Genomic DNA, 72,089 nt, shown 5'->3' with positions numbered 1-72,089 from the left:
ATATATATATATATATATATATATATATATATATATATATATATATATATATATATATTACCGATCTAACACCCTACGCTTCAATTTACTACTGATGGAAATAGCATCATTCAGACCCAGGGGAACATGGGCATTAAGAAAAATCTGCCACCAGGTTTCTTTTTCTTCCAAGAACAGCTTCCAAGGACCACCTCTGTCCCCCGGTTTCACCTGCTGCAAGACCACAAACTTAAAGTCATGGTCAGGAAATTTGTTACTATGTCAATATAAGGCATTATTGTCGTCACACCGATGGATATTGTATAGGTGTTCATATATCCGCTGAGCTAACTTACGTTGGATTTCTCCAACATAAAAGCTTGAGCATTGGGAGCACAGAGTGGCATATATGACACCCTGAGTGTAACAACAAAATTTACCCTTAATAACAATCTCACTATCACTTACCTTAATCTTAGATGTAACCAAAATGTGCTTACACTGGTTACACATTCCACAAGAATTCATTTTACCTTGTATATTTATATCCTTAGCCTGTTCCAAAATATTTTTAATATTTCTGCCTCTCCCTTTCTTTCTTTCCCTCTCTTTCTCTCACTTTTTTTCCTCCTAATTTCCTAAGAACCACAGGAATACCATCTGTTCCTGGAGACTGTCCTGAAGATTGATTATATGTCATTGTTTTTATCTCATCATCTCCTGTTTTAACAGTTAGTTGCTGTGCCTCAGCTACCTCTAACTTTGGTATAATTAAGTCTTCCATAAATATTTCCATTTGTACCCTTTCTTGATATCCACATTTCTCTGTTTTTTGCAAATTTTCATAAAACTTTAGGAATATCTCTAAAATCTCTACAGGATTTCTGCTTATTTTTCTTGTTTTATGTTCATTAAGTTTGGTGGCAAGCCTTTCATCAACCTGTTGCCTAAGTCATACTAATCGTTTTTGTACTCTGGAGTTATTATCAAAAATAGTGGCTTAACAGCAATCTTTCTAAACTCATGCATATTATGCAGATGCTTCCTTATTTTCTCTTTAGCTCTCTGCATTTGCTCCTCTGATCTATTTATTAACATGCACCTTGTGTTCATTCTACCCTTTTGCCTTACACAAAGACCTGTGATTATGCATACTTAATTATAAATTATTACAAAACATTTTCTGAAACAGCTGAATTAAAGACACCAACTTCCTGAATTTAAATATTGCTGATAAAAACATTTTACTATGTTCGGTTTAGCATTCTTACAGTGAAGAAAGCCTTACCTAAGGCACAACATGGCACTGATGTATGAAAAGCATACATGTTAAGGCATGAAGCTGAAGGCCAAGTGTCCTTACACCATACCTCTCAACCTGGAAACATCAAAAATCTGGACAAGGCCCATGAAAAATAGGCACAATAGCATCACATTTGCATCCATAATTATTTAACCCCACCCACTCCAATGGAATTGTGGGATACCAACTTTCAAACACAAACTGAAGAACAGACAACCAAAATATGGCACCAGAGTCCCCCTGCAGCCATTCCAATGTCCCATTACCTGTCTATTCTGCCCCATTTACCATAAACACTAATGTGTGCATACTGCTTTACTTCTACAATGATTATTTGGATTTGATTTTTACATTTTATAGCACAATGCATAAACTCTAAGACATCTGTTAAACAAAGCTGCTAAACAAAGCAATACTGTTTCACAATGAAAATAGACTTGGCATTAAAACTTCTCTGCCATTGAAACTCACATTCATTGAAACAACATTGAAACCCACATGCCACATCCAAAGAAAATGCATCTGACCAATGGTGGATAAAGATTATCTTTGGGCTATTTTCAAATCAATGGCCCCTTGCACACAAAACAAGAAACATACATACATTCTTTAATACACCTGTCTGACTTTATTAAATTATATTCCCTGCAGCACACTTGTTAGAGCGCATTTTAAACATTGTTTGAACATTTTTCCAGTTAGGCAATGAAACAAAATACATGAACCAATAATGACAAAACTGCCCAATTTAGAACATGTCCATCATAACAGTCTGTTTCCACATCCACACAAGATATATATATATATATATATATATATATATATATATATATATATATATATATATATATATATATAGAATGACAGTAGTGTAAGCCATAGGCCTCTTGCACAGCTTCTCACACTTACTTTCAATTTCAGTTTTTTTTTTTTGGGGGGGGGGGGGGCAAACATTTTGGAAAGTTGTTAGAATAAAATGTTGCGTTACCAGAATCAAGTCTTGATCCCAGGACACAGTGCACTACAGTCATAGAAACATACCACTATGCCTTTGCCAAATCAGCAATTTCTTGCAAGATAGGAAGACTGGAACTTAAATGGCTATCATTTAGTGAATTCAGTTCTCACTTCTCACCATAGTTCTAGTCTCAACCTCTTAGCACAAAAAAACTGGACAAAGCCAATAATGGGGGAATACAGACCCAAAATAGGGACAAATTTCAAAGACTGATCTTATAGACTTAGAAAATTGCTAGAATGAAAGGTTTTGTGTTACCATTTTGTTTCTGAAGAATATAAAGGCTGAAATTCAAATGCCTGTAATTATTTAGTAAATTCAATCCTACAGTGATTTGTCACAAATCCTAAAAACGGCAGATTTTTCTGAGGAACAAATCAAAGATATGAGGCTTTAATTCTCAAGTGGTGGTGGCTAGGGACAAACCACAGATTTTATGAGGAACAGATAAAAAATATGAGGCTTTAATTAATAAATGATGGTGGCTAGGGACTTTAGGCTCTTTTTACTCTGTACCCAAGGTACAGGGTTTGAGCCTGAGTACCTCTAGCCACCAGGTGTATTACACTAGGGACAATTTCACACAGACAAACATTTCATTTTCACACAATTCTTTTCAATGTTTATAATGTGGATCATCTGAGTCTCTTTTTCCATAAAGTTTCCATAAAGTTTCCACATAATTCTTTTCAATGTTTCAATGTTTATAATGTGGACGATCTGCTGCAGATAACTTTAAAACAGTATGATCAAACTCAGAATGGTATGCAAAGGAGACACCATTCCAGTATCTTTATTAATACAAATTAAATATCCATACATAATTGCCTCAGTTTATCTCCTTCAATGTATGTGAGTGAACGAACCATAAAGCAACTTAATATAGTATCCAATCCAAAGAAGTAACCAATACAGAAAAAGGAATTTGCCATAACAATGAGTTTATGTATGATTAACAACAAAAGCAGATTGTATCATATATTTCACTCTTAAATCATAATTTAAATGCTAAGGTTGTAAAGTTTCACACAGGAATATAGACAAAGTGTTCTTTCTTAAAAGAACATCAAAAACATTACAATAAAATCTGGGGGTTTTATATTAAGTCTAAATAGTATGAAGCTGATTCATACCTTAGGACTATTTTATTTTTTATGCATTTGCTTGTTTCATTTATTTATTCAAAAAAATATAAAATGTTTATCCAATGTGAATTGTGCAGAATTAAAATAGATAATTGACAAAATTTTCAAAGGCCACACATAAAATAAATAACACATTTAGAATAAGGGAAAGGCAATTTAAAAATACAAATTAGTTGTCCCTTCTGCAGAGTTTATGAAGACTATCATAAATAGATGAAACTTCAGGGACCTTCCGGAGGAGGACTCAGTATGAGATCAGACAAGGTAATGGATTCAAGAGGACTGAAACACAGTAAGTTGAGGATGTATTACATGCATTTCCAAATGGGCTATCAGAACAGCCAACAGCCCTTCATCTGGGACTTACTGAGGACATAATGAACCAAAACCTCTTTCAAATAAGCAGAACCGTTAACAAGGAAGTAACTTGAAAGGAACAAGAATTCATATGCAGTAGTTTCACTACAGAAATCTTCTTTCTCTACATCCATGACACACACACACTCACACACACACACACACACACACACACACACACACACACACACACACACACACACACACACACACACACCCTTTGTTCCTTACCTAATCCAAAGTTATTTCCAAAACAGCAGCGGATGATACAGCAGAAGATCCATTAAGTCGCTATGGCAGCAGCGTCAAAGCAAAGCCCTTCTCTCCGCTTGGCAGCAGCACCAAAGTCATTTTGGCTAGGCTAAAGCAAAGCCAGCAATTCTCATCTTGGCTTGGCAGTTGGCAGCAACAGTTGAATTAGTTCACAACACTTCCCGAATCCCGCCTGTTTCTCTCGGCTTGGTGTTAGTTAAAACACTTCCCCACCTGCTTCTTTCAGCAGCTACTGCTCGCAGCCAGCCGGAAATGATGACATGAGCTCCTTGAGCTCAGTTCTGACTGGCTGGTAGTGCTGACAGAGCTGATGTCATCGTACATGTGTTGACGTCAGCTCCGACAGTGCAAAAATTTAAAAAATAAAAAAACAAAAGAAAAGAAATTGGAAATGAAGGGGTGCCACTTGGGAATCATGGCACCCCTTCATTTGGACCCCAAAACTCGGTAAAAAATGAGTAACTCAGGACGGTTGGGAGGTCTGCCTTACACACACACACACACACACACACACACACACACACACACACACACACACGCGCGCACACACACACACACACACACACACACACACACACACACACACACACACACACACACACACACGCACACACACACACACACACACGTGCAGTTATCATACAACTGCCTTCCTCAAGTGTCTTAATAATCTTATCAAATGGTCTCCCACTCCATCCTACTAGACTCACTAACATCACTATCCTTCACCTCCTCTACTATTTGCTGGTTCAAAAGCTACCTATATGACAGGCAACAATCTGTACAGTGGAAAGGAAATCTGTCTCCACAACTTCCAGCCACCATAGGAGTCCCACAGGGCTCTATACTGGGCCCACTACTATTTTCTATATTCACAAATAACCTCAATAGCTCAACCCAGCATGCCACACTCATTCAATATGCAGATGACTCAACCCTGATCTGCTCTGCCTCATCTCCCACCACCCTACAAACACTCACTCAGGATACCTTCAACTCTGTAGAAAAATGGATCTCAGGTATCCAACTAATTCTAAATCTCAAAAAGACAAAATTGCTACTATTTTCCCCTAATAGATCAAACTCCCCCTCTCCTTTACCATTACATCTAAGGACAGCACCACCATCTCCCCCTCTAACCACACCAAACTTCTGGGCATTGAAATTGACAATAATCTTCACTTTGATGTCCACATCTCACATACCATAAAACTAGTACACAAAAAGCCAGGCTCCTTATACAGGCATAAGTCCTTTCTCTCACAAAAAGCTAGAGTCACTGTTGCACAAAGCCACCTCTTCTCAACTCTATTATATGCAGCACCAATCTTCACCCAAATCAGAAAGTGTGACCTAGACAAACTAGAATCATGCTACAATAAAATAGCCAAGTTTGCTACTAACTCAACCTATAGAACCCATCACTGTACTGCACTAAAAGAACTAAAATGGCTTGAGTTACTGCAGCTACTTAACTATCACCAGCTGGGTACAGCCTACAATATTCTCAAATACCCCGAAAAAATCCCCTCAATATCCAATCTACTTACTGTCTATACTGCAAACCGGTACCTCAGATCTAGTGAAAAATCTCTCTTCTCCATCACCAAGGCCAATAATAATGCAGGGAAAGCACTCTACTCCCACACAGTTACCAGAAATTGGAACTCTCTACCCCATTCCTTGTCCACTGCCCCCTCCATCTCTTTATTCAAAAACTCCCTCAAATCACATCTCCTTAGTACCTGGTTATGTCCCTGTGTCACATAACCTTACCCATACTGCTATTAACTCTCCAAATTGCTCTCTAATCACCTGCTTGATCTCTGATCACCTGCATGCTTTTTCATTTGAAAAGTTGAACTTTTAACTGTAGAATTTACTTAATATATTTTCTTCACTTATCAATGTATAACTGACGTCATTTTACTTATTTTATATACCATCATTTATTTGGAGTGTTTTTAGTTATTTCTTGTTATATTACTATGTTCACCATATATGTTGTAACCTGTTTACTACATCTTATTTGTGTATTATACTTGCTGTAATGTTTTTGTACAACTAGATGCTGGTGCTTTTATCCCCGTGCCTCTGCTGAAAATGGACCTGGTCCAGTCAGAATTTCCCAGTTAACAAATGTAAAATAAATAAATAAATACATTTTGACTTTTGTAATGAGTTTGTAGTTTACTAATTATGATTCTGATTTATGTTGGTGCATGCAATCAAAAAGTAGTTCTAAAATACTACAAATATGTAGCAAGCACAATTTTGAAATATTTTTAAAAATATGCATAACTGGCTAAAGATGGTACATTTAAAAGATGCACTACAGTTGATAGTGTGGTTTATCACTGTAGGACAAAACATGGAAGATCACATTTTTATTTTTGTTGTCGATGTTTTACTTCATTAAAATTTGTTTTGTCATGTATTCTGCTCTTTGGTTTTGGGTCTTATAAGTTAAAATAGAGGGGGAAATAGAAAGTTTTATTTTTTGGATTACATCTGTTCTTTCCTTTTTAAGTTTGTATGATCCTAGAGTTATGGCAGGCAAAGAACATGGTATCATGGTGATTTTTTTGAAGTGTTAATAGGGTGTGTAAGTAAATTAACATTCATTATATGTTTTGTGCATGAGACTGATGTTTATTTATTTAGTTAGTTACTACAAAATTATAATTCATGTTTTGCATTATTTTTGTATTGATTATGTTTAATATGCTGGTGAATAAGCATGTGGTTTTATGTAAAAGAAAATCACTATTTATGTCTGTAGATCAGAGTGCATGTGCAGTGTGCTGTGTCTTTAAGAAGCATGTCAAAGACGTAACATGTATGTATAAATGTCAAGCACATGCCATTCCTCGTGCCATTCTGAGATTGCAGCCAGAGAGTAAGCATGCATGATTCCAACAGTTAGTTTGTATATAGGTTACTTAAGTTAAAGTTAGAAAACTTCTATCATGATGTGCTTGTATAACATAAAGCTGCTTGAACAGAACTCATGAATACTCTTCTATTGTGTCCTAAGTAGGAGAGTGACATGGTGTCAGAAGTGGGATTGCAGAGAATATGATTTGGAGCCATGAGGTGAAGGTAAACTAAAAGAAATGAGCATGAAAAAAGCCAGAAAAGAAACAATGGTAATGAGAACATGCACAAACGACTTGTTTTATAAAAAAGTAAAACTGAGCATTACAAGGGCACAGACTGCATTATTAAATAAGTGGGAGTCACAAAAAGGTTTCTTAACTAAGGGAAATATTTGAAATAGTGACATTTGACAAAACAATTTTCTGAAAAGTAAAACAAGCATGTTTAAAGCAAAATGGGCATGTTTAGAGTAAAGGAGCACAAGAAAAGTACAATGGCCATGAAAAGAGATTAAACGAGCAAAACAAATATAATAAGGGCAAAAAGGGCACATTAAGCATAAACAAAGCAAGGTGACTGTATGTTTTTTAGCAAAATGCTGTGTTTTGGACATAACTACAGCTTCGTATTGTATCAAGGGCACAACTAAAGTTATTCAAAGTATCTCAAAGTGTGTAAAAGTGCTTACAGTATATGCTTATTACTGTGTATGTAGTCCAAAGAGTTTATTTGTGTGCAAAGTGCAACTATTTTGTAATGTACAGTCAAAGTATAGCCATTTCGAAAAATTTCTTGCACTGTCTGTTTGCAAAATGCTGCCATTTCAGAGTGTTTCTTGCACTGTAAAGAGTTGCCTAGCAAGGTACCGCCATTTTGGGGAAATTCCAGTATGTTGTGTACAGTTTATTCGCTAAGTGCAATTACTTCTAAATGTTATTGACTCTGAGCTTCTCTTGCCCAGTTCATTCGCATCGTGAAGTTATTTGAAATGTTTCTTAAAATGATGATAAATTACTTTGGCAACACAAAAATTTCAAGAGTGTTACAGTATCCTACAGACTTATTTTGCAAAGTCCAGTTACATAGAGGTTTGCATTGTGCACTTGTTTGATATGTTTTTACACTGATAAGAGGTAATTTCTTGCAAAACAGTAATTTCAAGAGTATCACAGTGCCTGAGAGAAACTTATTTTTCAAAGTTCAGTTATACAGAGGCTTGTTGTGCTATCGAGCAAAGTTACAAATACTGGCATAAAATACTGGCATATGCGTATGTGTACGTGTTCGTGCTTATTTGCAAAACCCTTCACTGGTATGTGTTAATATGGCAGACAGATTTCGAAAGCCCTTACCACTTGTATTTGATCAGAATATTGCAGAGAATTGGAGAATATTTGAGCAAGAATACAATATTTTTATACATGCAGCTTATTCAGATAAAGATTCACACACCAAGGCATTCATTTTGTTAAACCTAGCTAGGTCAGAGGCCATAGAAAGAGAGTGTTCATTTGTGTATGCACCAGCAGTATATGAGGGAGAAGGTGAAAATTGTCATATTGTTGTACAGGCTGAATCAAAGGAAGACCCTCAGTGTTTGAAGTGCAAGTTCAGAGAGATGTGTAACCCCCAGACAAATATTACAGTAGAGAGGCATTTGTTTTACATGCGAGATCAGAAACCAGGGGAAACTTTTGCAGCTTATATAAATGACTTGAGAAACAAAGCAAAAATGTGTCAGTTTGATGACTTAAAATCTAAGTTAATAAAGGACAGGCTCACGTGTGGTATTAATAGTGCTGCTGTGAGAAAGATCTTGCTTCGTGACAGTGATCTGACATTGAGTAAAGCCATAGAGATTTATCAGATCCATGAAGTGACAGAAAAACACATAAACATGCTTGCAAGTGACAAGAGCATGGTTTCAGTTGGCTCCAGAGCAAATGTAGATAGTATGCAACACATGGCAAACAGAAGTAGGCCTAAGCACATGGCAGCCAAAGTGCCTGCTGGCTCACCAGGGAAACCACATAGCTTTCAAGAAAGTTCTAAGGCTAGCTCAGTTAAAGGAGCATCCTCAGTGCAGTACAAGTATGAATAAGCAAAACCCAAGTCCAACTTTATTGTTAACTGTCACAATTGTGGTGCAAATCATGAGTCTAACAGAGAGAGATGCTTAGCATTTGGTCAGCAATGCCACAAGTGTAAAAATGGAAACCATTTTCAAAAGTTTTGTAAATCAGGTAAACCTCACACAGTTGTAAAGTAGGGTCACACAAAAAAGCAAGTTGATCAAGTAGAGCCCAAGCAGTTAGCTTTCTAAGCAGATGGTGCATCAGTACTTGGTGAAAGAGTTGATGCAGTGAACTTATTACAAGACGTGAAGCATTTTGTACTGTCCGGATTAATGGAAGATCCACAGAGCTCAAAGCAGACACTGGTTCAAAGTGTAATGTTATATCAGCAGACATATTTACTAAAGTGAGAAGAAATGAACAACTCAATGTGGCCAGTAGTGCAAAACTTGTTGCTTATGGAGGGGAAGAAATTCAAACTGAAGGCTTGGTGAGGCTTTCATGTTATTTGGCCAAGAACTGTTACAACTTGTTATTCTATGTAGTCCAAAGGTCAGTACAGCCTTTACTGGGTCTCAAAGACAGCTTGAGAGTGAATCTTCTTTCTTTTACCAAAGAAGTGTATCACATAACTGCCTCTCCGAGTTCCAATTTTTCTGTAGCCATTTTTTCAGAGTATGCTGATGTTTTCGATGACAAGTTGGGTGAACTTCCAGTTATGTATTCCATGAAATTAGACACAGAGATCACACCAGTAGTCAGACCAGGAAGAAGAGTTCCTATAGCTATGCAGGATAAAGTTAAGGCCCAGTTGGATAAAATGGTACAGCAATGTGTGATTTGTCCAGTTACAGAACCAACTGAATGCGTACCTTCTATGGTAGCAGCTCACAAAAAAGGCTAAGATAAAATCAGAATATGTATTGACCCAAGAAATTTGAACAAAGTATTGAATAGACCACTTCATCCAATGTGCACAGTTGAACAAGTCACAGCCCTAATACCAAATGCCACTGTTTTTTTCTGTCTTGGATCCAAAAAGTTCATTTTGGCAATTGATGCTTAATCACAAATCCTCATTACTAACCATTTTTGGTACCCTGTTTGGCAGATACAGATTCCTAAGAATGCCGTTTGGAATAAATTCTGCAAGTGAAGTCTTTCAGCATGCAATGGAGCAATTTTTTGGGTTATCCTTGTGACATAATAGTAGATGATTTATTGGTTGGAGGCAATGGTGAAGCAGAGCATGACAGAAACCTAAAGAGAGTTCTAGACAGAGCATGTGAAGGAAACTTAAAGCTCAATCCTCTGAAGTGCAAATTCAGGCTACCAGAAGTTACATATGTAGGTCATTTGTTTAACAGTACTGGTTTGAGACCAGATCTGACCAAGCAAGCAGCTATCCTTGAGATGTCAGCACATAACAATATTCAAGCTCTACAGCATTTCCTAGGCATGGTCAACTATTTAGGCAAGTTTATACTAGACTTCAGTGAGTTGACAGAACCTTTAAGAGAGCTGACATGCAAAAATGTTGCATGGTCATGGTTGGACCACCACCAGAAGGCATTTGAAGAACTCAAGCAGAAAATTACCACCCCACCTACACTGAGATACTATGATGTGAGCAAACCAGTCACTCTTTCCTGCGATGATTCAAAATTTGGTCTAGGCACAGTTATACTTAAATAGGGCACACCAGTAGCCTATGCATCTAGAACACTTACGCAAACTGAGATGCGGTATGCTCAGATTGAGAAAGAACTTTTGGCAATAGTATTTGCATGTTCCAAGTTTCATGATTATACTTATGGTCAAGTTATTCAGATTGAAACTAACTACCAACCTCTAGTTACTATTCTAAAAAAGCCTATGCATTCCACTCCAGCAAGATTACAAAGAATGATGCTCAAATTACAAAAGTACAGCGTCACAATGGTCTATACGAAAGGAAAACTACTCTGTCTGGCTGATACCTTATCCAGATTGCCCAGAAATATGATGAAACAGCTTGACGCTGAGAATTTTGACTTTGACGTGATGGCAGTGTGTAATTTGTCTACCACTAGGGTCGATGAGTTAAGAGATCACACAAAGACTGAGCCTATTTTGCAAAAGCTCAATCACTACATTAATGTTGGATGGCCATCAAAACAATCTAGTGTACCACCTGAAGTGTAAACCTGTTTTCCTTACAGAGATGAAATGTTGATGGAAGATGGCAGTATTTTCAAAGTCCTAACACTGTTGTTCCTGTTTCCTTACAACAAGAATATATCCAGATTTTGCATTGTGATCACCCAGGTTCTGCATCCACTAAGAGAAGAGTGAGAGAATTAGTATTTTGGCCTTCATTACTGTGAGCCATTGATCAATTACTTTCTTCTTGTTCAGTATGAAATAATACTAGACCACATTCGCAAAGAGAATCACTTCAGCTAAGTTAAGTCCCTGAACTACCTTGGTCAATAGTAGCCACTGATACCTTCAAGTGGAACAATCAACACTACTTGGTATTGGTAGACTCTTATTCAAATTTCTTGCAATAATCCTTTAAGTTGCTTGCATTTTTGTTAATTATATGTTGAATGTTATTAACTGATTAGCAATTGGGATCTGTGTTTTTTTATGTGTTTGAAGTTCTTGGAAGTCATATTTTGGGATTTTATGATTATTCTGTATCATTACCTTCTTTGGAAGTTCTTTTTATTACTTTAGTCCATTGTAATTTTTAAGAAGGAGGTAATGAGATGCAAGACAAAAAAGAAACAGTCTTTTTGGGCTGGGATACAGGATCTGAAGAGCAATTACTGAAAAAATGGAAATCAAAACATCAATCAACCATATCTGAAGTAGTGATCGAAAGAGTAGGAGCAAATGACATAGGAAAAATATAAATTGTGGGACCAAAACAAGCATAAAAATGTTTTGGAGGAGGAATGACATTTAAGGGATTCCAGGAATTGACTAACTTAATATATGTAATGTTGGATTGATTATATTGTACAGAAAAATATATGTGATGTAGAATGTTTGCAAGTGTGAACATGTTAATATGGTTTGTTTTCTTTTATGTAAATGTTAATTACTTTGCCTGTGTCATAAGTGATAATTCAATAAAGCTGTTAAAAAAGGAAACAGTATAGGTAACATGGCTACAAACTTTTTACTAAAAATGAGTAATCAAAATGGAAAATTTCTTCTAGTGTTTAAAAATTCAACTATGGCAGCCAGTTGAATTAAGCAATCAATACAATTGCATGATAGTGTTTCTTAAAATTTATACATATTGTATATGTAAAAAGCATACAAAATCTATCTATAAAATGATTTAACATCTCAAAGTTCTCTGTTTCAAAATTGGTTTTAAAGAGTAAGTTTCAACCAGTTAAAGAATAATAAAGCTGTGGTCCTTAGCTTTTATTTTTTTTTCAAATATGTAATTTCTCTGTTTAGTAACTTACACGAGTTGTAAAACAATACACCTAAAATTATCTTTCTTTTTTGTTTTATATCTGTTTAAGGGAGAAACCTGCTTGTACTTTTTAAAACTTTTATTTCCTTGTGTTGGACATACTTTGCAGAGAAATTCATCTCCACCTGCATGACATATCATAGACACAGTTCAATCTATAGTTTACCCTGTCAAGTACTCATGTCAATCTTAGATGGGCAATTAATCCTGCTAATGTCAGGAACACAGCAGCTGATATAAAAAAGACAGAAAGTTGTGGAACTGTTTTCCACTGTTTTTATTGCAGAGGGGATGAGAGCTTAATACTCCCCTTTCATAGCAAAACGAAGGAATTAGATCAATCTGGAGTTTAAAGGCAATTGTCAACTCTTCTAACAAATTTACATAAGCAGCATCACAGTATTGAAATGATAAGCTTTAAATGTTATTTATAATAGTTTATATGTTAAGATAACTTAAAAGTAATATCAATGATTTTAGAGAAAAGCCAGAAAATATTTTCTTGTAAAACATCAAGAATTTACCATTTTCAAGCCCCCCCCCCCTCACACACACACAGGCCAGAACTACAGAGAGTCAGATGGCAACCCTATCAACTAGGTCCACTGATACTGTTCATAAAAAGGTCTTTTATGCTTTAGTGTGACATCATTCCAGAGGGGGGTGCATATCTGTTACATGCAGATCTGTTACATGCAGATCCATTGTAAGAGATTCCCACTGACTTTGAGTCAGTCCTTACATTGTTACATTGCAACCATAATATACTGCTGAATTTACTTTAACATACATTTACTATTTGCCCTTGCATTAAAACACTAAGAAAAGGAAATCAGAAGTGCCTAACTGTGTTTAAATGCATACACACACACACACACACACACACACACACACACACACACACACACACACACACACACACACACACACACACATATGCTATTGTACACATGTACTTTGCACACATACACATATACAGAAACACATACACATACACACACACTATGTGTGTGTGTGTGTGTGTGTTGTGTGTGCAACATGTGTGCATACAATGAATTATTTGTAATAAACAACACAGTATAATTAAGCATTATTAATGTATACATTCTAGTAAATGTTGCTCAATGATTTACTTGGCCACTGTCATGCATTGGCTATGTGTTGCTCATTCAGTCTTGATCAATGTTTTTATGTCAGTATTTTTTCTTTGTATTGCTAAGTGCATTTAATAATTGTTATTATCTTTGGCAACATAGCCTAAGTTGTGTCTGAAAAGGGTCCTGGGACCAGTTCACTTTTCTGGTTAACAAAGTATAAATAAATATGAAATAGAAAAAAGGAGGGTGAATATAACAGAAATAACTGAGGAACTAGTAAAGCATTTTAAGTCTGCATCATTCATGAGAGAGAAAAATCATCCCACTGAAGGCACTGGGAAGTAGCAGACAGACTACGTTTAGAGGAGTTTATATCATAAGTTCGAACGCACACAATATCAAATTGCACTACATCGAACAGCAAACCTCGAAAGCAGAAAATTACGAAAGCTCAGACTGTCGAAAAGTGAATACACGAACAGCAACACTTGGCCATCCGTTCACTCATGCAACCTGACACCCATCACTAACAAATGGACACCATGCCTCCATAACTGACAATCCTGCAACCTGATCAAATGCCCTACAAACAACAAGTGCTCAACGTAAACAGCAATATAACGAACTGGCACATTAGCACATGTGCCAACAGACTGTAATGGAAAGTAAACAGCAACAGCAGAAGCCAGCACATATCCAACACCGGCATATTGGTACAAAACAAACCAACACTACAATCCCACAATTCCCAAACTACAATCCCCACACTATGCACACACTATTCTATGCACACACCTTTTACAGTGACTAAACTATTTACAGGTGTCGGTATGCTGAACTACTGTAGCCGTCACCCTACAGTGTCAAGAGGGTAGCTACTGCATGTATGAACTCAACAGCGGTATACTCTGACCTGCAATGGATCACGTTCTCCAGCCTCTTCCGCCTTTCCCTGTGCTTATATTTATTTGGAGATGGACAGCAACATGACCGCATTAGTATCCACATATCGTCCACCCTGTTCTGCTCCCTGACAAGGACATTGTTGACAGCAGGTATGTCGGCAATGCGTCTCCCTAGTAGGCACCGAAAATGCCTGTGCCATCCCTCCACATAATTCCGTGTCCTGGGTAATGACAGTTCATTGAGGTCATGCACATTCCAGAATTCCACTGGAAACATCGGTGGGAATTGCTGTACACCTGCCATCCAGGTCTGTTGCTTTCTGGGATGGCCTGCAACATAGACTTCAGCAAGGTACACCAGCAACTCCTTTCCATCTGGGTGAAATGTCTCACTGATACACCTGAATGCCTCACCTATATCATCCACACTTAGGAATGCCAGGGCTATGAGCCATTTAACATCCAAATGTAGAGAAGCATCCTTCCCATACACACTTGCTAGGCCAAGGAACTATACCTTTCTCCACACTGCCTGTGTGAAATGAAAGTAGCATCCCTTGCTGACCACGGCCGTAAAATTATGCCTGACACCCTTTATTGCAGCTAACTCAAAGTCTGTCAGTATGTACTGTACCCTATACTGTAAATGCATGTGAGACAATAGCTCAAAAAGACACTCCCACAGGAAGTTGTATGCTCTATACGACTTCTTCGACATGAGTGTGTACACTAGCGGTAAACATTTAGTGGACTCTGCAAAGCTCACCAAGGCATAGATGGTATATAACTGCCTACATAGCCTACCCTTGGTTAGGAATATACCGTCCATGAACCAGATCTGTGCACTACACAGGTCACACACATTCCCTTCTGTGCTAAACACTAGCAAATGTGTATTTGTGTGGATGTCTGCCCTCTGCGCTTGGAGGAATGTGCCATGTTTCAGCGTACATGTGGTTGTGTCAACCGCACCAAGAGTAGTAGCCACAACCTTGTATGTCCACATCTTCCATTGCCTAACCCTATTGATCTGCTGGAGCATGGACCTTCTGGATGGAAATGATGTTAGTGTATCTGCAGACGTACTACTGACAACATCATCCACCAGCAATGCTGGAGTGCCTGTACTGCACCTTGCACTCTCCTTTAGGCTATGACAAGCCCGATACTTCTCCACTTCAGCTACATTGGGGGCATACAGGTGACCAACTGTCTTCACTAGACATTCCCGGCCCACCTCAGTCTCCGTGATAGCCCTGCCCCTACATTTCAGTGTAAACTTACTTTTACAGCACCGGTACATTTTCTTTCCATTGGATTTATCTGCATTGTACAAATACCCAACCAACTCTAACATGCCTGACTTCTTCCGGGACATGACACATTCATACACTGACCCTAGAATTCCAGGAGCGGTTGGGGAGGTAGCGGCAGCCATGTTGCTATTCAGTCAGAGTGTTGCGCACAGGGGGTGGACGTGGAATCCCTTCATTTATTCTTCTTCAGTGTTGCATTTACTATTTCAATATTGCACTCTCATGGGGATATCTGCGACTGTATGCTTGTCTGATTTGTATGTCTTTTTCCATGGGACTACATTATTTCTTGTTATCCTGCAGACTGACAGTGGTTCGGGGGGTGTTACTGTTATCAGTACACATTAACCACTGACGTCAGGATGTGATGTGGTTCATACAGGGCGGTCTTCCTCTCATTCAGCATGTTTCACAGACGTAAGCATTCTGAAGGCCAACTATGCATGACAGTGGTTTCCGTGTTCAGAATACTGAACTTTCATAATTTTCTGCTTTCGAGGTTTGCTGTTCGATGTAGTGCAATTCGATATTGTGTGCATTCGATCTTATGATATAAACCCTGTTTAGAGCCCTACTACTTGTCACTTGTAAATGTACAGCAAGGATCATTTACTGCAGTGAGAGTTTTCACACCTCAGCATGAGAGTGTGGTGGAGGATTTGTCAAATCTATTAGGACTACAAAAGTCTCCTCTTACAAAAAGCTGTTTTTATCTACTTTCTTTTGCTGCAAGTAGCTAACAGCTATTTATAGCATAGAACAAGCTCTGACAGACACATAAATGAGGCTCAGTCAGGTAAACATAGAAGCAGCTCTGTTACAGAAGGTGTGTTTAGATGACAGTGCTTCACAGTCCTGCCATTCAATCTTAATGGCATTATAAAGCAGCACCACTTCCTTATGTCTAGCATGAGTCATGTAAAGAAGACTTGAAATGTATTCTGGGAAGAAAAATGAAAGCAAGAAAACAAAATCACATTGCCAAGGTAGGCCCCATCATCCGCCATTTTGAGAGAAACACATTAAAATTGTAAAAGAAGCACTGGCGTGATTTTGATGCATTAAATGGCTCAAAAACAAAGATACAATGAAAAACATATGTTTTTTGCATTCTAAGGTGGAGTTTTCCTGTAAGTGATTTCACTCTCACTTATTCAAGTAATTTGCTGCTTGTGTGCATTACCAATATACCAAGATAGAAGCTTTCTTGCATTCCAAAATTGACATTGACTTTTTAAAGACTTTTATACATTTTGCCTAAATAGTGTTATGTCTGTGACTTTTTATACTGTATACACATAGGAATGTAATGATTCTGTCCAGTCGGACAGTTTTTTAGAAGTTGTCCATTTTAAAAGTGGGGTATTGATACATATTTGGTCATGTGCTGTAAGAGTGTGCATGCGCAGAACATGTGCACACAGTCTGTATGTGGCTATGTAGGAAGAATAAAGCATTAAAAAAGAATTTACAGATGTTTTCTGCCTCAGTGTATAACATCTTGATTACAGGGGTGTGTGGTATTCATGGTCCCACTCTTGCTAGATGCATAAGGGTATTTTCTGAATAGCACTGCTACTCCTGTATTTAAACTTCTCCTCCCTGTAGTGAAATATCCACAGAGGTTTCACTCATCTGAAGCAGTGTAAAATGAGAAGAAGCCAATGTACTTATGTGGAATAATGTATATGTATATAAAGACACAAATGTCATTGTGTATTTTTGGCCTGTAGCTGCAGGTGTGAGCCTGCACAGATCTCATAGGAACTTCAACAAGAACTTGCACTGAGGAGACTTGAGAGCTGCTGACCTACAGCTTACCCAAACTATTTTAAAGTTTCTTTTTAATTTAAACTGTGTCCTTATTTTGACAACCTGTTTTGACTTTTATAAGGTTGGAAAGGGTCAAATAGGACAACTGGAATTCGGGGAAACAGAAGATGAGGGAAGCAAAATAGAAATACATTAAGAGGATTGTGATAGAGGAGGTGGGAGAGGAGGAAAACTATGTTTTTGTGAGAATATTCCCCCATTTTCCATTTCTTTTAAGGAAGTTTGAGAATGTGGTAATGGTAGAGGGTGCAGACGTGAATGTTAGGGAAGAGTTAAGGATTTTTGTAAGACATAAACATAAAAGACAGACAAGACAGACAGGGACACAGTGGTAGGCTGATGATAATGTAGAGACAATACATATAGATGGTAGAGAGAGACAGGTAGACAGACATTATAGGAAGATGAGGAAATGTGGGAGACAGCCATCACCATGGCCTGGAGGACCTAACTTATACCCCTCCCTGATGGATCTGGACTGGGTAACTCTGATGGTGTGGGGGGTTGAGGCCTCTGGTGCCCCAGTGGACTGAGCTGACTGGGTGAGTGAGTGTTATAGTCACTGGAGGATAATTTGAAATGGGTGTAATTGTCTCTCCTTGACCCTTTTAACTGCAACCTCATCCAAATTATGAAACTCATGGTATTAGGTTACCAGGCTGCCTCATGCTGGGGGAGATCCACAGGGTGGAGCCACCACCCTGTCCTGTAAAGATGTCTGTGGGTGGGCAGAGTGAGGTGAGTCTCTGTCCCAAACCTGGGAATCTTGTGGCTGAGCTCCCATGGCACTGCTGGGACTGCAGAAAAAATAACATAAAAGGGATAAAAAAAGAGAGACAGAGATAGAGAGAGCTGGAAAAAAACAAAGAGACTCATAAGAGTTAAGAAGCAACTGTGTTTATTTTAATAACATAAAATTAAGCCTTTATTCATTTAATCAGAAAATATCATTAAACAATGTTAAATATATTGAATGACTGAATTCTGACAACTACTTTTTGATGTTAATTGTTATTACTGTTTGTCATATGATATGAATCAATAACTGCTTTAAGTTATGAAATGTTATCCTAAACAATGTACAATGAAGTATCAAAGTAGTTAATACAGACAATGCTTGTTTCGGTGACAGGTAATATATTAACTATCAAAGTATTCAGGATTGACATACTACATCTTCTTCCACTTCACTGGTTCAGTATAATAATTTTACATAAACCTCACTGATTATATATGGTGACTACTTGCTCTGTTGACATCATTTGTGTAAGAACTTCTCATATCAACCGCAACTTAAGTCAACCTGCTTCAGTTCACCATTTTAAGTATTGCTGGGCTCTGCGCTTCCACACATTAGTGAAAAGTGAAAACAAACCATAAAGGTTTACTAAAAAGAGGGTTAACCTAGAATTATTAGAAAAAGGCTGTCATCACTATAATTTAGTCATTGGTAAGACATGACATTGTATAATATTTATCTGAATAACTCATGAAATGCTTGGGAATGTGTAAGGTGCATATGTCAAGTGGCTTACTGCAAACAATAATCTCTGACAATGGATAATGCCCAGGACAAAATTACAGATCGAATTTATTAAACTAAGAAAAAAAATTACACAAGCAATTATTTAATTCACACTGCATCACACCCTCACAACAAATATTTATATGTATACATTTAACTACTGAGGCACAGGAATGCATAAAACAGACACTATTGCAAAGGAAATTCAAACCTAAAACTCAGAATTAATTCCACATTGTGCTTCCCATACTTTTTCTATTGTGCATTGGCATGAAAATCCATAATTGATTAAAATGACATGCATATGAACTTAGGCAGCTGCCAGGGCCCGGTGCTGCAGTGAGGATCGACATAATCTCTGCTCCATTCAGCTTCACAATGTTGTTGTTGTTGTCTTTCGGCTTTTCCCGGTTAGGGGTCACCCCAGTGGAACTCCGGTCCGCTAATGATTGGCAGTAGATTTTCACAGTGCCGAGTTGCCAACTCGACGCCCAACCTTCAATGAAGGCACGTCCATTCACGCATGTCTTTCAGAATGCCACTCAACCCGCGGGGAGGACATGCAGCCACCACACAGAAGGCACGCCCTGAACACTAGCTGAGAATCAAATGGGGGAATCTTTTGCTGTGAGGCAACAAAGCTACGCTGCACCACCGCGGGCTCAGCTTCACAATGTGCAATGTGCAATTAAAAAAAAGACAAAAACTCTGCTCCATTCAAACTCTGTGTGCACTGTATAATATTAAAAAAAGATCCCCATTCCAGTTGGCTGCAGCTTCTATTAGCTCAATTTCTTTGTCTGCAACAGCTCATCTTGGTTCAATTTCCTGCAGCTAGTGCAGTCTTTTTTATTTCAAAATAACCAGAGATGCTAGGTTGGCAGGGGATGAGGATAAATATAACATAAAAAAACTGCTCACTGTTTACTATTAGCCAGCATTCTCCTGGTCATTATATGTTCTCTGTTAAAGTTTCCTGTCTGTGTCAGTCATTCTGCCTCTGCCAAAGATATTTGTGTTATTTTGCACATTTGTTTCCGCACAAATCCTCTGCTGTTCTACATAACATATGTCTTACTATCTGAAAGTGCTTCTGGTTTCATTTGTAGTTGAAAATTCTTCAGAGTAGTTCACAGACCTGGTTAAAATGTAAAATAAAAAGGATTATGATCATGTATCTGATTATAAGTACCTTATTTTGTGTCTGAGACACATATGCCAAGAAATTCACCTTGAGAATTAAGCTCAAGAGGCGAATCTTGGCATCCAGGTTGAGACCACAAAATGAAAGGTTATGATCAATGACCTAATTTTAATTCCCTATAGTGCATAGTAAAAAAAATACCTCTGTCAGCGAAAGTCCACACAGTAAAAGAATTATATCCACACTCCGTTCGCTGCTCCAAGTGTAAGGATTCACTTGCTCTCCGCAATTCCTTACAAAACACTTATTTTATTTGATAAAACAAATGAATAAGTATAAGGTTAAGTGCTTTCATCTACATCAAAGTAAACTTCTTCAGAACACTTCCATTTGATAAATGCTGGATTTTATAAGTACTACTAACCAATCCTGACCATCCACTAATAAGCATCAATAAAACAATTGAATATTTAAAGTGCTCAGTGCCCATGTAAATCCATTCCTATTACTACACATTACATCTGATAAACGCTTTCATTATTGTGAACCTTAAAACAGTACTATACTATTACAACATACTTTAACCATTATTCAACAGCATAAATCTACATATAAATACATATTCAACTTGATAAATACCTAGTTGAACCTAGTTTTGAATACCATTAAAAACATTTGAAAATAAACATAAAAACATTTAAAAATAAACACATTTAAAAGGGAACTATTTAGAAGTATGTTGAGTCTAGTCAATTTTGGGTTATCTATATAAAACTTATAATATCAAATTCCTACAATAAATTGGGATTCAAATTGAATCATGTATTTGTTTAATATGTATTCTCTAAAATAGGCTTAATGGAAATACTCTCATTTAACCCAGGGTAAACTGATGCATTTAACAAAATCTGCCATCTAGTTTCCCTTTCTCCTAATTTCTTTTGTATATTACCTCCCCTAGGGTTGATTTTGATATACTCTAATACTCCGAACTTGAAAGTGTCACAAGTTTTGCTATCATTAAGGTGCCTATACAAAGCATTTTTCGTGTCCTTTTTCCTAATGCAGTACCCATGGTCATATATTCTATTCCTTAAGAACCTGCCCGTCTTACCTACATAGTAACATGGGCATTTTGTGCACTTAGCTAAATATATGACATGTTGGGTATGACAATTACCTTTCCTGAATCTGACCTCCATTTTGTTTGTGTCTTCCAAGATAAGAGATGGTACCTGCAATATCTCACTACACTGGTTGCACTGCCCACCTTTTCGAGTGCCCCCTTCCTTTCCTATGTCATTCCCTTTTAATATTTTGCTTTCTAATTCACTTTTTAAAGTCCTTGCAGTTTTGGAGACAAATACCGGATGTTCTCCTACCTTTTTGAACACAATGTCTTCAGATTTCATTATATTCCAGTTGGCCTCCACTATTTTTTGTATTTCTTTTACATAGGGTCCATATTGGAATATACATGCTCTTTGAAATTTGATATCACCTTCTATGTCCTTATTTATATTTGAGGTTCGATTGAGCCCAGTACCTAATAAGGGTTTATATCTTTTACCCCATTCACTTTTAACATATTTTTTGGTATCCTCTATAGAATGTGAGGGATATCCTCTATCCTTAAACATATTCCCTATTTTATCCAATTCCTCTATCATGTCTACATATTCTGAGGTAATTCTTGCTGCTCTAATATACTGACCTTTAATGATACTGCATTTTTGGCTGTAAGGGTGACAACTGGAATACTGCAAAATTGAGTTACTAAAGGTGTCCTTCCTATATATTCCGGACTTGAATTTACCATTTTCAACAAATATATGAGTGTCTAAATATGAAATTTTGTCCCTATCCATATTGTGTGTAAATTTTAAGTATTCACTAGTAGAATTCAAATAACCTAAAAATGAATGTAATTTTTCTTCATTTCCATTCCATAGAATAAATATATCATCCAAAAACCTTACGTAACTCATTATACTTTCTTGCCATGCAGTATCCAGTATATTCTCAATTTCCCAGTCAAGAAGGACTAAATTAGCAAACATCGGGGCGCATGCCGCTCCCATTGCCACTCCCTGACACTGCCTGTAATGTTCACCCTCAAAGAATATGTAATTGTGTTTTAACACAATATCCATAAATTCCAATATTAATGATACAGTGTCCCATGGTAGATCTGCATACTTCCCTATACTACTTGCAAACCTTCTCATTCCATCCTCCTTAGGTATGCAAGAAAAGAGGACAACTACATCTATTGTAACAAGTATTGTGTTTTCATTACACAACTCCAGGGTGAGTCTACCTAAAAAATCCCAGGAATTAATGACTATATGTGATACTTTTTTAGGCTTTAACCAGGTGTTTATAACTGTCCCAAATGGGAAAATCTTAGATTTATTTCCAGATATAATTGGTCAGAATGGAGGGTCCATTATGTTTTTGTGTACCTTAGGTATTCCCACAATGGTACCTATAGTAGGATATTCAACTTTTAAATAGTTGTACATATCCATGTCTATCCTTCCGTCCAATAAAATTCTTCCAGATTTAAATCTATCTTGTGATGTCCTATGTTAACCTCGTTAATTGATGATATCTCATAGTTCCTTGAATTCAATAGTATTGTGTTCACTTTAACATACTCAGATGTTTCATATAAAACTACTCCTCCCCCTTTATCTGGTTTCATAACCCAAATTCCTTTATTCCTTTGAATTTCTTTCAGTACTTGGAATTCACTTTTATTTAAGTTGTAGTTCTTCTTATGGGTTTTAAATTTATTACCAAAGTCATAAATCTCATCAATTACGACTTTTTCAAAGGTTACCAGAGTATTGTTCATAGGGGGGTATATAGTGCATGAAGCTTTATCTGTCCCATGTACTACCAGTCAGAGAAAAAGAAAGAAAGAAAGAAAGAAAGAAAGAAAGAAAGAAAGAAAGAAAGAAAGAAAGAAAGAAAGAAAGAAAGAAAGAAAGAAAAAGTGTAGGACCACAGATATGGGGATTCATTAAAGGGCCTAGCATGAGCTGTATGGCTTGTGCTAAAAAGGCTCTTCTCCTACAATATGCTAATTTGTGAGTCAGAGACATGTTAGCTGAGATGAGATAAAACCTCCTTACTGGCTAATTTGTATGTCTCTGAGTCACGTTTACTGCTGAGACATGCAGATCATTGCTGATCTGCTTGCTGCAATAGTAAACTGCGGCTAATATAAGCAGTGGCATTCCCTGTAAATTACTCTCCCACACACACACATAAGTACACAAAACATGAACACGCACACACTAACATACACAGACACACACACACACACACACACACACACACACACACACACACACACACACACACACACACACACACACACACACACACACACACACACACACACACACACACCTCATTGTCTCCGTCTTCCCATAGTTCCTCCCATTTTAATAGCTGGTGGGCCATTATGGCATATATCTAGTATGCCATGGTGTTTGTGTGTTTCTACACCCTCTAATCACCATAATATTGTAAGTGCAAAACCAAACAGAAACTGTTGACACTGCTGAAGGTACCAACAGCAATAATGAAAACTGCAAGTAAATCCTTCAGTGAACCACCACGGCTCAATTATTTAAAACTTTAATAGATGTGTAAAATGCTTTAAAATAGGTAAAAGACAGCAGGAACAACAATATTCAAGTCTGATAAGCGCTTTTAGCTATATTAGCCTTCATCAGATCGTATTACATTTCCTGCTCTCAATCCTATTTAAAACTCAGAATAACCAAATGTAGTCTCATATAAAGACCCCATCCCTTATTTTAACCAATAAGAGGATATCCAAACACAGTCATTCAAGATGTCAGGCCTCTTTGTTAGAGCAAACCGTCAACCTTCTAGCTTTGAGTATAAGTTTCAATGGAACCATATTGTTTAAACCTGGAGAGCAATGTGCTCTCATGTTGACTATCCAGTTAATCCCACAGATCTCCATTGTATTCTTCACATCCCCTTCTCTTAAAGATTGTTGAATATATTCAACAGCTTTAAACTTGAAACTGTGTGTAGTATTGCAAGCAATGTGCATGGCAAGCGTACTATTCATATCTATATTTCTAATGTCTCTTAGGTGGCGCAAGATCCGATCTTTGAACTGTTTTTCCTATGTAGAAAGCTTTGCATAAGCAGCAGGACACTGAATAGACCAGATGCTTGCTGTGGCAATTGGCAACCAGATTAAAAATATATTTCTTATTGGTAATGGGATGGATGAACATGTTACTACTGTCAATGGAGGCACAGGCTTTGTACCTATTATACCTAAAAGTACCTCTCCTATCTGAAACTAATTGGCGATCAAAGCCATCTTTATTGCATAATAGTCTTTTGATATTCTTTTTATTCTTGAAAGAGAATCTAGGAGTTGCTCCTCAATGCTCTTGATCTTCTCATCTGCTGTTAGGATGGGCCAACATGTTTTGATAGTGTTACAGACTTGCTTACTGTCTGTACTATACGTTAGATGACAATTAATTTGCTTCCTTTCTATCTTGGGTCCTTCATTCCTGGACCATTGCACAACTCCTTGTTCACTAAAGTGGGGATGTCCTCTTTGCCTTCTCATATCACCAAAATTAGTCCTCACTTTGAGATATGAATCTTTGTAGCCTCTTTCTTTCAGATTATGGTGTAAACTTTCATATCCTGTGTAAAAATCATCATTGGTGCAAAGCCTAGAAATTCTCACTGTTTTATTTTCCATGATGTTGCTAAAAATATGGCTAGGAAGCATACTTCGGTGATGCAGGTAGTGATTCCTCCATGTGTTATTTCTGTGTAAACAAGTCCTTAAACCAACCCCTGATTGTAAAATGATTTTTACGTCTAAAAAGCCAATCGTTTGTTTGGAATAGTTAACTTTAAATTCCAGAAAACTGGTACTGCTATTTAGATATTCAGTGAATAAAGCCAATTGACCCTCATCACCTTTCCATAAAATAAAAATATCATCTACAAAATGACCATGGTAGAGAAGATGCCGATACTAAGGATTTGTATCTCTTAGTACTCTCTCGCTTTCCCAATGAGGTAATACCAGGTTGGAATAACTGTTGTCACAGGGGGTGCCCATGGCAACCCCCCAAGTCTGCAAGTAGAAATCTTGAACATACATAAAAACATTGTTTTCTAAGACCAATTCCAACAAAGAACAGATGAGATCTGTACATAGGACTGCCTGCTGTAGAAAGTAGCAAATTGCCTCTATACCAAACTGGTTGGGAATCACTGTGAATAAACGATTGATATCCATGGTTACCAAAAAAATGTCATTCATCTCCTCCCAGTTGTTAGTTCTCATCTGTAGGTCAGTTAAGAAGTTACCAGTATCTTTGAGCACCACCTGTGCTTGAGGTAGAACTTTTTTCAGTTCATTTTCAATATACGTCGAGAGGGGTTCTGTGAGCCACCCCCTTCCTGCTACAATGGGACATAGGGGCGGGTCCAATTGATCCTTATGAATTTTAGGAAGCCCACTTATGCATGGTATGGTGGGATGCGTTGTATCAAAAAAGACAAATAGATCTTGATTTAAGCACCTTTCTATTAGCATCTCATATAAATTACTTTTACAGTTATTGATCATTCTTTCTATGTCACTTCTACCCACTTTTTTATAGGTGTGCTCATCCTCCAACATGGAGTGCATCTTATTCCTATACCATTCTGAATCCATTACTACAATGCCCCCTCCTTTGTCAGCTGGTTTAATAACCAGATCTTAGTTGTCTTTAAGCTGACTTAGGGCTTCTCATTCCCTCCGTGTCATATTGTAGAAGCTTCCTTTGCCATTTCTGTATTCTCTTAAATTTACCATCTCGGCTTCACATAGACATATGAATACTTATACAGTAGGATGATTGACAGGTATAAAATTACTTGGTTTCTTGTAACATATTAATTTGTGGTCATTCTTTATTCCAAAGATAGATTTAAGTGTTACATTTCTCCCGAACAACCTTATGTCTGTTACAAATTCATTTAGGTCAGTTGGTAGGGCGGGTATAATACTCAGCCCTTTACTGAGCAAGGATATCTGTTCAGGAGTTAAGGTTACATCGGACAGATTCACAACCATGTTTAAGTCATCCACTTCACAGCATTGATTTCTTTAATTTCCTGTCTTGACTCTGCGTTCTCGGGTTTCTGTGAAATTGTTAATCAGTTCTTGGAATAAAACTCCAAAAAGCAATTTATTGGTTCATTCTGACAAACATTTGCATTATTAATAGATCTCAGTAATCAGTGGTCAAGCAAGCTCTGCATTATTTTTACTAAACTATCTCAAAAGAACAATAAAAATAAGTACCTACATTCAAGTAGTTTTCAAAGAGGTGCTAAGCTTTTCAGGAGAAATTAATGATTTTACTGCTTAAAATGGTTCTGCTATTTAACTGGCACAGTAACCTTGGGACATTCAAACAGCCTGTGAGCAATCTAATACCACAGGCCAGACTCCACACCATGGGGAAAAACATTTTTCTTTATTAGTTGTGCCCATAAAAAAGAATGCAAGTATCAAACATGACAGCACCTCCACTCTGACATTTTAAAATCCAGGGCCTTGTCTTCCATCTTCTCATCAGTGCTCAAATATCAGTAGACACAGAACAACAATTTATTACAGTGAAGGCCTCTGTCACAAATATGTTATATTATGTTCGTAGAAAAGATAAGCAGTCCTTAAGATAGTGGTTGCTCCTGTGACATGACATTTATTGATTTTTAGAACCCCTTGGAAATGAACCTTATTGCATCATCATTCAGAGACTGGCAGCTGGAAAAGTCATTCATGAACCTACTCTCCATCAAACTGGCAGTCTGACAGCAGCAAAATCTATGCATAAGGGCACAGATTGAGTTAGTCCCTTGGTCAACAGTGGCAGCTCTCATGGCTGAGTCAAGGGAGTTCTCTTTTTGTTATTTTCCTTCCTTATTTTCTTCAGTCTTCCTGGCTACTAGAAATGTAGGTGTTTTCTGAAATTACTGACATTTTACTCAGCATCTTACCAACTTTGTATGGTGCCGTGTCCTGAGGTACCTGACATGTCAGCACAGAAATCTGCTAATGAACTTCATCTTATATCCTTGGGTTTGTTTCCTTGCGCCTCCACTTACGGCTCTATGTACTTTGGGACAGTAATTTATTTAGATAGCACTTCTGTGTAGGCTTTGAAAAGGGGCACTTACCTGCTTGACTTACCCGATTATTACATAAATAACATTTTATATATATATATATATATATATATATATATATATATATATATATATATATATATATATATATATATATATATATATATATATATATACACACAGACACACACACACACACACACACACACACACACACACACACACACACACACACACACACACACACAGACACACACACACACACACACACACACACACACACATACACACACATTTTTTTTTTCTGGAACAGAAAGAAAACACCACGTGCAAGGGAATGCAAATGCACATTACTCATTACTGTATGCAGGGTCATTGCAGCAGTTTGGAAGTATGGGATAAAACTGACTGCCTTCAGATTTCTATGTGCCGATGACATTACTTCTAATAAACTGCAACAGATGGTTATAGCTACAAGTATAAAGAAAACAAACACTGATATACACTAAATTAGTAATATGTCTACTTAGCCTTCAAAGAAGACAACAGTCCAAGTGAGACAAGACATTTCTGTCATAAAAACAAATGAATACAAGTTAAGTATCAGATAATTGATAAAACAACAATCCACCAAAATAATTGTATTGTTCTTTGTTTTCTGTTAGAGTTAGTTTTCATCTTTTTCAGCATCTGGTTATATTGATTACCTGTTGATACTACAAGGACTGTACAGGAGATCTTCGAACTTCAGAACTAAAAGTGCAAATGAAGGGATATATATACATATATATGTATAGATACACTAGACAATATCAAAGTACTGAAATGTTGAATTTCAGTACTTTGAGAATGAATAGTCAAAAGTGCAGTTACACGAAACTGCACTATGTCGGATGCGGAAATGTTGAATCCACTATCATGGTGTCACGATCATGATGTGCGGTGTGGTTTGTGGATTTATCTGGGGTTTCAGGTAAGTGGTGTTTGTATAAGGGTATTGGGTAGGGATTTTAGTGTGAATGTGTGTAGTGGTGTTTTTTGTGTGTTTAGTGCGACCTCGGAGTTAGAATACATAAGTGGGGGGGGTGCAGGGAGGCTTGCCCCCCTGCTTATAGGTAGGGTAGGTGTGTTTGTGTGTCATGTTGTGTTTGTGTGTGTTGTTTTGTTTGTTTTAGTGTAGATAGGTAGGTGTATGTGTGTGTGCTTATGTGCTGGCTTGTGTGTGTGTGTGTGTGTGTGTGTGTGTGTGAGTGTGTGTGTGTGTGTGTGTGTGTGTGTGTGTGTGTGTGTGTGTGTATGGTTGTGATTGCACTATTCGCAGTTTTGGGTGTTCGGGTATGTGGGTTTTCGACTATTCAGTCTTGAAATACTGAAATTCGACATTTCAGTATTTCGAGATTGTCTAGTGAATCCATATGTATATATATATATATATATATATATATATATATATATATATATATATATATATATATATATATATATATATATATATATAAACTAAATCCAAGATGGCTGTATCTCAGAATATTCCCCTTTTTCTGAGGTCCAGTGCTTCCAGATTTAGTATGTATAATTAGCAGGGTTCTCTCAAGCATTGCCCTCTCAAGTGAGGGGTGTAGTGTTCATGTTGGTAAAGGTGTAACTGTGAGTTTCTGTTTTTCAGTTTGACTCAAGAGTTTATTTTTTAATATTTCAGGACTCATACTAGTTTGTTTCCCACTTCTGATAGATAGATGGTCATTTCAAGAACTACATGTTTTTAGTTTTTATCTTCATTCCACTCTTATTTTAGGTAACCATATTATCACAGCAAAGTCAAATTAATTTGGGGTGGGAAATGTATCAGTGTAATTTTTTTTTTTTTGCTGAAAAAAATAACATTGCAAAGCATTATTGCAACTGTCTAATATATGTTTAAGACTGCTGTGACCATAAAGACCCATAGGACTGGTTGACAAATTGCAGTAACAGAGGTCATCAGTGAGTCATGTGATCACTTGTCTGTCAGATCACTGAAGCAGCTGTTCCTAATCTTTTTATCTTTGTCAGAAAATTGTCAAAAGTCTGACTTTAGGGGCAACAAGAGTATTGATATAATATTAAAAATGTATGATAAATGCCTTCTATACACAACAATTATTAAAAACAAATCCAAGATGAGCTGGAAATCACTGTAAGGGATGTATTTGATAATATAAATCAGTTTGCTTCCAGATCACTAAAACATGTACAACAGTAAAGGTAGTAAAATAATTTTATATTGCAAGATCATGCAATAAAATGTACTCTGCCCTGACTGCACAGTAGTACTCAAGTATACAGATGAGTATTTTATTTGTTTATTTCTTCATTTGTTATATAAAAATAGTTGAATGGTGGATCTGGGATGTAGTCCAAAAGAAAAAAAATATAAAAGCACAGCAGATGTCCACAATGGCTGGAATAACTCTATTATAAATAGCAATAAATAATAAAAATAGGTTATCACTTTTGCAAATGTCCCACTTCTGCAGATCATTAACTGAAGGGAAATAATATAAAACATATATTTAAAACCTTTAAAAGCATGCTCAACCAATGAAATCAGACAAAATAGTACACATGACGAACTACCAATAAGATTAATGGAGCAAATCTCTCCTCTTCAAAAGTGGTTTTAAAGAGGTATGATCATTGAGACCTGGGCTACAGTTAGCTGTAAAGTCTATGATTCATCACAGCTCACTGTATTCAATCCTATTGCATATATTGCCTTCTCGAATGGTTTCATTGACAAATTCTAAGACCAAAAACATAAAGGAATGGTCGCAACTCTTTTCCAATAGGTGTTTGGCTATAACACTGCTAGCTTTGTCATTTTTGATATCATTGCAATGTTCTAAGACCCTCTCTGTTAGTGTACAGTTTGTTTTACCTATATAAAACCCTTAGCATTTTGTGCACTGCACTAAATAGACAATTTTTAGTTTTACAATCTGTATAAAAGTTGCATTCGATATTCTTTCCAGATCTAGGCTGTTGAACGTATATCACACTCCATAAATCTACATGCTCTACAAGATTGATAGGGGAATGAGAACTTAGTATGTAACATCGTTAAGAAAAAGTAGCCCATCTTAATAACAGATGCTAATCTTAAGAAGAATTTGGGCCAGGTACCAATGTTCACATTTAGAAACAATAGAATGCTTAAACAATATCTCTGTTACCAACAACAGCTTTCTGCAAACAGGGCACTTTCAGATTGTCTGGGAATGTTTATTTAATGCAGTGCACAAAATCTTTCATCTAGACAAATGTAATATTATTTCTTTTAGTGATATAAAATTCTACATTCTATCAGATTTACTGACAATGTGCTTTAAAGGGAACTCTATGCAAACTACATTACAAGAATAGTGATGAGTCAAATGAGAATTATGACCAAAAATGAACAAAGAAGAATGCTGAAAGTTAAACTGCATTGGTTAAAAGCTGCATGCAACCAGTTTTACAGTACAATAATAGCTCCTACATCTACTCCAAAAATGCATTTTATTTATTTTATTTTACATTTGTTAACCGAGGGTATCTGACTGAGCCGAAAAAGCCCTTTTCAGCAGAGACCCGGGGAGAAAAGCTCCACATAGAACAATTACAGATACATTTAGATATTTAGACATGATCAGTATACACACAAATTGCAATAGACGTTTTTACAGTGGTATGCAGCACATCAACAGTTGCAGTGCAGAGAACAAACAAGAAAATATTAATTTAAAAATGAAGGTAATTAATAGATTTGTGGTGTACAGCTGAAATTTGGAACATAGGTAGAATACATACATAGTACAGTACATACATTGTACATTAGCCAGTGTTTGTGAGTAAGAGTGAAAACTATTATCAAGTAGTCTAGGTTTAGTATGTGTACCTTATCTGCTTTCACTAGCCTGGGGAGCAGTCATGGCACTGCCATCTTTGCATGAGATGTTGCCTAATGAGGTTTTTAAAGGAAAAGTAAATAAAACAGTTGTAATAGGTTCACAGAAATTTCACATGAGAAGATCATGTATCTCATTAAAATATACTGTGTGAGATGCAAATTCCTTAAGTTGTATACAATAAGCTACAGATGCATAAAAGGAAAATTTATATTTACCTTTGAGATATATCATAATAGGTATCTTCAAATATCTTTAGGAATCAAAGCATGTGAAATCAATTCTGCTCTTAGAAACAGAGAATACAGATTTACTTTACCGAAGCACAATACTACATTATCAGCATCTTTCATACCCATAAGAGTTGCTTTACTTTGAAATAAACTACCTGTTTCAGTGAGGCAGTCACAAGACATTCCGAAATGTAAGTCTAATTTAGAGAACTGGCTAGGTGATTTGGCATTTGATACTGATATTAGTGAGTCAGTTTGAAATGAACACTGAAATATAACTTATGAATTTATTATATATTTCTAGATAGCTTGTAAATTATTTCCAGACACTAATACTGTTGCATTTTTTTGTTAATATAAGGAGAAAAAACACTGTTACTCAATTAACTAAAGTGATTAGTTGAACAATGATTTAACTATTTCTTTAGCTGAGATCCCATAGGATCCTAGAATCACAGCAGATTATTAGGCTAATGGCCCTAAAGACTTTTTCATTCTAACCATTCATGCCCCAAATTTCCCAATTATCAATGCCCATGGGCTACAATGTCTTTGGTATTTGCCTGTTACTTAGGGCACCTACAAATTGCCACTGTCCATAACGGCCACAGGTGCCGGGGTACATTTGTGATTTCCCATCCATTAGTCCAAACTGTGTTTGAATAGACTTATTGAAGAGCTCTGTTTCACATGAATGGGGAGTTTGCCTCCCAATCTGTCACCTCACCTTCACTGCTTGTCTTAGCACACTGCTCCTTCAGATTCCAAATCTACAATTTTACATAGCAGAAGGGGGTCACTAGCAAAATCTGTATATAAGGATGTCAGTTAAGTGACTACTCTCTTCCTTGACTATGCAGATCAGTGGCAGATGGTGTATTTGCACATCCCATCCTTTTGATAATATCAGACATTGGGCCGCCTACTTTCTGCTACCCACAGGCAGTACATATCTGGAACACAAGCAGACCTTTTAGCCCTTAGAGAACATATACAGCCGATTGTCTCCTCACATAATAGGTTTATAAATCCCACCATGTCATAGGGAGTTTATTTAGTTTTCTCAAGGTCATACAAGGGATTAACCTGCTAAAATAACTAACATTTCCATTTTAATACAGTTTTACATAACTCAAGACTATTTTAATTGTTCTTGTGTAGTTAAGCAATAACTGTGATGATTCTGTTTCCACAGTATTAGTAAGTCTGTAAGTCTGTTTAGGGGTTTCCATCAGAATGGAGAGATGGAATCTGAATGGAGAGAAGGAATCTGAATGGAGACATGCAATGAGATATGATCACAGACATCAACTTTGTCAGTGGTCAGAGCAGAAACTATCATCAGGTCAGACATTGGGCCAGTAACAGGATCAGTGGCATAAGAACTAAGGAAGCCTGCCTGGCACAAGAGCACATGGCCACAGAAAATGACCCATTGACCATAGGTTCATAGGTGGTTACTAGGGTACTGGCACAAGAGCTATTATAAGCTTAGCCAAGTTTACCTCAAATTTACCAAAATATTGCTGATATTTGTCAATATCCCATAGAATTCCACAGTTACAGTACTGGCTTGCACACATCAAGCATTCACAGGCTACCTCTGTTCATTAAGGGCATAGGTGTTAAACTAGGAGTAAATTTGTGATTCTCATACATGTTATGCTTGAAAAGGGTTAAGGATGAACATTGCATCAAGTGAATGGGAAACTTGTTCCAGAGAAGGGGTAATCTGACTTTATGATGTCTGTTAAGTTCTCATTCTGACAAACTAATATGTTGTTTTCTTATTTGTGCTTGAATGTTATGATTTTATTATGTCTGCATAGTTTTTCATTCTGTTAACTTATGTATCTGGAGCTTTTTTCCTTGGGCATCCACTGAAAATGGATACCTAATGACCCAGTCTGACTTTCCCGGTAAACAAATGTCAAATAAATAAATCTTTGAGACACATACCTGTTCCTCTAACATGTCCTGTTTATGATGTAGACAAGGTTTATGTCCTTAGAATAGGTATTTCTGATGCTATTTGTTTTGTGGAAGCTCAATACATCTATCAGTGTGGGATCAGAGAATGCCTTGTAGGCTAAGCGTGAATCACCACACAGCAATCTGTAGGAGACAGTCCACATCAGACTTGTCACCATTTACTTCCTTTACTCACTTAGTGAGGAAGCTCTGTGATATCTCAGGTGCTTTCAAGTGCCTGGAAAGGTACATGCCAAAGAGTTGTACTCAATGACTGGTCTGATGAGAGCCAAGTACAGTGGAACAATGATCTCCTTGGACTTAGATTTATACTCTTACTTATAGGTTGTGTAATATAGAATGATTCTCACCACAGTAGATATGGGGTGGTCAAAGGTCAGGTTACTGTCAATATGTGATCCCAGATCCCTGACAAATGGGCATATGTTTAGGGGTGCATTATAAATGTGGTAATTGCCAAGGGTGGACATCTTTCTAAAGGGTATTATTATGCATTTTTCACAGCAAGCTTTAGTCCAGGGCTTTGGCACCAGTTGTTTGTATCAGGTCCTCTTGAAGGGTATCTGTGTCTTTAGGGGATTTAATGACCATGCCTAGCTTGCAGTCATCTGCAGACTTGGTCAGCCAGAGGTCCCTGATATTTGCCTTGACTTCAGAGAAGTAAATGTCAAAAAGGAAAAGCCCTAGCACTGATCACTGTGAAACTCCACTTGTGACTGGCCTCTTTGTGGAGGTAGCTTCCCCTATCCTACATTCTAGTGTCCTATCGTAACCCAGCTAGCTTTACATTAGGTGACATTTTGATCCATACTTAATTTTGTAAATTTATCTATAATGCTCAAATCAGGTTTTATGTCAAATGCCTTGGCCAAACTGAGGTAGGCAGTGTGCACTGTTTTGTTCTCATCCACAGCTTTAGTGACCTCGAAGTAGTCCACAAGGTTAAGTAGGTATGACCTGCCTTTGACAAACCTGAACTGGGAATGGTCCAGTATCTGTAGGTTTCCTATGTCATTGTTTATCAGATCCATGATAATTGTTTTCATGGCCTTCATGCAGAGTTGAAGATGTTAAGATTTGCACTGGGTGTGACGCGGATGGACAGGATTAAGAATAAGTATATTAGAGGCTCAGCTCAGGTTGGAAGGTTTGGAGACAAAGCCAGAGAGGCAAGATTACGTTGGTTTGGACATGTGCTGAAGAGGGATGCAGAGTATATTGGGAAAAAGATGCTAAGGATGAAGCTGCCAGGTAACAGGAAAAGAGGGAGGCCTAAGATAAGGTTTATGGATGTGGTGAGAAAGGACATGCAGGTGGTTGGTGTGACAGAGCAAGATGCAGTGGACAGGAAGAAATGGAAACAGTTGATCTGCTGTAGTGACCCTAATGGGAGCAGCTGAAAGAAGAAGAAGAAGAGGCCTTGCATATGAGACTATTCATACTAATGTGTGTGTAGTTCAGCAAGTGTTTGTAAGACCCTACTTTTTTAGAAAGATAACTGTTAACCAAACTGCCTTTGACAGAGATGGATGAGTTCCTGGCATCACTGCATAGGGCTTCAGACAATTCTGGTATCCATGGTGGATTGGTACACGTTGTTGCCAAAAAGTAGGCCACCACACATATCTATTAGTGGTGATCTAGGTGGATATCTCTTAACATGGACTTCAAGCTGCCATAGTACCAGAGAGTGCAGGTTAATACAGCTTATAACCATGACAACTTTCTATTACAGGGATACCAGAGGTTCATTTTCAGTGGTCATTACCCAAGCTATGTTACTCATTATTTTCCCATACCATTATATTAAGTAGCAGTGTTTTCACAAAGTCACAGGTCCACAGGTATTGTTGTGATTTATTTTCGTGTTTTCATTGGTGCCACATTATCTAGGTCCTCCATCTTGGATATAGAACTATGTGATTTGTGGGTACTATCTGACTTTGATGATGGTGGCAGCGAAATTCTAGTATGATCAGAAGTCACAATGTTAGTGGTTGACTTGGGTGATGTGACAGCTACATCCCTACCCCATTCCACAGACACAAATTTTGTGTTTCTGCAATCTACCCCACAAACACAGGAAGATGCCCATGGACTGGAAGACACAGAGAGATCTGTCCAGTGAGCCAGTGAGTTGTGTCATGACCTGCAACACATACTTCTCAAATGTCCAGATTTTCCCAGAATGTCCAGACTTTTACCTCATATTTTTGGTCTGTTCCTCATAAAATTTGTCATTTTCTGGCAAATCACTGAGTATTGAAGTTACTAAATAATGACATACATTTGAGTTTCAAACTTTATATCCTTGAGAAAATACATAATAATGTAAAACCTGTTATTTGAACAACTTCCTAAGTTTATAGGAACAATATATAAAATCTGTCCCTATTTTTGGGCCTTTATCTCCCCATTATTTCGGCTTTGTCCAGATTTCTTACACTGAGAGGTTGAGCGGTATGTTGCAGTGTCATCTGCCTTTGTTATTTCAAGTTCCACAGAACAATAAGATGACATAGTGTATGGCATGCCTTTGGCCAATCATGCCATGGATACCATCTCCCTCCCAATCTAGAGCCATACTATGGCAACAGGTAGACACCAGCACAGGCATTGCTGAGCTGGATGGGATAGTATGTAGTCTGTGTGGTGACCTGATGGACTATCTAGGCCACTTGTGTAACATCACGGACATGCGGTGGAGGCAGTTTGCTCAAACTAGATGACCCTGTGCAGTCACACATCACAGCTAATTGCACTATCCATGGTTTGTACACCTCTGTTTTGGTAGGAATGTGCACCATGGTCTGAAGCCCAATAGTGTCATCACCTCCACACCATCATCCAGTTTTGAGATAGTGTCATCACCTCCACACCATCATCCAGTTTTGAGATAGTGTCATCACCTCCACACCATCATCCAGTTTTGAGAGTGCTACAGTGTGACATGGACATATATGCAGATGGGGAATTCATGCCAAGCCTACCCAAATAGTGAACAGCCATTCGCAGTTACAGAGCATGCTGTCCTCTCAGCGTGGCTTGGATTGTGCCTGTAACCTTCCCAGGAGAGGGTGTCCACATGGATGGGTACATGTATGTCAGCACATATGTCTCCTGTGAGTGCCTTTGGCCCATCGACCAGATCCCAGCACAATGATGCAACATCCCTCACAGTACACACACAAACACACACACACATGCACACACGCACACACACACACACACACACACACACACACACACACACACACACACACACACACACACACGCACACACGCACACACACACACACACACACACACACACACACACACACACACACACACACACACACACACACTACTGCTCAACCCCTCCACGCACACTGCCCATTGTTGACAATTGTCACTGGGGCCCTCATCATCTGTGCATATGATAATAACTGTGCCCTGCCTTTGCCTTCAGTACTCAGTTGCTTGGTTGCCTACATCTGATGCATGTGTGGCCACCCTATGAAAGGTAAGGTACAGCCACTGTGGGTAGGTATGCATACATAATTTGTAATGTTATGTATAATGCTGTAATCTTGCATGTAGCTATGAACCAGCTGCTGCCTCTTAAGCAGTGTCACAGCACTTCATGCTCACCTCCATCTGACATAATTTTCCTCTGTAACCAGCTCTTCAATGGTCTCCACATCAAGCACCTTCTCTGTTGTTGAGTCTGGTACTTCTTCCTCTTCTTGTATGTCTCTGCCCTAGTATAGAATTTTGTGTGTCTGTGTGTGTGTGTGTGTGTGTGTGTGTGTGTGTGTGTGTGTGTGTGTGTGTGTGTGTGTGTTGTTGTACCTTTAAGAAGTGTTTCAAGGACAGCACGAACACAGAAGTAGCATGTATGTGCTAGCTTCAGTGCCATTTTGAGAGCGCAGCCAGAGGCTTAGCATGTATGAGTGTGATAGCTAGTTTGTTTATAAGTTTATCTAAGTTAAACTTATTAAACCTCAATCTTGATGTGTTTGTATATAATAAAGCTGCTTGAACAGAACCCACGAAGGCTTGTCTATTTTATCCTGACTGGTCGTGTAACCTGGTGTTAGAACCGGGATTCCAGAGACTGCCTCCAGAGCTATGAGGTGCAGAGTTAACAGGGAAGGTATACTAAGAAAACCAAGCATGAAAAAGGGCCAAAAATGAACGAAAGGTTCATAGGTTCATAGGATGATACTAGGCAATTGGCCCAGAGACGCTTATAAGCCTAGACAAGAATTTTACCCATGTTCCTTCAAAGTCAGCACCTGTTTCCTCTGTCTAGCAGGGACACAGGTGGGATCCCAGGGATGTATTTTCTGTTTCCCATCCCGTTGTCCAGGTTCCTCTTAAAGATGGCTAGAGAGATACTCTCTTGACATGGAGTGGGAGTCTATTCCACAGATGGGGAGTCTTTGGGACACAAATCTATTTCACCAACATGTTCTATTAATGTCACATAGCAGGTTTAGGCCTTGTGTGCATGTTGCATGAGTGCAGTTTGACTTACGGATATGCCGCAACTCCATCAAGGCTGGATCTGAGATGGCCTTGTATGCCAGACACAGGTCATCTCTGAGCAGTCTGTATGAGACTGAGTACAGGGGCAGGGCTTTTAGCCTATCTGTATAGGATAGGTATTTGAGACCCTGGATTTTCATGGTCAGTAACCTCTGTGGTCTCTCCATCTGCTGCATGTGCTTGGCAAGGTACATGCCTAAGGGGACATTGTACTTGATAATGGGTCCAATAAGGGAGGAGTACAGGGATGTTATGACCTCCTTGTTCCTGGATGAAACACCCTTATTTATGAGGTGGGCCATGTAGAAAGTCTTTCATACAACTGAGGCAATGTGGTGGTCAAAAGTTAGGTTGCTATCAACCTGAGTGTCCAAGTCCCTCACTACTGATTGTGTACTTAGTATGTTGTTATTAATGTGATAATTAATGGGGGTGCCATTTTCCCCAAAGGGGCTAATGATGCATTTCTTGGCATTCAGTTTGAGGCCATGCTTCTGGCAGCAAGGTAATGAAAACTTGCACAAACGGTTTATTTATTAAAAAAAGATAAAACAAAAAATTACAAGGGTATAAACTGCATTATTAAGCAAGCGAGAGGCACAAAAGTTTATTAATTAAATGAAATTTTTTTAAATTGAGATATTTGATGAAATAATTATCAGAGAAGCACAAATAGGGGGCTGGAATTACCTTGGAACTGCAAAATGAGCATGTTTAAAGTAAAAAAAGCATGTTTAAAGTAAGACGGTCATGTTTAAAGTAAGACGGGCATGTTTAGAGTAAAACGAGCATAAGAAAAGTATAATGGGAATAAGAAGAGATTAAATGAGCAAAACAAATATAATAAAAGGCAAAAAGGCACATTGGGGGCAGCTTTTGCCCCTATGTATGTGAATATTTTTATGACTTTTTTTGAGAATTCATTTTTATCTAGGTTGGAATTTGTGAAAAATATGTTAAATTTTATTATTGTTACATTGATGATTTCCTTTTTATTTGCAAGGATGGCTGGATGGAAATAGAAGATTTTATACATAAATTGCATGAAAATCCTTTTAAATTAGGCTTTGACGGCTTACAGAAAGGTAGAAAAGTTGTATTTTTAGATTTGGAGTTAGAGGGCAGGAAGAATGGAGAAATCATAATGAATGTACATAGGAAATTTAGTGATGAAAGCCAATTTTTATGGGCTATAAGTTGTCATCCATCACATACTTTGAAGGCATTGCCCTATGGGGAAATGTTACGAAGTTTTAGGCTGTGTAATGATAAGGAAACTTTGAAAAGTGAGCTGGATGAAACTAAGAAGATGTTTAAAATGAGAGGATATAACATCTGGGATATACAGGAAGCTGAAAGTAGGCTATGGAAAGAATCAGAAAAATTGAGACAAGTTAAGAAAAATAGGGGGATGATTGACCCATATACAAACGAAAATAGAAATAAAAAGATAGTCTATATATTTTGTAACCAGTTATAACATTAAAAGTAAGGAGTTTAAAAATTTAATAGAACATTATTGGGAATATTTAACACAGGATAAAGTATTAGCAAGTATTTTGCCTTATAAACCATTTTTCTCGTATAGTAGGGGAAAAAATCTGAAAGACATGATTGTGCATGGTAATTTTATTATGCCAATGGTGGAATTGATTACAGCCCCCTATATTAAGGGAACAACAGCTTGTGGGAATTGTAAGGTTTGTATGCATATAGTTTCTAGTTTTCAGTATATAAATAATATTAAGTTTGAATCTAGGGGAGCGTTTTCATGCCGAAGTAAGGGGGTTATATATGCATTGAGGTGTCCCTGCCAAATGTATTACACAGGTGAAACAAAAAGAGAATTTTGCATAAGGTGTATGGAACACCTGAGGGACATAAAAAATTGCAGGGAGGAAAAAATGGTTTCAACACTTTTAAAATGTTTCATGGCAGCAATGTTGATTTCTTGGAATGTACTATTTTAGAACAAATTGATGGTATGAATATTAATGAAGAATTGTTAAAACAGAAATTAATGTACAAAGAAACTGTTTATATTTTGAAATATGGTACATTGATGCCAAAAGATTTGAACAATGACTTAAATTGGAAGTGTTTACTTTAAGAAATATCTTATGAGATGATTAATAGATTGGTAGTAATTAAGAATGTGTTATACAAGAATGGTTATTTTGTATGTGTTTTATTCCATGAAGGTGATTTACCGAGGCACTAGAATAATGAATTAGTTTCAGTAGCTGTTTTCTTTAATTGGAGTCTAACACATTGGTATCCTGTTGTATTCATAATAAGTGGAGAGGATAAGTGTCGTTGAGAAAAAGGCACATTAAGCATAAATAAAGCAACACGACTGTATGTTTTTTGGCAATATACTGTGTTTTGGCATAAACTACTATTTCTCATTGATTGAAGCTATTCAGGGCATAACTAGAGTTATTCAAAGTATCTCGAAGTGTGTAAAAGTGCTTACAGTGTGTGCTTATTACTGTGCATTTATTCCGAAGAGTTTATTTGTCTGCAAGGTGCAACTATGCAGCAGTCAAAATACAGCCATTTCAAAAAGTTTCTTGTGCTGGGTGTCTCTATTTGCAGAGTGCCGCCATTACAGAGTGCTTCTTGCACTGTACAGAGTTATTTAGCAAAATACAGCCATTTTATGGAAAGTTTCAATGTGTTGTGTACTGTTTATTCATAAAGTGCAATTACTTTGAAATGTTTTTTACTCTGAGCTTCTTCTGCCCAGTTTATTCACACAGTGCAGTTATTTTGAAATGTTTCATACACTGATAAGAGGTGATTTCTTACAGTACATTGATTTCAAGAGTATTTTTGTGCCCAGGAGACTTATTTTGCAAAGTTCAGATGTTCAGGGGCTTGTTGTGCTATTGGGCATAGTTACAAGTACTGGCATAAAGTTCAGGCATATGTGGAAGTGTGCAGGTTAGTACAGTTAAAAGTGGATTTTGGTTGCATTGTGTTTTACTGTAATTTGTTGGCATGGCAGACAGATCTTGAAAGACATCACCACTTGTATTTGATCAGAATATTGCAGAGAACTAGAGAATATCTGAGCAACAGTACGATATTTTTATACAAGCAGCTTATTCAGACAAAGATACACGCACCATGGCATTCATTTTGTTAAACTTAGCAGGGTCAGAGGCCATTGAAAGAGAACATTCATTTGTGTATGCACTAGCAGTACATGAAAGAGAGGGTGAAAACCATCATATTGTTGTACAGGCTGGATCAAGGGAAGACCCTGAGTGTCTAAAATGCTAATTCAGGGAAATGTGTAACCCCAAGACAAATATTACATCAGTGAGGCATTTGTTTTACACAAGTGATCAAAAGCAAGAAGAAACGTTTGCACCTTATGTTTCTGACCTGAGAAACAAAACTAAAATGTGCAGATTTGGTGACTTAAAATATGAGTTAATAAAGGACAGGTTTGTGTGTAGTGTTAAAAGTGCTGCAGTGAGAAAGATTTTGCTTCGTGACAGTGATTTAATGCTGAGCAATGCTATTGAGATTGGACAAATCCATGAAGTTACAGAAAGGCAAACAAGTATGTTTGCAAGTGATAACAGCATGGTTTCAGCAGGCTCCAGGGCAAACGTAGACAGCAAGCAACATGTGGTTAGCAGAAGCAGGCCTAAGTACATGTCAGCTGTAAACCCAGCGAGTCTTCCAGCAAGTTCTAAGAGAAGGACATGCTCAGTGCAGTACAAGGCTGAGTCAGCAAAACCCAAATCAAGCTTTATTGTTAACTGTCACAATTGTGGTGCCAAGCATGAGTCTAAAAGAGGAAAATACTTAGCATTTGGTCAGCAATGCCACAAGCATAAAAATGGAACCATTTTCAAAAGTTTTGCAAATCAAGTAAACCTCATACAATTATAGAGAAGGGCCACTCAGAAAGCAAGTTGATCATATAGAGATATTCAATTTTACTTTCTATGTAGATGGTGTTTCAGTAATTGGTGAATAGGTTGATTCAGTAAATTTGTTGGCAAAGAATGAAGTGTTTTGTGATGTCCAGATCAATGGTAAATCCACTGAGATCAAGTTAGACACTGGTTCAAAGTGTAATATTATGTCAGCAGATACTTTTACTAAGGTGAGAGCTGGTGAGCAACTAAATGTGGCTAGTTATGCGAAACTTGTTGCTTGTGGAGGTGAAGAAATTCAAACCGAAGGCTTAGTAGTGCTTTTATGTTACTTGGATAGAAACTACTACAGCTTATTATTCTATGTAGTCCAAAGACCTGTGCAGTCATTATTGGGTTTCAGAGACAGTTTGAGAATGAATCTGCTTTTCTTTACCAAAGATGTTCATCTTATAAGCACATCTCCTAGTTCCAATTTTACTGAAGCTATTTTCTCAAAGTATGCTGATGTTTTTGATGACAAGTTGGGTAAACTTTCAGTTATGTATTCTATGAAGTTAGATCCAGAGGTCAGTCCAGTGGTCAGACCAGCAAGAAAAGTTCCAATAGCTATGCAGGATAAAGTCAAAGCTCATTTGGATAAAATGGTGCAGCAAGGTGTAATTTGTCCATTTACGGAACCAACTGAATGGGTGTCGTCCACATTAGCATCCCAAGAAAAAGTCTCAGATGAAATCAGAATATGTATTAACCCAAGAGAGTTGAACAAAGCATTAAAGAGACCACATCATCCCATGCATACAGTCGAGGAAGTCACAGCCTTGATACTGAATGCCACTGCTTTTTCTGTCTTAGATGCAAAAAGTTCAATCTGGCAAGTGATGCTTTATCGCAAATCTTCACTACTGACTACTTTTCAGTACCCCATTTGGAAGATATAGATTCCTCAGTATGCCATTTGGAATAAATTCTGCAAGTGTAGTCTTTTAGGATGCAATGGAGCAAATTTTTTCGGGTTATCCTTGTGCCATAATAGTAGATGATTTATTGGTTGGAGGCAATGGTGAGGTAGAGCATGACAGAAACCATAAGAGATTTCTAGACAGAGCACATGAAATTAACTTAAAGCTCAACCTTCTAAAGTGCAAATTCAGACTACCAGACATTATATATGTAGGTCATTTATTTACCAACACTGGCTTGCGACCAGACTCGTCCAAACAAGCAGCCATTCTTGAGATGCCAGCACCAGATAATGTTCAAGCTCTACAATGCTTTCTTGGTACGGTCAACTATTTAGGTAAGTTTATACCAGACTTCAGTGAGTTGACAGCACCTATGAGAGAGCTAATGTGCAAAAATGTTACATGGTCTTGGTTGGAACAGCACCAGAGAGCATCTGAAGACCTTAAGCAGAAAAATGCCACCTCACCAACATTAAGATACTATGATGTTAATAAACCATTAACTCTTTCATGTGATGCTTCAAAATTTGGCCCTGGAACAGTTATTCTTCAAGAAGACAGACCAGAGCCTATGCATCTAGATCTCTTACCCAAACGGAAATGCAATATGCTCAAATTTAGAAAGAACTCTTGGCAATAGCATTTGCATGCTCAAAATTTCATGATTATATTTATGGTTGAGCTATTCAGGCTGAGACTTATCACCAACATCTAGTCACTATTTTAAAGAATCAAAAGCAAAAAAAACAGGAGTATCATAAGGCAGATGAGAGAAGTCCACATCAATAATACTTCACAATAGTAGAGTGTTCCAAATAAGGCAGTCTTCACTTCACCAAATGGATAAATAAAAATCTCGGTTTATTGAGCAAATATTCAAAGTCGGCAAGTGCTTTCACCCTCATGGGCTTCCTCAAGCCAAAAACACTTCACATTTTTAAAAAAGCTTATATATACTTAAAATAATGACATCCCATTCTGTGAGATAATCACATAGCCTGGCATTAATTAAAACAATTACTAATTACATCTCTAAATAAAATCTTAAATTATGAAACACTGACATAAGTCATCTAAAAACATAAGTCAAATTTCTCTAACAAACATTTCATGCTGTATACATAAGCTATTACCCAAAATTCATATGTGTACATGTAATTGTCCAAGTAATTCAGCTTCTAAATTCTCAGCTTTCTACTTTTCAATATGGGTTTTAGGGGAACTCTATCATTAAGCCCAGGCTTCCTATCTGCTCTCAACCTAATAATCAATTTCATCTCACATTGTTCTGTATAATTCATGACATCTCCTCCTCTTACTGTGGGTATATTAACCTGAATGACTAAAAACTTAAACTTATGTTGCTCAGACGTTTCTAAAATATGTTTTGAAAGGACATTTTTATTTGATTTAATGCGAATATTATACTGGTGTTCCCTGATTTTGTCTTTAAGTCTTCTATCTGTTTTGCCAACATAAAATGCTGGGCAACACGTACATTGGGCTAAATAAACAATGTGTTCAGTATCACATGTGGCCATAGCACTAAACTGAAAACATTCTTGACTAATAGGGTGTATAAAAAATACATTGCTGTCTATCAAATAGCAGAAATTACATTTCCTGCAGGGTTTGGTGCAACCAGATGAAACTATGTTGTTGACTACTAGTTCTATCATGGTAGCAAAGCAGTCTATGAAGGTTCATACGATTCTTGTATATAAACCTGGGGAAATCTCCCATGATATTACGTAGTTGTGGGTCAACTGTAAGGATGTCCCAGTACTTAGAATAAATATTTCTAATCTTATTGACATCCTGTGTATAATATATTGACACCTTAGTTCCAACATTATATCCCGTTGTATTGGTTAATATATTGTTTCCTTCATTCTCTTCTACTACTTTACTCATAAAACAAGGGGACGCTCTATTTTTCCTGAGTGTTTCTACTCCTTCAAAGCCTTCACTAATTTCTCTCTGGTCATAGGCTCTCTCTATTAATTGGGAATTAAGATTAAACAATTCACTATAAAATCCTGCTTCGGTAGGATTGAGACGAGACACCCTCATAGCTTGCCCTCTCACAATGTTTCTGAATACAAACTTGGGATGCATGCTTGTTCTATATAATAGTGAATTCCTATAACATGATTTCCTGAAGACACCTGTATTCAATAAATGACTAGGTAGTCTTTCTACATACACATCTAGGAAAGGAACTGAGATCAGTGATGCATTCATAGTAAATTTCAAATACGGGGTTAACATGTTTACTTCTACCAAGACGTCTCCTAATTCCTTCTCACTGGCTGTCCACACCAGGAAAAGGTCATCCACAAAACGTGAATAAAATTTCACAAACCTCTTAAAACTGTCAAGTTCAAAAAGTCTATACCTTTCCCAGTCAGCCATAACCAGGTTGGCGTAGCTATTGGCACATGAAGTGCCCATAGCCATGCCATCCTTCTGTATATAAAGTTTTTGATTGAACATAAAGACATTGTTTGTCAACACAATGTCTAATAACTTACATAAGGTATCTATAGAGCATCCAAGGGAATTAGGATGAATTCTGAAGCATCTTCGTATACTTTCAATACCTTCACTATTTGGAATCATAGTGAATAAAGATTGGACATCTAATGTAACTAGCCAATATGGTAGGTCTATAGATAGATCTGTCATCTTCTCATACAACATCAGAAGAAAGTGTTTGGTGTCTTTCAAAATATAACCATATGTATTAACTACTGGTCTAAGGCAATGCTCTAAATATAGAGATACGGGTTCTGTAACCCAGCCTCTGCCAGCTACAATAGGCCTCATTGGAGGATTAAGTGAATGTTTATGAACTTTGGGTAAACCTTGTATACCTGGAACCAATGGATAATTAACATGAAAAAAATTATTTTGTTGTTCAGTAATCATACCATTATCTAATAATTATACTAAAATTATAGATATCTCATAAATGCACCTTTCTACCTGACTGGACACAATGGAACCATAAAAATATATATCTTTTAACATATTTTCCATACTCTCAATGTAACCTTTTCTGTCCATCACAACAACTGGACCTCCCTTATCTGCTGGTCTAATAATAATATTGGGGTCACACCTAAGTGTATTTAAAGCAGTCCTTAATCTTGGACTTAAATTACCATACCATTTCCTATCTTTATTCTCATTGTTACATTTATGTAAATCTTCTTCAACCAGTTTGGAAAATGCATCAATTAGTGGATGTAAATTTGGTACATAAGTACTAGTTTTTTTTTTAAATTAAAACTAGTATTAACTGGTATGAAGCTCCCATAATCAAGTTTCAATTGTATATTATGAATAAATAATTTCAAATCCATAACAGAATCAGTTATTTCACTCTTAGTAGATGGTATAAAAGTTAAACCTCTGTTCAAAACTTGTAATTCATCATGGGTAAGATTTCTAGTTGAAATATTCCAAACTAATGATTTATCGCTTTCTCCCACATTTTTTTCAGTGTAGGGCCCACATATTCTTCCCCGACACCTTTCATTTTTGTCTCCCTCGACTCATTGACCTGCCCCTTCCTCCCTTCCGAAACTCATGTATGGGGAAAGGGGAAGGTTCATTCTGTTCAATATGTCCATAATTTAACATACTTCTATTTTTCTTTCTAACAGAACCATCATTGCCACCTTGATTATTTGATATACTAAGGGGTATGTTGTTTCACATGTCTGTATTACATGCATTCACATCATTACTAGATTGTTCTGAGTTATCTACTATAGCCAAAGATTCAGAAGTTTCATTAATAGCATTTTCATTATGAACAACAGCAGTGGTTATAATAACATTTCTAACTTTGTTCAGAGTTGGCCCACTATCCTTAAAAGATACCATATCACCTCTAGTTTCATTTACACAAGTAGTAGTACTGTTATTAGTTACTTTAGAAACAGTGGGAGCTACTCTCCCTTGTCCATTTTTATGGAAATCAGTCCTCGGACAAGTTAACACATGGCCATTTCTAAAATCGATAATGTCTCTTTGAATTTTATTCTGTTTTTGTTTGAGTAATTTTTCGAACCAAAATACATTATCTAACAGTTTTTTCCATGAATTTGTCAACCACTATAGGGGGATATGTAGAATAAATAAACTTTTGCTGTTCCTTGATACGAGTACGCAGGGCAGCTTCCTCTGGGCTAAAAAAATCATTTAGTAAAGTCATATAACGTATGCTAGTTTCAGTATTAATCTGCTGCCATCTGTATAGCAAATCAGGAAAAACAGTACCTGTAGTCAGCATTTTAAGTATCCGTAGACCTCTCAGTATTATTTTGCGGCTAATACGCACTTCAAAGTGTTGCCGCTGAAACTGCATTCTTTTCAATTTCAAAAAATCCACCCCTACTTGGTTTAGCAAAGTGGAAAATCCACTACAGTCTCCTTCATGTGTCGGTTCAGTCATTGCACTATGTGTCACGTCATAAGCCAATAACAGGATCTCATCCCCTGAGATGCAATTTTCAAACCTACTCAGGTTCCGTTGATTATTCAATGGATTGCCAGGGTTATACGGTAATTCAACGCACTGTGCAAGAGGTTCTGCCATAACAACCGAGTAGCAAATAACAAGTGTAAAGAATAAAACATCAAGGTTTGTTACCCAGAGGTATACGCTCCTGTAGTAAAATAATAATGTATCAAAAGCAAAAAACAGGATTATGTGAAGCATTTTTGGCTTGAAGAAGCCCATGAGGGTGAAAGCGCTTGCCGACTTTGAATATTTGCTCAGTAAACCGAGATTTTTATTTATCCATTTGGTGAAGTGAAGACTGCTTTATTTGGAACACTCTACTATTGTGAAGTATGATTGATGTGGACTTCTCTCATCTGCCTTACGATTCTCCTGTTTTTTGCTTTTGATACATTATTATTTTACTGCAGAAGAGTATACCTCTGGGTAACAAACCTTGACGTTTTATTTTTTACTATTTTAAAGAAGCCTAAGCATTCAACTCCAGCGAGATTACAAAGAAAGATGCTCAAATTGCAAAAGTACAACTTCAAAATGGTCTATACAAAAGGCAAACTTCTTTATCTGGCTAAGACCTTATCCATATTGCCCAGAAATATAAAGGAACAGCTTCATGCAGAGAATTTTGACTTTGACATCATGGAAGTGTGTCGTTTTTCTACCACGAGACTTGATGAACTGAGAGATCATACAAAGACTGACTATATTTTGAAAAACCTCAACCACTACATTACTGTTAGATGGCCTTTGAAACAATCTAGTGTACCATCTGAAGTACAGATTTATTTTCCTTACGTTGATGAGATGTTGTTGGAAGATGGCATTATTTTCAAAGGTCCTAAAATTGTCGTTCCTGTTTCCTTACATGAATATATCCAGATTTTGCATCATGGTCACTCAGGTTCTGAATCTACCCAAAGAAGGGCAAGAGGACTAGTATTTTGGCCTTTTCTAGCAAAAACATTGATAAAGCACTTTCTTCTTGTTCAGTGTGCAATAGTACTAATCCGCATTTGCAAAGAGAACCACTTCAGCTAAGTCAAGTTCCTAAACTACCTTGGTCAACAGTAGCCACTGATATATTTGAGCGGAGCAATCAACATTACTTAGTGTTGGTAGACTCTTATTCAAACCGGTTTGAAATTTTACTGCCTAATCTAACATCCACTGCTGTTATCACTAAGTTGAAATGTCATTTCTCAGTCCATGGTAGTCCACACAAAGGTATTTATGACAATGGTACCCAATTTACCAGTCAGTTGTTTCAGAAATTTTCAAAAGAATGGGACTTCTTACATGTTATTGTAGTCCAGAATATCCACAGTCAAATTGACTAGCTGAACGTGCAGTACAGAGTGCAAAGCAATTACTAGAGAAGTCAAAGACTGATAATACTGACGTCTTTTTAAATTTACTCAATCTCAGAAACATACCTTGTGACGATATACTCAGCTTGCCTGCTCAGAGACTTCTATCTAGGCAAACCAGAACAACATTGCCTATCAGTTCCAGTTTTTTTGAGGCTAAAAGCTAAGAACAACAAAACAATCAGATCCCCACTATTCAGAAAGCATTCTTTCCAGAGGAACAGCTGTGGTACATTGAGCAGATTTCCTCGTCCATTGAAAGAAGGAGAGACAGTGAGGATATAAATGGCGAAAGGTGTCGACCGGGTTGGTCAAGTAACAAGTATATGTGCTGAGCCAAGATCCTACTTCATAGAATCTGAGGGTGTAGAGTACAGGAGAAATTGCAGACATCATCTTCCTGTATCACAATCGATATTGCAGCATTGTTCCTGTGATACAGACTCTAGATCTCAGAACAATCCAGACAATGTTCCTGTTGCAGAATGTGTCTTAACTTCTACTTCCATTCCTGATGAACTCAGAGCTGTTGGACATGCTCCACCTAAAGAAATCCCAATCCCTCTGAGCTACAAGCAGAGCTTTTGGAGATGCTCCACTTAAAGAAATCCCAATCCCTCTGAGCTACACGCTGTAGGGACCTAAACCTTGTCACCACAATAAACAGAACATGGCGAAGGGATAGATTCCTGTCCCAGGGACTTCCCATAATCTGGAACAGACTACCTATCTATGTCAAACAGAGCTCCTCATTAGCACTCTTCAAGAAAAATCTTGATGATTGGATGGGAAATAGGAAATTCACCCCAGGGATCACTTCTGTGGCTGTGCTCAACAGGGGCACAGGAAAATAATTTTCTTGGGTGGCGAAAGCCAGGGTACCTTTTTGGCTAGGCTTATATAGGCCATAGGGCCAATAGCCTAGTACCTACCTATGAATCTATGAACCTATGATGTTCCTGATTTCCCCAAAGGTAAACATTCAGCAGAGACAATCCCAGTTTTCAGACTGAATTCTAATTTTTATGTCACACGATTTGGTCATATTTACAGACATAGTGTGAAATGCACAGCAACCTGGACATAATTGTCTATATGCATTCAGTTTTGTATAATTGGATGACAAAGAATTATTTATAACAATTGAATGTCAGTTGTCACCAAAATTGCATGACCCATTTCTTGAAGAGGGAGGAGGTAAAATAGTGTGTGTGGGTATTGTATCTTTAAGAAGGATTTCAAGGACAGCATGTGCATATAAATAGCAAGCACGTGCTAGCTTCAGTGCCATTTTGAGAGTGCAGCCAGAGAGTAAGCAGGTATGAGTGTGATAACTAGTTTGTTTATAAGTTTATCTAAGTTAAAGTTATTAAACCTCAACCCTGATGGGTTTGTACATAATAAAGCTGCTTGAACAGAAACCACAAAGGCTCGTCTATTTTATCCTGACTGGATGAGCGACACCTAGTTTAACTGTTTGCATGTCTGGATGTTGTGTAACACTGCACAGGTTGCAAATATTTTACTGCAAATTACAGGGTTATACTGTAGCGCTCCACTGGATACATCTAGACAATAGAAGCAGTCCAAACACATGCTTGACAATGCCCCAGACCTGCGACAGGACAGTGTTGTAGGCTTATAGCGATTCTCTGCCATTCTCCAAGGATTCTAATAAGTGTCATTAGACATGGCTTCAGGGCATATTTAACATTTCTAATAAAGCATCTCTGTGGAAAATAACAGTGCACAAACCACTGGTACAGGCAGCACTTGTGCTATATATGGGACTTTTGGGAACTGCCTGGGTGGCCTGCAGACACTTTGTATATTACATCCTGCACTTTTCAGGCCACCAGGCAGTTGGCAGAGTGAAACCCCTTATGGTTAACATACCTTTGCACTTGCACCCAAAGTTGAGCATTTAATGCAATGTGGATGTGGTCTATGGCCCACACTAAGTCAAGGAATTGAGCTGTGCTATAAAACGTCTGCATGATATTGCCTCTCTCTTCTGTGGTATGTGGAAACCACATATGCTCTTCTACATGCTGTAGCATAAAATCAGTGCACTGATGAAGTATCCTTGAGGCATATGCCAGGGATACACCCACCATATCTCCCAATGGTCACTGAAAAGAACCTGCCACTAGCATTCTCAAACCCACATGTACCTTGGTCTCCACATGGATAGGTACTCCATGTATCTGCTGGACCTGTATATGCGTGATATGCATCTCAACCAGCTACTGCCCAGTACCTCTGTCCATGTGATAGTGATGCACAACATTTGTGTTATGCAGGGTATGATATGTTAGCTGTTGATGGATGATTCAGCACTGCCAAAGGTGACAATGCACAATATTGTGACTATCATTAGTGATACAAGAGGGTGTTAATGGTAGTCACAGTTAAGGCTGTTACTGCTGTGACTACCATTAGTGCTAACAGCCTCTTGTATAAACAGATTTACTACTGTGTCAGCTACTCCATACATGTTTTTACAGTGTGTCTCCCATAACTTCACATTTTTATTCAGTCTGATACTCTGGATATAGCATCTCAGCTCAAAATGTATGCATTTACGAAACATTCCTTCATGTTATTTACTTTCATTTGTATTTGGCATTGTCATCTTTTTAATAATTTTTCACATTTTAAGATATTCTGCCACCAATTACAGATTTTATTAGCCATGGAATTTCTTCGATTCTCACAATTGCAGCCTCTGTCTCCTAATCAACACCACCTGGTGACTTGTTGCTCTTCCTGCAAAATTAACCTCAACAATGTGAAAATTGTTTCTGAATTCCAGGGAAAGTCTTTCATTAACATTCATTCATTTATTAGGTTCATAGGTTCATAGGTTGGTACTAGGCCATTGGCCTAGGGCCTGTACAAGCCTAGCCATAACAATTCCCTGGCTATTTCTTCCCACAATATTTACTTCCCTGGACCCCTGCCTAGCAGGGCAACTGATGTAATTCCCTGGGATACATTGCCTATCTCCCATCCAGTCATCAAGATTTCTTTTGAAGAGGGCCAAGGAGGCACTCTGCTTGACAAGTATGGGCAGTCTGTTCCAGAGTATGGGGAGTCTCTGAGTCAGGAACCTATCCCTTCAGCATGTTTTGTTCATTGTGATGACAAGGTTTAGGTCCCTGGAGCATGTGGCTCTGATGGATTGGGATTTCTTTAAGTGTAGCATGTCCAGCAGCTCTGAGTTTGACATGGCCCTGTATGTTAAGCAGAGATCACCTCTGAGTAGATGATATGTGATAGATTATAGCTGGAGTTTTTTTTAGTCGGTCAGCATAGGGCATCTGCTTTAGGCCTGTGATTCTTTTAGTGAGGTGTTTCTGTGGCCTTTCCAGTTGTTGCAGATGTCTTGTGAGGTACATACTAAATAGGGCGTTGTACTCTATGATGAGTATAATGAGGGATGAGTACAGTGGGACAATGACCTCTTTTTTTCTGGATAAAAAACCCTTAGTGATGAGGTGTGCCACATAGAAGAATTTCCTGACTGTTGTGGCAATGTGGTTATCAAAGGTGAGACCACTGTCCAGCTGTGTTCCTAAGTCTCTTATCACACTTTCGGTGTTTAATGTACTGCCACCTATATGGTAATTCATGGGTACATGTTTTTTCCCAAAGGGGATTACTATACATTTCTTGGCATTGAGCTTGAGCCCATGGCTCTGGCACCAAGCATCTGTTTCTGTAAGGCCCTTTTGTAGAATATCCACATCATTTGGGGATTCAATAATGGCTCCCAGTTTGCAGTCATCTGTGAACTTTGTTAGCCAGAGTCCCTTAGTGTTGGCCTGTACTTCAGAGAAGTAGATGCCAAACAAGAGCTGTTCCAGGACTGAACCCTGAGGTACTCCACCTGTCACTTGTCTGGAGCTGGATTTGGAGTCGGCTACTTTTACAGTGTAGGTTCTGTCAGTAAGCCAGTTGCAATCCATCGAGTGACATAAGGATTTATGTCCAGCTTAGTAATTTATCTATGATTCCAGAGTGGGGGATGGTGTTGAAGGCATTGGCGAGATCCAGGTAGGCTGTGTGGACTGCCTTACCCTCGTCCACGGTTCTGGAGACTGATTTGAAGAAGTCAATCATGTTCAGGAGACATGATCGTCCCTAAACAAACCCAAACTGAGTGGGGTCCAGTGTTTGAAGGTTGCCAATGTCTTTGTTTATAAGTCCCATGATAATACATTCCATGGCCTTGTAGCTCAGGCTCGGCGGACTGATGGGACGGTAGTTCCCAGGATCCAAGGTGGAGCCCCCCCCTTGTGAAGTGGTATAACGGTAGCTGTGTGCCACTCAGTGGGCACGAAGCCTGAGGTGAGGCTATGATTAAACATGACAATTAGGTGAGATGCCAGTTCATTTTGTAGTTCATGTAGTACACAACCCGGGATCTCGTCTGGTGCCATGGATGCTGTATTCTTAGCTTTGGAGAGTGCGATTTTTACCTGTGTGGCCATGATTACTGGAATTTGGCAATCTCTTGCTATTGAGATAGGTCCTTTAGGAGGTGAGAGGAGGATGAAGTTGGCACTGAATCGATCTGCCAGGATATTGGCAATGTCCTTGGGATCAGTATATTTAATGCCATTCTGTTGTAGCTCAGAGCAGATCTGAGCATTGCCATTTAGATTTTTGGCATAACTATAGAATGCCTTGTGGTTGTCTTTTGAATCTTTGGGAATTTTATTTTCATAACTAGCTTTGGAGAATTTTATGAGGGATCTCAGTTTCTTACTGAGGCTGGTAATGGGGTTTTTTGCATCCTGAGATTTTCTTCTTTTCTGCAACAGTTTCTTCCTTCTGTTGTATAGTTTGTTTATAACATGGGACCACCAGATTGGCTTCCTTTTTTTTGGGGAGAGCGTCTTGGTTCTATTTGGGATGGCACAATTCATGCATGAGTACATGTGCTTGTACAGTGCTTTAATGTAGGATTCAGCAGTCGAACTTTCAGTTCCCGTCTGCATGGGTGTCATGACGTTTGTCACTTCTGGCTTGAGTAGCATGAAGTTGGCCTTGGAGAAGTTTTTTACAGATGTTTCCTTACTGGAGGGTGGGGGTGGATGTGGATGTCAAAGGTGATTGGCTTATGGTCAGACCTGGAGGGTGTCCACTGGTGTGGAGCATTGATTTCTCATGTTGGTAATGACCAGGTCCAGGATATTGGAGCCCCTGGTGGGACTATGGATTAGTTGATCCAGGGCATTGGAATTTATGAATTCTAAGAACCGTTGGGCAAAGGTGTTGGTACATGAGTAGTTTTCCCAGTTAATGGCAGGGTAGTTGAAATCACCTAGTACTAGGGTGTTTGGTTGTAACTTAATATTTTCCAGTACATTTAGAAAGGTGTAGTGAGAATCTTGGGGCATGGTGGGGGATCTGTAGCAAGCTACAATTTGGATTGCAGTCTTACCTAGTGTTTGGTGCACCTGGAGAATTTCAAATGCATTGTGTTGGGCAACTAGCCTGGAGGTTTGAATAACCTTGGTGAATATGGACACTCCTCCACCTTTATTGTTTTAGTCCTGGTTTGGTGGCTGAAAAGTGTGGTAAGAGTTGTAGCCTGGTATTTTGGGGGTGATTTCTGGAGCTTTGAACCAGGTATCAGTTACTGCACAGATATCGATGTTCTCTATTTTTAGGAGTGTCTCGAGAGAGTGCATTTTGAGGTTTGGACTTCTAGCATTGAGTAGCATTACCTTCTGATTTTGCATACTTGTACCTATTACGGTGGTCGTTTTGTCCTTTGAGCCTTGCCGAAAAATGACACTATAGGGGTGGCAAAAGACTTAGCCAGTAACCTGAATCCCAGGGGTGACAGGTGCAGACCATCTCTGGCAAATCATCATGGTTTGTCGATCATGTCATCCCAGGCAGACAGATACTGCATCCCCTTTGAATGACACCAGAAGCTTAGCCACTTGTTGAAGTCAATCATTTTGTCCTTATACTGTGGTATCATTCTGGGCGAAGGCAGGATGCTACTCAGGGCTAGGGTCATACCTGCCTGGGCCACATGCTCTGAGAGCTCTTCCATGTCTCTTTTCATGTAGGCCATGGAGGTATCAAGTCATTCACTCCAACATGGACAATGACAGAGTCATATATGTACTTGTTGTGGAGTGACTTGAGTTCATGTGTTATGTGGCAGATCCTGGCACCCGACAGGCAGCTGACTGTAATTTCCTCCTTGTTCAGCCTGGTGAGTGAGACATCAGTTTGCCGGACTATAGAGTAATCTATGACTAAAGTGTTGGGTACATCATCTTGCCTTAGGAACTGTTGTTGGATGGCACACTGGTGTTGTGAGCTATCTGCTACATTGGTTGTGATTGGTGTTTGTTTGCGTTTCAGCTTCGGAGGTCCTTGTTGCTTGGGCAGGTTAATGTTAAGGGCCCCCACATATGTGGGTTTAGGGTTGCTATGTGTGGGTGTTGGTGATAAGGGTTTTGAAGGCCTATGTGTTGCTTGAGGTGTAGTGTGGGTGTTAACCTTCTCCTCTTGATTGTCTAGCTTTGTTTCCAGTTTGGCTATGTAAGTGCATCTCTCGCAGATTGTACTGTTGGGGGTAGGAGGAGAGGGTTGTCTGTGTACATGAGGCAACTGCTGCATTGCCCCAGTATGCCCAGATTCACCAGGTGGATAGGAGAAATCACCAGAAGCTGACCTTTGGACATGCCTGGTTAGGTGCTTTTTTTTTTTTTTTTTTTTTTGTAAAGTATAAGAAGTACAACAGCTGTTTTCCCTTACCTTGGCAAGGTACTTTGCAATTATAGGCTGTTTAGTGCTGATGGTTAATTTCTCCTTATTAACAAGGAGAGTTGAGTGCTTGTATCAGTTTAAGGCTTCCTAGTGCTTTCCAGCAGGTTCTAGAGAAAGTGCTAGTCACAGGGACTCCAAGCAGAAAGAGTCAGGAATCAATGCACTCTGCTACTATTCTCACCAGGGACAGAATACAAGCACAGATTCCAAGCTGTCACCTATAAAGCAGTTATTAAGCTTTCTGGTGATCAGCAGTCTCCAGGAAATAATGTCACTGTAATCCTTCTCTCACCAGGAGAAAACAGAAGCACTAATCCCAAGATGACTGCTGAGAGGCAGAATGTGGGCTTTCCAATAATTGGTGGTCTTGCAGTAGATGCTTAAAGGTAAGATGAAATAATGGTTTATCCTAAACACTGCAGTGTGCACTAGAGGAATTAGATGTGAAAGTAGGTAACTTAAGTTTTACCTGTCTAAACAGTTAAGTTTTAGTGGAGAGTCACTATTTTTAAAACGGCGAGATAGATTGAAAGGGGGTGGTCACTTTTTTATTCTGGTACTATGGAATACAGTAGGATGGCCAATAAATTTAAATAGTTGAATGGGAGTGATTTCACAAAATGATAATTTTGTGCTTACACAAGCCAGTAAAAGCAGAGAGGAAATGAGATATATGGTCCAATTAACATAAGGGGCAGGCAACTAGAAAGGCAGTGGTGTTTAAGAATACAGCAGTAACTGAGTAGAAGGGTGGGAAAATTATTTCTACCTGACTCACAAGAGAAAGAGCTGTGGTCTCTTTTCAAGTTTTAATATGCAGTTAAAAGCAGAATGTAAGTAAAACACAAGGTAAAGAAAACAAATCACAATATTCAAAATAGAAAAAGGCAATAAAGTAATACAAAATACAACAAATAAAAGCAAACTAACCTTTCCCTCACAGCAAAGTGTAACAGAGTCTGGGTGAGCCTTTCTAGTAAAGCCAATAAAAAGCAAACTACCCTTTCCCTCACAGCAAAGTGTAGCAGAGTCTGGGTGAGCCTTTCTAATAGTGTGGGTGAGCCTTTCTAGTAAGTCTGGGTGAGCCTTTCTAGTATTCACTTATTCATTTATTTATTCCCTGATACCCTACTCAAGGTCATCATCATACCTCTGAACCTGCAACCCCTCAAACTGACAACAAACACCATAAAATATCATAGCTGAAAATCTAGAATCACTGTACTTAAATTTTGACAATGTATAAGTTTGCACAGTGAAATAATTTACAGTCAAAACAGATACAATTTTACACTTCCATGTGATACAGTGACAAAGCACAGTGTGCAAAAAAGTAAGTCTAATTAGATGAATAATTTAGCAGCAGTTAGTACATAGCTGCTTCCAATTTCTTCCATTAAAAATATCCTTGATACAGCGTATACCCATACTGTGCAATAACAGTGACAGTTACTAAGTAACTTTAAATGTACTGACAATTGCCAGCATGAAGAATTAGACAAGAAAAGTTACAAGTTATTTGATCTGCAGAGCAGACCATACAGCTCAAACATGCTGCATTTCTTAGCTACACAGCACACTGTCTAAGCTCTTTATTGTAAAGATCTGTAATTATGGGAAAAAAACAATGAAATTAAAGAATATCAAATAGCAAAAAATACTGTTTCCCTTTGAAGTTATTTTTTGTAAATTGGCAAGCCCCCCTAGCAGCCATCACTCCTGATATATATATATATATATATATATATATATATATATATATATATATATATGTATTTGCATATACAAACTCTGAGATCACCATCTCACTGAGAAAAAAGAATACTCAGAGACTGATTTATATAAGTTCCCATTTTCACATATTCAGTCTCATTGTTCCACTTCTCACATATGAGTTGTAAAAGTTGTAAAAGTCTTGGTATTGATGATTTTGCATTGCTGTAGGTAGTTTTGCACAAAGAACAACCACTGGAGAGCTCCTTCTTGTTATTCCCAAATCTGTAATTGTGATTATCACAATTGCTAGCACTCTTCAAGAAAAATCTTGATGATTGGATGGGAAATAGGAAATTCACCCCGGGATCACTTCTGTGGCTCTGCTCAACAGTGGAACAGGAAAATAATTTTCTTGGGTGGCAAAAGCAAGGGTACCTCTTTGGCTGGGCTTGTATAGGCCCCAGGGCCGATAGCCTAGTACCTGCTTATGAACCTATGAACAACAAACCTAAAGGAGAACAGTAAATGTCAACAATCACTGTTCTCCTTTAGCATTATTTGTTACCTCCAATACTGAGGAGGCTGTCCCTCCCACACATCCCCACTGCTTACGTATAGTATCTCAGCTATGACAGACTTAGTGTATGTAAGTCACCACTTTTGCACATTCAGTCTTGCACTTCTGGAATTTGCACACAAAAGTCTCAAATTTAAAAGTGTTACCATTTGTGGAACTTGACTGGAGCTTAGTTTTCTGAAAACACATTATGTATTTTAGCTAAACAACATGCTATTTGCTTGTTTTAGAATCAGTCCTTTACCTACTTTTGTATCTAGCATACATGATACTTGTTTTCTAGTTTTATCACAGTATCGTAACTACAGGTAATAAACAGGAAGCAGTACTTTGTAATTTTATTAGACCAGTCATCACAGCTGTGGGCATTTATGCAGTGCACAGCAGTTTTTGATTTGCAGTGGTACAAAAGTACTAAAATCATTTGTGACTGGCTCACGTGACTGAGACTGACCCTCATTAAAATTACTTGGTGCACACATGACTGAGGGACATAAAATTACAGTGGCCAGAGTTCAAAACAGAGCAGCAGAGCAGATGCTTTTCAATGTCCTAATGTTAGGGAACAGCCTATCAACTTATGTATGTACAGCAACAATATTGTTCAGATGTGCCTAGTGTACTATGCTTATTAACACAGAAAGCCTTGATTGTACCAAATGTCTTGCACTTATTTCTGGGAAGGAATGTGCATTTTGGCCATGATTATGAAACACATAAGGGCTCAAGCATGTTAATTCTGGTGGAATCCCAGACTATGGAAATTCTATAAAGCAAGGAACTTTGTTCTTATATTGTTATCAGCCTGGGTTTCCATAGTGCAGAGAGGCCAATCACAGTAGCATAAGGGGTAGCAGACTAATGCATCTGAAGTTAAAAACTCACAAGATTTTGCCATAAAACTCAAACAGATGACTATCTGCTCCGCTGGGTTTATAAATGGACTACATGGAATGAACATATAGCTGTACTTACACTGGGTTGAAGAAAAAAAATATGAACTGTTAGCCCAGTAAGATATGCAATTCATTCATTTTATAGGGACATGGGGTGAGTGGGTGAACCAAGCTGAGGTCCTCTACCATTAAGACCTATGTTCTACAACTCTGGGATTATCATAAATGAAAACATTGAACTTCTGGGTAAACATGGTTTTCTTGCTTTATTTTATAAAGCTGAATCAATGCATTAATTTCCCAGAAATGTGTCACTGACTTTTTTGATACCTCACAGCTGACCATCAGCTGCTTCCAAGGCCTCTCCCTATCTACTGGGTCAACTAAAGCTGTCTAGCTTCCCCTGGACTAACTCTGACCAAAATTTGAAACTGGTAAGGAGATTGAGGTTTCCTGGTGCACTGTCATACAGCTGCTGAATATCACTCCAGGGCCTACTCCTTGTGCATGCTCTACCTGCCCACAGGGGAGGGCATACAAGGAGTTCTATGGCATCTTCTCCATACCTCCATGTGCAACTCAGCTGGATCTCAGTTGTGTAGTGACACCACCTCTTACCACCGTGCATCTGCAGTCTCCACCATGGATCAACCAAGGAAGTATCCAAGTGCATGCCTTCCCCCAACCATGGTCACACCTATACTCAGCTGCTGTCCCATCAAGCATCTGCACTACTAAGGTAACCCAGGGTTACCAGGACAACAGTCAAGCCTTTATCCCTCTACATCACCTGAACAGGCTTAGAGATGTGTCATGGAGAGACTGCAGAAAGTAATCTAAGCAAACAAAAAAAGTTTAACACTACTTCCATACAAATGTCTATTTGCTTTCCTTATGAAAAATCAACACTCAACTGACAATAAAAAGTTCTGCTCATTTTCAGCAGATTGAGAACACAGTCCCTCTAAAACACAGCTGCAAACTCCTAAGTAAACAGTTTTGCAGGGGGCATGCCCCACTACTTCCATTTGTATGAAGTGGCAACTCTTATAATACTATACAATTGTTTTGGCTTATCCGTGTGATCACTGCAATGTTTTACTTTTAAGTGGTGTTTTCTGTTTTCACCACTGTTGTACAACCCTAAACACACACACACACACACACACACACACACACACACACACACACACACACACACACACACACACACACACACACACACACACACAAATTCTAATCCCCCTGCTTAAAAAAAAAACTTTTTAGTAATTTTTCCTGAACGTTCTATGTGTGTGTGTGTGTGTGTGTGTGTGTGTGTGTGTGTATGCATTTAGGGAATTTGCATTGCGTGTTAATGTTTCAGAGCAGTATAACTTTCTGCTTTCATGGTAGATCCCTATTATCTTTTACTTTAGTATTAAATGGTACTTAGAATAGTATGGAGATGATGTGATCCTCTGGTATGAATGAATGCATTGTCAGGTCTACTGCAATATTTAAAGAAGGGGTGGCACAAATTCTGACAATGAGAACAGCTTGCAAAGCTACTGTATATATGATGTGTAAAGGTTTATAATCCTGACAGAATGACACCCTACTAATTTGCATATGTTTTGAAGGTTGTGACATGAAAACAGTGCTACATCCATTTCAGAAAGGACACCGGTGGATGCTTTAGCTTTCCAATGACATGTAATTGGAGAATTTTTTAATAGTTCCAGGTGATGGTGGTGGTGGTGGTGACATGCTTACTCAACTAAATCAATTATTTTAATGTGAATTTCTGTGTTTTTTGTGAAGTTACTCCTCTGTGTACATGATGTATCTCATCGATATGTATGTTGCAGCTTAATAAGGTACTTTTAGTTGTGCAGTTTGACTGATACTATAAAATAATCTTTACATATTGTTTAGATAAGTGTATAAATGGCTTTTGTCACTAACACCCTCTCACATTTAGAAATAGTAATGTGTTTGTTCTTCATGTGTATTAAAAAAACAAATGTACCAAATTTCAGAAAAATAAATCTTTTAATTTATTAGTGTAGCTTTTGTCTTTCATTGTCTGTCAGTATATTTTTTCCTTGTAAAATGGTTGCTATAGAAACAGTCTTCTGAATATTTTCAACTACTTCTTTGTGAATATTGTCAATTACTTCTTTGTGAACACATGAGCAGATATTACATTACAAAAGCTGCCTTTGAATTTCTGAGAATTTTAAACTCATTTTTTAGAACTAAATAGAAATGTTTATTTGTACCCATGTGGACAGAAATCATGCAAGGCCCTTTTGCATTTTCTGAGAGTTTTACAGAGTTTTAAAATTAAACTGGAGTGTTCATTGGTATGTCTACGAAGCATGTAAAAAATATTTTTGAGATGTTTACATAAAAAAAAAAAAAGATGAACTGCTTAACATTTTGTCTCTGAATTATGGAACTTGCTTTCTTATTTTGTCAGTTTTCACATCTTTTGATAATTTTCTTCATCATAACTGCTTGAAACACAAGCAGTTCAATCTTATTCTATCACGCTGTAGTAAGAGCAGAACAGGCAGCTTTTCTGAGTAGTACAACTGGAAACAAAAAGGACATCAGAGGCATCTTATTCAAACCACTGAAAAACAGGCATAATATTCAGCAAATGTGGTGTCAGTTTTGAGGTCTCCATACCTTTCAAACTTTAGTGCAAGAAATCAGGACAAACCCAAAACTAATGGGGTAGACAAAGGCCCAAAAATGGGGACAAATTATAAATCTTGCTCTTATAAACTTAAAGTTGTTTGAATGACATGATGTATGCATTTTCTGAAGGATATGAAATGTGCAACTCAAATGTATGTTATTGTTTACTAACTTCAATCTTCAGTGAGTTACAAGAAAAAACACATTTTATGAGGAATGGAGCAAAAGTATGAAACAAAAATCCGGAGAGTTGAGAAGTATGCAGTCTCTATACCTCTGCTTACCCCAGACACTATCTCATTCAGAGTTCCATTTGAGAGCCACAGATAACAGAACCTTTTATATGTCACTTTTGACTCTGCAATGTTGCATACTATAATTTGATTCAACTGAATTTGGGCTAGATTCCAAAATTATTTATACTGGCAAGGTGCTGCAAAAAAGGTAGGAGCATTGTAATGCATCTGAGGTGCCTAAAGATGACCTGCAGACACTATGTGCAAATTAATCTGTATGTAGGCACTCACAAGGACTCATTGTTCTGTATGCAGACACTTCCCAAGGATTCAGTGTGTTGCACACAGTTTTGTAATAGCTCCCTATTATGATTAGAGATTTTTAAAGGAGAACCATTCTCACAAACTGAAAAAAAAACATGTTTATTTTATCAAGTCTTGATGTTTCCTACATTTTAACACTGCTTTTGGGCTCTATATACTTTTTTATTTCTAAATGTAATTCTAGAGTCTGCCCACATGGGGTCTGCCATCTTGATTTTTTTTTTAGTCTACCTGTAGGTATCCCACAATGCAGTGTTTGGCTTTAAAATATAACATCGTAGCCCCTAAGCTCCTGTCATTGCATTGACTTTACATATGTTTTCACATATAACCTGCTTTCTTTTATTCAGTCAGGTTTAATTACCATGTCTTGCTTTTTCAGTGACTACTTAATAGACAAACAGGGATAATCCCATAGAACAGTATTCTCAGCACATGAACTTTGTCTCCTGCAGTGAGCTATCAATCACAGCAGCAAAAAGCTCAAATTTGTCACTTTGACAGATACGAAGGGGGAGGGGATCTGAGTTTAAGGACTATAACTCAGGCATAACAAAAGAATGAAAATTGGCCACTTTAGAAAGAAAAAGAAGTAACAGGCACTGAAAGCAACATTTAGTCCAATACCACCAATTACTGGAGAGCCCCCATTCTGCCTCTCAGTAGTCATCTTTGGATTAGTGCTTCTGTTTTGCTCTTGGTGAGAGAAGAAGCACAGGGACACAATTTCCAGGAAAATGCTGATCATCAGAAAGCCTGACAACTGCTTCATAGATGCCAGCTTGGAATTTGTGCTAATATTTTGCTCCCAGTAAGAGAAGTATCAGAGGGCATTGATCGCTGACTGTTTCTGATTGGGCAGTGGATGTCTGTGGAGCTCTGGCTGACTAAATTTGCAGATGATTGCAAATTAGGAGCAGTCATACCAGCACAAATAATCTCTAGGAATTGCTGACAAAAACAAATAACTTGTGTCAGAGCCATGGACTAAAATTAAGAGAAATTCTCAATAGTGTCCTTTGGGAAGCCATCCACCCCTGGTAACTATCATATTGAAAACACACTCCTAAGAGTTGACCCAGTAGTTAAGGACTTGGGGACACATGTAGACAGTAATCTAGCCTTTTACCATCATGTATCTACAGGAGTGAGGAAACCATTCTATGTTGTGCAACTTTTAAATGAAGGTGTGATATCCATGTCCAAGGAGGTCACTACTCCACTGTATTCAGCATTCATTAGACCTATCATTGAGTACAATACCCCCTTTGGTAAATAGCTAGCCAGGCATATCCAACAAATAAAATGCCCACAGATGCCCTTCACCAAAAGAATACAGGGTATAAGTAACATGTCCTATGCAGACTGCCTCGAAGTCCTATCCCTGTGTTCTGTGTCCTACATAATGCTGAGGGGATATATATGCCTGGCATACAAGGCACTGTCAGACCCCCAACCTGATGAACTTCCTGCATATCCACAAATCAATCAGCACCAGAATTACCAGTTCTACAGAAACATTGCCTGTGATATAAATAGGACTTTCTGGATAGATAGGTATATATCCAGAGACTACCACTTCTCTGGAACAGGCTCCCCAGCCATGTAAAGCAGAGTTCTTCCCTAGCCCAATTAAAGTGTAATTTGGACAACTGGATGAGGAACAGGAAGTTCATCCCTGGTTTGGCACCTATGTCTCTAATGGACAGAGGTAGCCTGTAAGTGGTTTATCTCCCAGTGCCTCTCTCTCTCTCTCTCTCTCTCTCTCTCTCTCTCTCTCTCTCTCTGTCTCTCTCTCTCTCTCTGTCTCTCTCTCTCTCTGTCTCTCTCACAAGCTCCTGTTTATATTTATCAAAGGCACCAAAGCTTGTCAGAGATTTGGGATGCATGGCTAGACTTAAAAAGGTCCTTGTGGTCATTAGCCTAGTACACAACTATGGACTTATAAATCAGAAATGCACCCTAGCTATGTGACTGATTCTGACATATGGCATACTTGTGAACTAAGGATTTTTTTGTACATAAATGTATGCCAAAAGGACATTTTGTAGATGAATATGTTTATTCAAGCCTTACAGTAGCTATAGTATAGGTAAAATAAAACAAGAATGTGAATACTGGTGTACATTACAGATGGTGAAATGAATTCTAGGTGGCAGTGGGTACTACATGGAACCATGGCTAGTAATGTTACTCCACAATCCTTAATTGCTTGCAGAAAATGCATAGAACAAAAAACACAAAATGACCAGAAAACTAAATGAACATTATTTAGGTTGCTCCTGTCCTCTTCAGTTGTTTGAATACATCAGAGGTAGTCTTTAGTACACACACAGGAAAATACCTTGGATAGCTACAATTTGTACAATGCTTCACAATGCAATAATCTCTAAGTATGATGGTCTCTCAGTTCAGGGTGTCAGAGATCTATCACCATAGACCCAAGCACCTGAGCAAGCACATCAGTGGAACAATGGTGCAGTGGCAAAGCGGACGTAATTGAGGAGGTGTGATATACAGCCTGTGGAAAGATAGTATTCCGACTCTGCCCAGATATTCATGATGAGGTGAGGCATGGTAGCATATTATGCACTATGACGTGTCATACATGCACACAACAAACAGATCAAGATTTTTAGGTAGATGTTATCTACATACAGCATGATGGCATGTCAATGTCCTGAATATGTGTGGCATCAGACATAACCCTTAGGTTTTCCATATCACAACAGTTACATACTTTCATCAGTTGTATAACTGGCAGGGTACACACAGGCCTGGTATAGGCAAATGTGCACTACAGGAACAATGGTTATACTCTACAGCACATACCAAGGTTGTCTACATCCATAGCTGGAAATATTCTGCAAACTGAGCTACCACTAGTATACTGATAACTGATAATTGGATCAGAATTCCCTCTTCCTTTGGTCTTATGGTGCACAGGAAGTGGTAGGTTTGGGCTCATATTGTATGTTTGCATGACAGTAGAAGTACACAGTCCAACTGCGGATTCTAGAGTCTTGCTACACAGTGGAGTGCATGGAGTCCAAAGGCAACCTAATGAACTTGAAACTATGAGCTGACCCACTGCCCTAGTCCAGAAAAATGATGTGGTAAAGTACCATGGTCACTATCACATCCTAAGTTTGTGGTGAACATCATCTTTTTGTGACAACTCTAACAGAGCTGCTTCATCTCCAAAATGCATCCTGCAGCCCCACAATGGCCCATTGCAGGATGTCTGCTCCCAAAAAGAGTATTGGAAATTCCCCAGTGCCCTGACCAAATTCTCCCTAGTCATATAAATAAAATCTTAGGGTCTTCCCTGAAATGAGGCCACTAGCCTTATAAGACTAACCCAGTCAACAAAGGAAATATAAAATAAAGCTTAAACAGAGGATACATAAAATAAAGATTAAACAAAGGATATGTTTTACTGCTGTTTTAGCTGTCTTTCTGTATAACAAAAAGTTTTAAGTTTGTTTCCCACCTTTCTTGTGACTAGTGTAGTCCAGATACAGATTTGCTTTATCCAGGACTGTTTGTAAGCTTCTGAGGCCCGCCAAGCCTTTCTGTGTTGGAGAGAAGCCTTTTAGCTTGAGTGGTAAGCACTAGGTAGCCTATCTAACAAAAGAGGAGTGGTTTCTGGCCCAGAAATTGTAGTTTAGTAGCTGTTTGGGCAATTTTTCCTTCCCCTTCAACATTCTGGTTTAAAAACCTGCATTTGCATGTGTTTGCACTTGTTTAAGCTCTGCTCAGTGACACTGAGCTGAGGTATACTATTACTGGTGCCAGAAAGTCTACTCTTCAGTTTTTCCCTTAGATCTCACTAGTTCTTTCTCTCTTGCACTTCAAATAGCCTAATCACTTTACACTTCAACAGGTTTTTGTAGCAATTATTATAGCACACCTAAGAGCCATCAGCACTAGTCATTCTTCATGGAAATAGCTCCAGTACTTAGTAGTTATGACCACCCCTCCTGGCATGACTAAAGGGCAGTTCCGTGTGCATTCTCTTATGAACCTGGTGCACCTGGGCATTCTGAGGCAGTGTCATCTTATCTCCCAATACCCAGAGTTGTGAGAGATGCACTTAGATCACCAAATTGGAAGTTATGCATTTTCCAGCCAAGACCGAACTAGCTGGTCAAGAGGAGAAGGTCAACACCTGCACCACACCACATGGAACACATAGCTCTCCAGAACACCCACTATCATAACTATCACATAAAACACAAACCATACACCCATCTTTATGGAGGCACTCAATAGAAGTTTATCCAAACAGCAGAGACCTCCAAGACAGAAATGCATTTAACCACTACAACACAGCACAAACCACAGGACACATAGCTCACCTCCACAGTATGCCCCTCAACCTAAGCCCCTAAGGTTAAACATGTTGCCCAATACACTAATCATAGATGACTCAATAGTGAGGCACACAGATGTCCCACTCACTAGGTTAAATAAGGGGAAGTAAACAGTCAACTGTCTATCAGGTGCCAGAATCCGACACATAACACACACACTCAGGTCACTCCACAACAAGTACAAGTATGACTCTGTCATTGTCCATGTGGGTGTGAATGACCTGAGATGCACCTCTCTGGACTACATGAAAAGAGACATGGTGGAGCTTTCGGATTATGTGACCCAGGCAGGTATGACACTAGCCCTGAGCAGTATCCTACCATCACCCAGAATGATACCACAGTACAAACAAAAAATGATTGACTTCAACAATTGGCTAAGTTTCTGGTGTCATTCTAAGGGGATCCAGTATCTGTCTGCCTGGGATAACATGATTGACAGACCTTGATGCTTTGCCAGAGATGGCCTGCATCTGTCACTCCTGGTTTTCTGGGTACTGCTATGGTTCTTGACAACTCTATAGTGCCTTTTTTAGGTGGAGTTCCAAAGACCAAATTACCACTGCAACAGTTATAAATAAATGCAATCTGAGGGTCATGCTGCTCAGTGCTAGAAGTCTAAATCTCAAGATGCACTCACTCGAAGCACTCCTCAAAATGGAGAACATCAACATTTGTGCTGTAATGGAGACCTGGTTTAAAATGTCAGAAAGCACCCCTGTGCTACCGGGTTATAACTCATTCCACATCTTTCTGCCCTGAAACATGGACCAAAGCTCCAAAGGTGGTGGTGTCTCCATATTCATAAAGGATGTGCACACCTCCAGACTAGTAGCCCAGCATAATGCATCTGAGATACTTCAGGTACAACTAACATTGGGTAAGACTGCGATCCAGGTCATAGCCTGCTATAGGTCCCCAACCATGTCCCTAGACTCTCACTCCACGTTCCTAAGCACCATGGAATCTATCAAGGTCCAACTCAACACTCTCATAGTAGGAGTCTTCAACTACCTCTCCATCAACTGGGAAAACTACTCAAGGACCAATGCACTGGCCCAACGCTTCTTGGAATTCATCAATTCCAATGCACTGGACCAGCTCATTCTTATCTCCACTAGAGGAAGCAATGTCCTTGACTTGGTTATTACAAACATGGGCAACCGTTGCTCTACACCAATAGTCAATTCCTCCCTGGTTAGATCCGACCACAAACTAATCACCATGGAAATCCACATTTCACCCACACCCCCTGCAAAGGTATCCACCATGAAAAACTTCTCCAAAGCTGACTTTAGACTCCTAAAAACAGAACTTCACGGCACCCATGCCAATGGAAAATAGATGCATGACTGCTGAATCATGCAGCAATGCACTGTATGAACATGTACATAAATGCATGGAACTAGCCATATCCAACAGAACCAAGACACTCTCCTCCAAAAAAAAAAAAGGAAGCCAGTCTGGTGGTCCCCTTCCATTAATAAACTTTACAACTGAAGAAAGAAACTGTTGCAGAAAAAGGTGAAGTCCTAAGACTGGAAAAATTCCCTTATTAGCCTCAACAAAAAGTTGAGATCCCTCATCAAAACCTCCAAAGCCAGCTATGAAGGCAGATTTGCGGCAGACACTAAAAACAACCACAAAGCTTTCTTTAGTTATATCAAGAATCTCCATGGCAATACCCTGATTTGCTCTGAGTTACTGCACAATGGTACCTCCTATACTGAGCCAACAGATATTGCCAACATATTGGCAGACAGATTCAGTGCCAACTTTACCCCTCTCTCCCCCCTAAAGGACCAATCTCAATATCGAAAGAATGCCAGGCACCCTGCATTACTGCAGCACAAGTTAAAGCTGCATTATCTAAGGCCAAGAATACAGCTTCCATGGGACCTGACAATATCCCTGGCTGTGTTCTACATGAATTAGAAAGTGAATTGGCACCACATCTGTGTGCTCTGTTCACTCACACCCTCAACTCAGGCTTTGTCCCTAACAAATAGTGCACTGCTACATTCATCCCATTCCATAAAGAAGGAGCAAATACAGCACCTGGAAATTATCACTCTATTAGCCTGATGAGTCTGATATGTAAGGCTATGGAGTGCATCATTATGGACTTACTTAACAAGGATATAGGGAATCTCCAAACTCTAGATCCCATGCAATTTGGTTTTGTGAAAAGTAAATCATGCCTGCTCTACCTGGTTGACTTCTGTGAGTCAGTCACCAGAGTGGTGAATAACGGTAAGACAGTTCATACAACAAAAAAGGCAAGCTGGCTGTTGACACTCCACACTTTAATTGTAAGTGCTTTCGTTGAAGCAAATGCCCCATCTTCTTCAGACAACTCAACACAACACAATATACTCAATATATATTGCAATCAATCAGTTAATTAAAACCAATTAAGACAATATGAATTTAAAAATACCAACACTTAAAAGAACCAAACATATGAAAATATAGCAATCTTTTTAAACTATTACTTCTATCACAATGTAAAAGCCTTTAATTTATCACACAATATGTCATGTCACTTCTCAGTTATATAAATAAAAATTAAAATGTATGTACTTATAATGTGTGATAAATTAAAGGCTTTTACATTGTGAGTATATTGTGTTGTGTTGAGTTGTCTAAAGAAGTTGGGGCATTTGCTTCAATGAAAGCGCTAACATTTAAAGTGTGGAGTGTCAACAGCCAGCTTGCCTTTTTTGTTATTTTACTAATTTGTTGAAGTGGTTAGTTTTAAGATGGTTCATGCAGCCTACCTCGATCTGGCCAAGGCCTTTGATACCATTCCTCACTCATGAATTATTGTTAAACTCATCAAACTAGGCATCAACCCCTATATCATTAGGTGGGTTGCAAATTGGCTCACAGATAGGACACACAGTGTGAAAGTAGTGGACTTCAAGTCAGACTGCTGACCAGTCACGAGTGGAGTCCCACAGGGATTGGTCCTGGGTCCTCTCCTGTTTGGCATCTACTTCTCAGAAGTCCAGTCCAACACAGAAGGGCTCTGACTGACCAAAATCACAGATGACTGCAAGCCGGGAGCCATTATTAACTCCCCAAATGAAGCAGACATCCTACAGAAAGGTCATACTGAGACCAATGACTGGTGCTGAAACCATGGCCTTAAGCTTAATGCCAAACAAAAAATGCGCTGTCATCCCCTTTGGGAAAAATCTCAGTTCCCACTAATTACCACATTGATGGGAGAGGGCATTATAAGAGATTTGGGGACACAAGTTGACAGCAACCTCTCCTTCAACCACCACATTGCCACTGTGGTCAGAAAGTCATTCTACGTGGTACATCTCATTACCAAGGGTTTTGCATCCAGGAAGAAAGAGGTCATCATTTCTCTCTACTCTTCCCTCATTAGACCAATCATAGAGTATAATGCCCCATTTGGCATGTACCTCCCTAGACACCTGCAACAGCTGGAGAGGCCACAAAAGTACCTCATGAAGAGGATCCTAAGCCTTAAACACATGTCCTACATGGACTGATTCAAAAAACTCCAGCTATTCTTTGTCTCATATCGTCTACTAAGAGGCGATCTCTGCTTAACTTACAAAGTCATGTCTGACCTGGCTCTGTTAGAAATGCTACATCTAAAGAAATCCCAATCCCTCCACACCAAATTAACCTCATTACCACAATCAACAGGACATGCTGGAGGGACAGGTTCATAACCCAGAGACTGTCCATGCTCTGGAATCGACTTCCCATACATGTCAAGCAGAGCACCTCACTACTAGCCCTCTTCAAGAGAAATCTTGATGAGTGGATGGGAAATAGAAAGTTCATCCCGTGGATCACTCCAGTGGTTCTACTTGACAGAGGCACTGGGAACTAATGACTGGCAGCACAATGCCAGGGGACTTCTATGGGGAAGGCTTGTAAAGGCCCCATGGCCATTAGTCTAATACACACCTATGAACCTATGAACCTATATATAAAATAAAGCTTAATAATGTATACAGGGCAGTTGCTGTTGTCTCTTGTTAATGCAACTCCCCCTTCTTGAAAGATGAAATTTGCAGTCCATCTGTCTTAAATCAGTTCAGGTTTAACAGTCCTTGAACACTTTTTTTATTTTTCAGTTACAGTCATTACTTGTTCCAGTATAATAAAAGCAATAGTAAAACCCTTTTTAAACTTGAAAATTATTGAGGCTATAAACAGATTGAAACTTGAACTTTGCTGAGGTTATAAAGGAGTAAAGCAGAGAGTATAAAACGAGACTCACTATGAAGAAAAGTATTTAGCATTATGTCTTGGTTTCAGTGCTGTGGAAGGAAAATAGCTACTTGTTCTGGCCACTGTTTGATTAACACGGACTATCCCCCCTTCAAGGTTACACATCCTGGCCTGTACATTGATTTTATTGGACCTAATTTTTTTCTTTCTCATGACAGTCTCTGCCTCAACAGTCATCTAGTTTTGGGTCTAGAATAAGACAATGAAGCTTTCCTGTTAAGATGCAATTAAACGTATGGTTTGTACCAAAATTCTGAATCACCTTCAACATGATGTAAACTTAATGTTTCCAGGAAATGTCTGCAAAATTTGCAGTTGAACTTGTTTTATCTTTGTTAGCTGTAAACCATTCTATGATGCCATTTGCCTGTAGTTGTAACAGAATTATTATTCTAAGATGAAAGGCTAAATTACCTCAGAATCTATTGAAATAGATACTATTTAAAAGATAGCCCCCCCCGGATTTACTAAGCATCCATGCAGGACTAATCTAGTCCTGCACGGAAGTGGCAGTTTAAGAGGAAGATGGCAGTGCACCATACATATTGATGAAGGTGCGCTGCCTGAACTCCTAATGCTACACAGAGTATGGACGAGTGCAGGGGGCGTGTCTGAGAGCAGAGCTCCCAGAATAAACACACCCCTGCAAAGTAGAACAGAAGAAAGTGTAAATAAATGAGCGAGACCACTCAAAGGTGTCCACATATCCCTACCAACAGTCCGCATGTGTTCAACAGCAACAGTACATTTAAATAAAATGAAGAGACCCTTTTATTTATTTTTTTTAAAACCCCAAGTACAGCTAACTGTAGGTGCGCGGGTGTGCCCATTGCCTATCTATGGTTAAAGCAGCTGAAAAGGCTGGAGAGGATAACAAGGAATATATATGCAAATGAAGCAGCACAGCAATAGTGTAGTGGTTAGAGCATCCACCTAATGAACCGGTATTCCTGGTTCGAGTCCCACTACAGCACGTATCATTTTCCATGTGAAATCTGTATATGAACCTAATTTTACATCTTTTTGCTGTATAACCTACATAATAACATTTAAATGTGAACTGGAGTACTGCATAAAATGCACATGTGAAGTGTCAGTGTCATAATGAATAAGGCACTAGTAAGCAGCTTTTAGCACAGATAAGCAGTAGTAAGCATATATAAGCACTAGTAAGAGTATTTAAGTATATTTGCATGAGGGTAAGCATTGCC

The sequence above is a fragment of the Protopterus annectens genome, chromosome 4.part1 (genome assembly GCF_019279795.1).
Source record: "Protopterus annectens isolate FY-2018-M chromosome 4.part1, PAN1.0, whole genome shotgun sequence".
In the NCBI taxonomy this organism is placed as follows: Eukaryota; Metazoa; Chordata; order Ceratodontiformes; family Protopteridae; genus Protopterus; species Protopterus annectens.
This window is presented reverse-complemented; position numbering follows the sequence as displayed.